At 40.9% G+C, this 72,089-nt stretch overlaps 1 protein-coding gene across 2 annotated transcripts; it reads left to right on the plus strand.

The window, feature by feature from the left end:
- The first annotated feature begins 20,859 nt into the window (after window positions 1-20,859).
- On the plus strand, window positions 20,860-45,990 carry LOC147893648 (Zim17-type zinc finger protein). 2 transcript variants are annotated; one of them, XM_087386086.1, is made up of 5 exons: window positions 20,860-21,042; window positions 30,908-30,970; window positions 44,416-44,582; window positions 44,813-44,941; window positions 45,103-45,990. In XM_087386086.1, exons 1-5 carry the CDS (start codon window positions 20,958-20,960, stop codon window positions 45,193-45,195), a joined length of 537 nt encoding a protein of 178 aa, XP_087242212.1. In that variant the 5' UTR covers window positions 20,860-20,957; the 3' UTR covers window positions 45,196-45,990. The 2 variants fall into 2 exon arrangements, with proteins under 2 accessions (XP_087242212.1, XP_087242211.1); XM_087386085.1 differs by having other exon boundaries at window positions 45,035-45,988.
- Window positions 45,991-72,089: the final 26,099 nt, after the last annotated feature.

A 72,089-nucleotide genomic window follows, 5' to 3' on the forward strand; every position in this document is an offset into this window, starting at 1 on the left:
GATCCAACTGTAGGAAAAACTCTGTCTTCATTTCTTCCAACCAAGTCGTGATAGTAGGTAGGCATTCTTTTTTGAGTCTCACCTAGGCAGTGAGTTTGGAGACTTGTTTCTCTTGCATGGTTCTGTACTGAGCATATTCTCTCTTGACCTCTTTGAGCTCCAACTGTGTGGAATGGAGCTTTTTCTGCATGTCAGCCTGCTTCAGCATGTATTCATGTCCAGCCTTCTTGTCTTCTGTTAATTCATGTACTTGTTGCCTCAGCTGTAGCAACTGAATTGTCCTCTATTCATCAACGTAGTTATGTAAAACTCTCAATGCATGTTCTGGCTCCCCATTGGCCTATACTCCTTTTGTATTTGAGCTCTTCACCTTCTGTTTTGGGGATGCCTATAGGTCGGCCATGCTATGAATAGGGGAGAATTGTTTGAAAGAGCTCATGGAAGGTGTTGTAAGCAGAATGCTAGCAATGTTATCTTTCGATTTGCTCCAACTCTCTAGCTTTTGAAGCACAGACTTCAATCAAAGATTTAACTTAATCTTCTTGGAAGATTTCGGCTCTGTTGGTGAGGCTAGCAACTCTTCTCTTGCAAGAGGCGTATCCTGCAGTCATTCCACTAGGGATTCCACCATAGTGGCTTCCTCTTTTGAGTATTGGGCATCTTCCAAGGCTTGCATCATGTCTCTCTTTGTTTTGACTCCTTGGGTGTTTTCTCCTACTTTGCTTTGGTGCGCTCTCCACTATGGTGTTGGACTATCTATGGGCCCTTTGCATCCATTTGACTGGCAATTTCAAATAAGTCTGCAATGAAGGGCCCAATCTTTGAATGAGCATTGGAGGCGCTCAAGTCTTTTTTGGCAATTTTGCTCATCAGCCGAGAGTGTAGGAGATGAGCCCATGAATCCCCTTCTCAGCCACACTGAGGGTAGCATAGGAATCTGTGTTCATAGTGTTAGTCTTTACAAGCAAATACATCTGCTCAAGATACCACACAAATAGCTATCGTCTCCTCAAATCTTGGATGTTATTGATGAAACAGTAGTTCTTTTGTGTCTTCGAGGGGCTGAACTCCTTTTGCATGTTGGAGTCGACATCTTTTTTTGTAGACAACCTCCTCATTTATGATTGGAAGCTAAAAAACCTGTGCAATAATCTCAGAGGAAAGCATAATATTTCCAACAAGCATACCTCCACTGCATTGGAAATTTTTGTACAGTGTGAGAGCCTGTAGGGAAGCTTTCCATGATGCCCAGGGTAGGGCTTGCATATTGCAATAAGCCAATCTTTTTCAGCCATTCCTGATGCTTTGACAAGTCCAATGACACCTTAAAATTTGTGAGGCTTGCTGTGAGAAACGGCTTTTTCTATGATGGAAGAGGTGGTTTGTCATCTGATCTGTCTCCTCCTCCAGATCGGTGGGCATGTTGACAATCTTATCCTCGTCGGGATTTGGCATGGGCTTTTTCGAGCAAGGGTGATAGATCGTTAAAGATCCATGGTTGCATCAAGGAGCGCTGTTGTGCTCAAGAGTTGGAGGTTGGGCTCTTCAGATGTGCTAGGAAATGTGAGGCGATGACTGCGTTTAGGCACCATATGTAGAGGGGGCTTATGGAAAAAGCTTTTGTTGATCTTGTGTTGCAATGGACGGTCAGTCAGTGGTGCATGCAACAAACTAGCAGTGGTTTTTGGTGTGTGTGAGAGACTACTTATTAGCTTGTGTTTAGCACTGTAGGATGTATTTGTGATGATGGAGTTCGTCAGGGAGAGGTCGGGGAGAACGGCTAATGTGGAGGTGTGAGCCTCATCTGAGTGAATAGGCTTGTTGACAATGGTCGATTCATACCATGTACATCCGTTGGCTATCCTCTTGGTACGAAGAATCAAGTGCACGTGAGACAGATTCCCTTGTTGTTGGGGAGCACTGTCAAAAACTCTTCAATACATTGGAGCTATGTAAGATGGCAAAATAGTAGTCAAGTCAGAGGTGGAGTGTTCCCTTTTGCATGAAGTGGATGTTGGAGGCAGATGTGAGTCCAGATGGGATGAGTGATGTCACACATGTTGGGTGGATCAGAGTCAAAGTCGTTCATCCACCTGCAGACACTTGCCGGAGTTGGAGTCGAAGTCGGATCTTTCCTTGTCGGACAGTTGTCAGATGGTCGTTGGGGCCAAGCTCACCACTGTGGGTGCTTCGTTTAAGTTTGGTGTACTTGCATCATTGATTGGATTGGGTTGATATGGAATAGAGCTTACCTGAATGTTGTTATAGATGAAACAACATGTTTCATTTGTGTCCGTTGGAGGCTATTGAAGATAAATTTTTCAATATGAATAGCTAAAACATATATATCATCTTGATTGAGGTCTTTGTAGAGTTGCAAAGAGATTGTATTTATCTTTTCTTGAGTGGGGTCAGGTCCAATATAAGGTTTGAGCCTGAAACCATCGACTAGTTTGTCAAATGTGTTCCCGTGTAGGTCAGCTAATTTTAAGGTACCTTGGTCAAAAACTTCAAGCACCTTGAAGGGACCATCATATCTAAGCTTGAACTTTCCTCGAATTTTCCCCAACTTTGTGTTAAACATTAACTCTATATCACCTTTTTTGTACAATTTGAACTTTATGTTTCTATTTATCCATGATTCCCTTCTTTTTTGAATTATATCAATAGTATGTGAACTTGTGAACCTATCCTCATCCAATTGCAAAAGTTATTCTAATCTTGCATTGATGGAATCTTTTGGGGATAATCTATTATCTATTGCCACTCTCAGGCTACCTGCCAAAAATTCCATAAGTACTACTGCTTCACACCCATATACCAACCTGAAAGGTGTTAACCCAGTTGCATTTTTGTGTGCTATTCTAAGTGCCCATAGTACTGAATCCAAGTGTTGATCCCAATCCTCAGGGTGCAACTGTTCTTTTGCAGACCTTTTTCATTAGTTTATTGGAGCTCTCAGCCTATCCATTGGCTTTGTGGGTAATAGGCTATAGACTTTTTATGCAACATCGTGTGCATTTTAGTCATCTTCCTGGTTGTTTTATTGAGGAAATGTGTTCCTCTATCTGACACTATTTCAATAGGAACACCAAATCTGGTGACAATATTGTGATAAAGGAAATGTGCCACAATTCTAGCCTTGCATGTTTTGAGTGCTATAGCTTCAACCCATTTTGTACAATAGTCAGTGGCACCCAAAATATATTGGTTACCTAAAAACTTTACAGGAGGTTTGATGGGTCCAATAAAATCTAGTCCCCATTTCTGAAAAGGTCCCAAGGGGAGAACTGGTTGATGGGGCATCCTATCACTATCAAGTGTTCTATCATCTCTTTGACATGGAAAACATGCTTTGGCCCAATTATGAGCATTTTTTAAAATTGTAGGCCACCATAAACTAGCTTGCAAAATCTTATTACTTGTAATGTCTCCAGAAAAGTGTCCACCTGTTGGTCCTACATGGGCTTCAAGCTACAGCTTTCTACTCATGATCTTGGACACATCTTCTGATTACCTGGTCAATTGTTCTTCTATACAAAACATTGGCAATGACTAGGAAAGATGTGCTTTGTAAAACAAGTTTCTTTCTCTGATCCCTAGATAATGTTTCAGCGATGATCAAACCATCAGTAAGAAAGAACAACATTTTATCATAACAATTTGGTGGTTCTTCATCTGGTATCCTTGTTGGAGCTTCTCTCGATAGCAACCTGCTCAAGTAGTCAGCAATGGCATGTTGCTTTCCAGGCCTATGCACAATGCTATAGTCAAATTCTTGTAACAAAAGCATCCATCTGGCCAATCTTCCTGTTAATTGCAGTTTATTCACTAAGTAAATGAGAGCTTGATGATCCACATGAAAATGCACCTTGTTGCCCAATAAATAATGTTTGAATTTGTGCAATGCATAGATCATTCCAAGTGCTTCCCTTTCTATGACTACATAGTTTCTCTCATGCTTAGTTAAGATTCTGCTGGCATAGTAAACTGGTCTGAACCACTTTGGTATTTTTTGCTACATAAGTACTATACCTACTGCTGCATCAGAAGCATAAACAAAACCCTCAAATGGAAGAGTCCAATCATGGGGTTGTAGTATAGGAGCTATCATCAACATTTTCTTTAGGATATTAAAAGCATATTACTGTTCATCACCCTAGATGTATGGATTTGTATCCCATGTGAGTTTTGTGAGAGGATAGCAAATGTCAGCAAGGTATCTAAGAAAAGGCTAAGAAATCTGTAGTGCCATTTAATTTGGCCTATAAATCTTTGAAGTTGCTTGATGTTTTTGGGTGGTTTGGCATGTTGAATGGCTGAAACTTTGTTTGGATCTATTTCCATTCCATCTTGTGAGATAATGTGCCCTAGTAGAATTCCTCTACTTACAGCAAATGCACATTTGGCTGGGTTTAAGCTTAAACTAGCCATTCTACACTTGGCAAAGCATAAACTCAAGTGTTGTAGATGCTCCACTTTTTTCCCAAATACTGAAAAATCATCAAGGAAAACTTTCATGAAAAGATACTCAGCAAATACCTCCTGGATGTATTTTGGAAATGTTGGAGGAGCATTCTTAAGACCAAATGTCATAACATTACAAGCAAATACTCCCCATTCCGTGACAAATGTTGTCTTGCCTTTATCTTCAGGTGCCATTCTTATTTGGTTGTACCCACTGAAACCACCAAGAAAACTATAGATTTCATGACCGGCTACAACATCTAGTAAAGAATCACAAAATGGTAGAGGAAAAGGGTCAGTAACCATGGCAGCATTGAGCTTTCTGTAGTCCACACATATTCTGAGTTTTCCATTCTTTTTGGGCACAATCACAATAGGTGAAAGCCATGTAACATGGGTGAGAGGATAAATAAAACCAACTCTCAATAGCTTATCAATGTCCTCTTTAACTTGTTTTGCATAGTTGGGATTCTTTTTATACCTTCCCTGTATCACTAGGACAGCACGTTGCTTTAAGTTGATTCTGTGTTGATAGAACTTAGGGTCGACTCCCTTCATATCAGTATAATGCCAAGCAAAGACGTCCTTATACTTTGTCAATAAGTCTTTTAAAGCCATTTTGAAAGGTGGAGGGAGACCTGTACTTACCAAAACTGTCTTGGGGTTGTGGGGGTCTCCAAGGTTCATCTCCGCCAAGTCATTCTGTCAGACTCTAGCACTTTTTTGCATATGCTCTTCAAATTGAGCTTTAGCTTCTAGGATGGCCTGTGCAGCTGATTTTTTATTATCTTCATATAGTGTGTCATCTGGGTGAGCATGATTGTGATATTGTGGTTGATAGAATCTACTTCCAACTATTTTTCGATCGTGTTCTGTTCTATCATGGTCGGATATAGATCGGATGGCTTCCTTTATTGATTTGAGCATGTATACTGATCAATAATTTTGATTACATCAATTTCAAATATGGGGAAAACAGTAGGATTTCTCCTAAGGAAAATTTCCTCCTCATCTTCCTCAAATTCAGCTATCATATTAATGCCCTTTGCTTGTAGTGGCTGAGCTTGTTTTGGGAAGCTTCTCTTTGAAGAGAGATTGATTTTAAACTTCTTTTTGCCTTTTTGGATCGTAATTCTTTTTGATCCCCAGTCTTGTAAACTTCTTTTTGCCTTTTTGGATCGTAATTCTTTTTGATCCCCAGTCGTGTTTTACTTTGGCAGCTCTCAACGATGGCCTCCCTATTGGTAAACTGAAAGGAAAGGAAAGAGTGGACACAAACTCAGAATACTTGCATTACTTGCTTGTAGAATGAAGAAGAGTGAGGTCCTTAAGTAGGCACCTCATACATGCTCACTGACATCACTGATGACTTCAGAGCTCCACAATCATCTCCTCAATCTGCTCCTGGATTCTCTCAATCATCGTATGTGGCTCTTCCACCACCTAACTGTGCTTGTGGGCACCTAACTGTGCCTCTAGCACTCACACATAGAAACCAAGGTGTGCCTGAGGCATACACCTTGAGATATCCCATCAAACCCCCCCTCAAGGAAATGCCTCAGGCTATGTCAAGGATACATCTAGTCTCATAGTTTCTCATGCCATCTCATGGTGGTCAAGGATAAATCTATGGCTAGGTTCTCATGCTAGCAAGGGTGCCCTTGGGTGTAAGGTAAACAAAAGGGATACAAAAAGACCTTCCAATGGTTATCTCCCCTGCATGTACATGCACACAATGTCTACAGGAGGTACCATGGAGCAAAACATACACATGGCCTACATCATAAGGTGACCAGAGGTGTTTACAAAACACAATAATTTATTTCATTCATTTTGGAGGACTATCCAGGCTGAGTACCTTGACATAAAAAGAGAGATTTGGAGCATACATAGAGATGATTTAAAATGCATAATCTTCAAAGAATGCCTCATCTTGTGGAGGCTTATCAACTCTAAGTAGATTGTCTTTGAAGTTGCTTCCTTTTTGGCTCTGCAACGAAACATTGGTGTCAACTATGGGCTATGTGAGCATCACCATGTCCATTACGTCTTTGGCAGTTGTATCATAGACACCACTAGAAAAAGTAAGAACACTTTCTTGAAGACCATCCGTTATAGCTTGGCGCTGCTGTGCGACACCCATACCAGCTAGATACTTGGACTCTGCTTCACCTTCTACCCGTTTTACTTGGAGAATCTTCTCAGAGTCTCCTTTATACTTAGATGCCACTCGTAACCTTTGAGCGGCATTGATTTCATTCATAGCCCGCCTGACTGTAGCATCAACTATCAAAGTCTATTCTATGCTATAACCGTATGCACCCATCTCAAGCTCTTCTGAGACAGCTTTAGCAACTTCACGCTTTTGCTCAAAGAGATCATCTAAATTCATTTTCGGTACACAGGCTCTGACAACATCAAACACATATGCTTCACATGCGACTACTTTTGTGAAAATGAACTACAGTAGCTTCTTGTGCTGTGAGGCGGACGTCAGGAAGCATTTGGAGCTTGGGTGATCACAGAAGAGTTGACAGCTTCATACAGATATTGAGGCAATGATAGCTGTCTACGAACGTCCCCCTCTAATGCTCGAGCGATAGCATCGCTGTTGCACCTTCAATTGTTGCGTGCACATGTGTAGCAAAAGAACATATGTTTTGAACAATGTTCAGCATAGATTTATGCAGTCTTAATGGTCACCGAGAATCCAAAAGCAATGAACACTGACAGTCTTCAATGGAACAACTCAAGAATGGTGATGCCACAATAGCTAGGATAGGGTGTGTGGGCCTCAGGAGCGACTGCGTGGGCAGCAAGTGAGCAGGGTCGCCAGGAGAAGCATGGGTAGATGCAACAAATGGCAGCTAAGTGACAAAAAAGATCATGCAACTGAACAAATAAAATCCAGAAATATGCGCAGATCCATGAATGGAACGAGTAGTTGGAGAGCAGCAGGAGCTCACGGACAATTAGCCATTAACGTTAAGTATCTTCTGAGTTGTTCTTCCACGTTGCATCGTAGGAAGCTCTTGAATCAAGCTCTTGAAGGCGACGGTGAGTAGAGGTAGCGTGGATGACAGGCTGAAGAAAGTGAATAACGGGATGCTGTACATAAGCAACTCAAACTATGGGTTCCTTCCAAGGAGAAGGAAGGATAGAGGAGAAGTGCTCAAGGTGCACAGGCTGAGGATGAGGGAGGCTATGGAGGGTAGTACGGCTCTGATACCATGTTGGTAAAATGAAAGGAAAGGAAAGAGTGGACACAAACTCAGAATACTTGCATTACTTGCTTGTAGAATGAAGAAGAGTGAGGTCCTTAAGTAGGCACCTCATACATGCTCACTGACATCACTGATGACTTCAGAGCTCCATAATCATCTCCTCAATCTGCTCCTAGATTCTCTCAATCATCCTATGTGGCTCTTCCACCACCTAACTGTGCTTGTGGGCACCTAACTGTGCCTCTAGCACTCACACATAGAAACCAAGGTGTGCCTGAGGCATACACCTTGAGATATCCCATCACTCCCCAATAACATGGAATAAGCACAATCTCTTTCCTCCATCCTAAGGACCACAAATATAACTGTGAAGGATAGTCCCATAATAGTAATTTCCTATCTTCTTAGTATTCCAAGAGGTTGTATCCTCCTTTGGTTAGCCATTCTAACATGAAATGGTGCTGGTGCAAGTTCATTGCAACAAATATATTTTAATAGATTCACTCTTGATCCTCCATCTACCAGTACTTCGGGGATCCTTTGACTTTTATAATCTACATCTATGAGAGGGACTTGATAATCCACATCTTCAATATTGGATGTGTAAATGTCGGGGGTTTCCTCTTCATCATCACTCTGTGGGTGATTTGTGGGTAGAGGAGCATCAATAAAATGCAAATTCTAACATAATTGATGCTTAAAACCTAGAACAAGATTTAGAAGTTGATCCAACGTCATTTGAACTTTGGAATCTCTTTAAAGAATAGTGTGGGATCTTCATGTTCATGCTTGGCCTTTTCCTATATCTGACTTTTGTTTTTGAGTGTGGTGTCTGGAATGGGAACTGTCTGTTCCTCTTTGATTTCTGTTAGCTTGACTCTGTCACCACAGTTTTCTGCTCTACTGAGGTTCTGGCCAGCAAATCCTTTTATCTTTAGGAGTATATCTCCAGTTGGAAGAAGCTTGTACTATTGTTTGTGTGTCTAGAACCTTGTTAAGTTGTTGTATGTTGCCATGCTAAAGTGGACTAGCTGTAGCTTGATGTCGGATGTTTTCTGTCAGAAGGCTATCGGGTTTGGAGTTGTCCGAGATCGAGCTGAGCCTTACCCTTGTTTTGGAGCTGTAAATCTCTGTGCTTTTGATGCTGCATTATTCTCAAGTATTTGTTGTAGAGCTTGATTTCTAACTTGTTCTTGATTGGGCCAGCTCATCGGTTTTGCTGTCATTCTTGGTGTATCTCCAAGTCCGAGCATGGGCTTTGTACCTTTAAATCTGGTCATTGCCAGTGCTTGTATATTACCCTGACTTCTTTGAGTTTGTTGATTGTAATCCTCATTTATAGGATCCAAGCACACCATATGAATGTCTGGTGGGGGCTGCTATTGTTGCTAATTTTTATTACCTCTTTCATTATAGTTGATGATGGGGATTCCACTTTCTCCTCAGTGCTTGCACCAAAGTTCACACTAAGGACCTTGTCTGTGGCCTTCCATGCCATAGTATGTGCATGCTTGATCCTAGTTTTGTCCTTGTTGATTTCCCCAATTCTTTTGATTGGGTCTTCTTGGTTGTGGATTGTTGAATCTTTGTTGTCCTTGCCTGCCTATTGCAATCTGATTAGCTGCCATGGGTGGGGCTTGTTTGTTTGAGTTTTGTACATGAGGAGGAACTCTCCCCCTATAATTTGGCTTATACGAGCATCTTTCTTTTTCATGATTATCCTTCCCAACACAAAACGCACAAGTAATTTTGGGTGGAGGTGGGGGTGTTTTTAAAGTTTCCAATTGCTCCTTGATCATTTGCTCTAACTTAGAGAGCTTGTCTATTTTCTTATTGCCTTTTGATTTTTCTTTGTTCTTGCTCTGTCTTTTCTTTTTTTTGGAGGTCTCTTCCTCTTTACTCTCTTCATCTGATGTGTCATCTTCTGTTGCATCACTTTCCTCTTCTTCTGCATTAGTATTTGTTTCTATTTCAGAATCTATATCAGAGTCGGAATGTCTTTTCTTCTTTTCTTTTTTGGACCTTGACTTTGTGCCAAGTCTTCGTTCTGCTCTTTGTGCAACATCAACCATGTTGTTGAAATCATTTACTCCTCCAAGCTGATCTCTGCTAGCTACTGCTATCCATAATTCCTTGTTGAGTCCTTTACAAAAATAATCTCCCAACTACTCATCAGTGGGTTGTTGATTGTTTGTCAACCTCCTGTACAGATTTTTGAACATTTGTGCATAGTCTTCAACTAATATATGTTTTTGCTTCATATTTTGAAGCTTCTTGAGTATGTCTTCTAGAGTTTTTTCTTTATGAAAATGGCTTAAAAAGACATTTTTCTATTCATCATAAGATTGAAAATGAGCTACACCGTATTGCATAAGCCAAATCATTGCCTTACCATTAAAAGTTGCTGCAAACTGCTCTTTTTTGGTGAGGTCCGGGAGTTGTCCGAATCTGCTTGTAGCCCATCTTGTTCAAACTATCCGACATGACTGTCTGGATCTTGTCCTTTCTTGCCAGTGAATTTAGTTGACTTCACCAAGGGATTCTACATTCTTGGCTGCTGTTGTTGTCTTTGAGGTGGAGCCTAAGGTGGAGCCTGTTGTCTCCTTTTTGGAGGTGGAGGTAGTGGATTGAAGTCGAGTTTCCTTTGGGCTCATACAAATAAGTGTGTTGTGACATTTGTTGTAATACTCCTCTTGATTTCAGCAAGTGATTGCACCATCAATTGGGTAAGTTCAAGCTGTACTTCACATATTTCTATGCTGTGCACAGAATTGTTGGAAGAGCTTGTTCCACTTGGTGTGTAATCTGGATCGTGGAAAATGTCATCTTGATCATCTGTTTGTGTGCTCGCTTCCAGTCTAGCATGATTTCTTGTGAAATAGGTGTAGCCAATTCAGTGAGGTGACCTTTGCTCCTGAGAGTTATCCGACATGGACCAAGGTACTCACTATGTAAGAGAAAATAGAGCACTGTAGTCACTGGCTACTGTGGAGTTGCCTCTAGTGCAATTTCATAAGGAGTCTGCTTGCACTTTCTCAATCTTGCTGCCTTCAGTAGTTGATTGTGCTTGTTGCGCAGTAGGACGCCTATTCGCTTGTTTCACCCTTGTATTGTCAGACAAGAGTCAGACTAGGATCTGCTTCTTGCTGATTCTAGACTCCGAGCTACAGCTTTGTAGGCACCTCACTCGTTGCTCGCAGTGTATTCACTTGTCCAGAGTGTTGTGGCAGAGCTATCCAGCTGATTTTTGTTGGATGAAGTCGATAACAGAAGTCTTGAAGAAATTACGACCGTGGTCCGACTTTAAGTGATTACTGAATGGTTTTGCTCATTAAACATGGTTGTGTGCCTTTTTTGCTTTGCAAGAAGTTGTCTCTATGACAATGCTTCATTGTATATTTGATTTTCTTGGAAGTTGTTGCATCTGCTAGTCTATTTTTCCAATGTCATTGTAGATCTTACGGTTTTTGCTCTTCTGCAAAATTGCTATGTAGTAGCAAATGGCAGTCAAAGTTTGAACACAGTAGAGGATCATTAATAGTGTTAGTGGTGCCTCCAAAAGACTAAAAAACACCTACACATATCTACACCTAGAAATGGAAGTGCCAGGGTCAGACTTACATCTGACTGACGTCAGAAAGATGTTCAAAAGATAAATCTGAACATACAAAGAACTGAGATAACTGTGTATACAAGAGAAATGTTGCTAATAGTTTGTATTCCAATAGATCACAACAACAACCCTCATACAGGAGATGAAGGTCAGCTTATAACATCATCCAACTTCAGTCGGGTAACAGTCAAAAACAGAAATAGTTCAAAACATGGTGTGGTGGATAAGGCCACGACTACTCGCTGTTAGGGACAGTTATAATTGTCCCTACAGTTACAAAATTATCGACCACTCACTAATGTAACTTCCCTTTACTAGGTGTGTACTAACCCTCCTTGGGTGAAGTCCACGTGGGTGGAGAGGTCACCCTCAACAAGTGCTCTCTCCCAACTGAGCATCTAATGTTTGAACCTTTAACTGTAATTCCTTATTTTTCATTTCTATGCCATCATACGTAGACATCTGAACACTTGTAGCTTGCATAGATGATACCAGATGTTGATTCCACGCCTCCAACATTGCAATCCTTTTGTTTCTTTCATTAAACAAAGATTGATATTGGCTGTGAAGGCTACTTGTGCCATGAGCAATCAACCTTCAACAATATCCTAGCAAACCATTCTCACTCTTATACAAAAACTTTATTAAGCTGGTCAATCCATGGAATTGAGGAACCTGACAAGGTTCTGGATCTACTGGATATATCTTCCCTTCTAACCATAAATCCATATGTGTTTTTCCTTGATTTCGAAGAGCTACTTAATCACTTTCACTTGCTAAGGAGGATTCATTCCTCTTTAGAAATGTTGCATTCTTTGCATCAATTTGAAAATGGATGTCCACCTTTTTTAAATTCCTAGGGGCCTGCATGATTTTATACACTTTCCACCTAATATAATATAACATTGACATCAACAAACAATATACAAACATGACATGTTTCAAAATAGTATCAAACCAAGCAAAAATGAAACCCCATATTGCACGCAAAATCTAACTATTGAAATCTATAAATTCAAAAAAACATTTACTTATCATAAAAAACTGTTAAACTATGTGAATGAACAATACCTGACAGGGATCTTTGAAGGAAAAATGTAATCAAACTTGTTGTCCTCTATGGTCCCTCATGTAATCCAAGATGTTGAAGTTGATGGATTTTGCTACAAAACTAAATATATGCTTCCAAACAAGTCAAAATCTATTTCAAACCATCTTCTGTAAAAAACCTCAATAGTGAGAGTTATCTTTTAAGACAAACAAATCTTTATTCCTCTTCAAACCATGTATTAATAGAAAACAATACAATTAACTATTTCTTCAATGTTGCATCATAAAATCTCATTATTTTCATTATCTTGCATTGTTCTAAAGGTTTTCTCACCTCAAGAGTAAGAGTGTATCTTTGAAAACAAACAAATCTTTCTTCCTCTTCAAACCATGCATTAATAAAAAACAACACAATTAAGTATTTCTTCAATGTTCCATCATAAAATCTCATTATTTTCATTGTCTTGCATTGTTCTAAAGGTTCTCTCACCTCAATCTCTACGCAAGTTGCTCTAATAGACCCTGATTTGAGTTGAAAACTAAAACCTTGTAAAACTACATGAATGAACAGTACCTAATTCTTGAAGCAAGGTTCTTTGAAAGAAAAATGCGATAAAACTTGTCCCTCCCAATGGTCCCTCTTGTGTTCCAAGAATGTTGAAGTTGATGGTTTTTTTCAAAATAAATTATATACTCCCAAACATCTTGAAATCTATTTCAAGTAGTATTCTATAGAAAACTATTGATAGTAAGAGTGGAAAAGACTCATTTCTCATTAAATTTCTTAGAAAACAAACAAATCTTTCAATGTTTTCAAACCATGTAATAAAACAAAACAACACAACTACACAAAATGAATTACAAACTAACTGTTTCTTCAAAGCTGCATCATTAACAAACAAATCTTGTCATAATCACTGTGTTGCATTGTTCCAAAGATTGTCTCACCTAAACCTCCATACAAGCTGTTTGGATAGACTCCAAACCTTCAATTGATTTTCATGCATTAGCACTTGCAATGCTTGAAAGTCAATTTTCCTTGATACTTTCTCAAAGAATCTCGTCCACTAGCTCCTTCTAAGCTGCAAATAGAATGCATCATTCATGGTTTGCTCAAGTCATTGATTGCCTTGACTTCCTAAATGAAATGATTTTAGATCATGGGAGAATCTCAGATGAGAGAGGAAGTGACGAGATGAACCTCCCAAAATAGAGAAAGAAGAATGTAGGGTGAATCTCATTCAAAAATCTTGAAAGTTTTGAAAGAATGAGACTGAAATGGGAGGGAAACGTAGGTAGAGAACAGAAGTAACGAGATTTTGGCATGAGACTCCATCCCATGAGAGGGAGAATATAGAAAGAAGCTTTCCACTCAAAAGCAAGCAAGAAATTTGAAAAGAGGGCTAGCGCAAAGAAAAAATTGAAATGGTGCTCAAAAATGGGGGGGAAGGAAGAGGAATGAGAGAGAATGAAAGGAGTGTGGTAGTTGGATGGGAGGATTTGGTTTCAGGTCAAATGGTACAAGTTTGGTTGAGAAATTAGGTCTCTCAGTTTGGTTACAGTTTGGTTGAGAAACTAGGTCTCTCAGTTTGGTTATAGTTTAAAAACGTGATGAGAGAGTTGAGGTAGCAAGTGGGTGCTCCACATTATTGTTTGGGCCATTGAATAAAGAAATGGAGAAGTCATGGCACTTCCAATATTCTATTGTCCTCCACCAACCAATATTATATTGGGTTTTATTCACCTTATTCTTCCATGTCACCTACCCAAGGGATCCCTTACATGGCCCTTTTTTAGTCCAATTTTTTTGTAATGCTTGTGTTGCATTGGTCTCTTGCATGCATGCTCTCATTGTGTCATGCAACTTTTGTGTGATAGTGCTATCCATTTTTGTAATGTATGACATGCAATATAAGGCGACAGCATAGGGATCCATGATAAATTGTATGTCCATGTTAGATTGCCATAGGAAGCTCACTTGCTCATTAAAAGCATTTGTGAATATGTCCTTAGGGTGACGATTCAAGAATAGTGTTGGCTTCAATCTCAATGAAAGCACATACGACTCCAAGTTCATTTGTAGATGATGTAGCCATTGGATGAATGTAATGTGTGATAGACTTTATAATTTGTGAATTTTGTCTTGAACTCTGCTATACACATGTCGATATGTTTTCCTTTCTTTTCCCTCCAAAGGAGCAAGTATCATGGTTCACACAATCGTGGCTTAAGGTATTGAAATAAAAAAAGTCTATGCTTGTTTTTAGTACATGTTTTTGTATGATTATGTGTTTGTATTTCTCTCATGTTTTCATTCAGGAAATCCTTCACACACGTGATGTGTTCATCTATGAATGTTATAATTCGTCATTATTGTTGACATTATATTTAGGGGCATTTTTAACCCACACGATGCCATGTTCATGCTAGCTGCCTCTACTTTGAAACTCTATTACAAAGAAGCAATCAACAAAATTTCCAATCAATGATTGCTCTTTCAAGATGAGAGAAAATATATTCTGCAACTTGTGAATGTAAGGTCTAGCACATAGTGTTGGGTCCTCTCTCACTAGGTGGTTTATGTGATGATGTGAATTCGAACGTTCCGGCACATCATTATTGGGAGTCTATGTTAAGCTCAAAGTGTTGACCAATGGGTGCCACAATCGCTCTGCACAAGAGAATGTGATAAAGAATGTGGGGGGACCAAGTTTGTGCATCATAGTGAAAGCCTCTTTACATAATTTTTCCTTGTAATCGACTGATGCACAAAGGTTTTCAAAGTCTTTGTACCGATTCCAGATTTGAGTATTTGCTCCATGTTCGTGTTGTTTTTACATCCTTTACACACAATGTCCTGCTCTATAGCATGCCTTAAATCTAAATCGCACCAATATAGATTGCATGACCTGATGAATTATACTTTGATGGATTTAAAGAACAAGTTTGTAATATTGTAGGGATTTGTGCGTTATTCCCCATTTCGCTATATCTAAACATGTCAGCCTAGTATTGCCAATTGTCCTTGGAGAGCCAAAGTACAGTTTTGAGAAATTCAATTCTTCACTATACATGTCCTTGAAGATCCCGAGAGGCTTTTGGTTTCCAAAAGGAGTTATAAAGGTAGCATGGGACTCAAAGTCAATAACCTGCTCCGCACTTATCAAGTTATGTGCCAGCATGTTTGTTTCAATTTCTTCTTTGGCTTCGGAGTTGTTGTGGTTTTCATTTTCTTTCTTGTAGCTTTGATCTTATGACAACTTCTTGCTAGGACATGTTGGTACCAATCATTATCTATATTGATGTTGTTGGCCTTATACAATGATGTATTTACAAGGGCGTTCAAGGCTTTCATATGGGCGTATGGGTGGACCTTCTCAATTTCAAAAGTAGATTTGTATTCCATTTTCTTCATAATTCCTATGATTATCGAGTGATCTTCATTTATGAACCATGGCAACACACACTGTATCTTATTTGTATCCGCCAACACATTGAAAATTCTTCCAATGACACCTAGCTGCCCTTCAAAAGTCATCTCACTAATTTGTGTAAATGCTAGATGTGGAGCCACTAGATGCTCCTCAATCTCATTAAGTGTATTGGTAATAGAGATTGGTGAGTTTAGTGTTATTTGAGTTGGATTGAAGTACTTTGGCAATGTATTTTGTTTGATTTCTTTTTTACAATGATGGAAAAATCTATGAAGTTTTCCTTCAAAGATGTCATTGAAATTTCCTCTTTTGCTAGTTACCCACTTGAATATTGCCTTGATAAGGTAGATGCTTTGTTTCTTGAACACCATTCTCTCACATGAGAAGCAAACATATGAAGGAGTGTCATTTATATATTTTATGTAAGCTTTCACATGTTTTTGAAGAATATCCAAACATTTTCTTATACCTCTTGTAGTTGACTTATTATCAATTAGAGTTATTTTTCAATGATTCACTCAGCACATTGGCCAGTTGATGTGTGTTCAAATGTATATGTGGTGACTATTTGTCGCGTGGTTCTTTTAAACTATGCGATCTTGCACTTGATAGTGGACAGTGTTATATTATATGATGGATAGCTTCATTGCATTGCATCTTTCATTTCGTTGATCTTTGTTTCTCCTTGTTGCATGGGGTTTCTATAAGCATTGTTCCATGTCCCCACAGACCATCTTTTCCTTTTGTTACGAGGCTGCTGGAGCTTGCACAAGTGAACATTTATTTTTCCAGATGTTGAATTGCAATTTATACTAGGAAATTCCTCTTGGTACAAGCCATGTTCTCGTACTTTCTATATCTTGGCCTAGTACTTTTATAGAACAACTCTATTTCAAATTCATACGTGTCAACCAGTGAACATAATGCGTAAGAATCATAAGGGGACAAAATGAAGTTTGCATCTTGTAGACATGCAAGGTATGATTGAAAATTTTCCACATCCGAGCAATTGCTTTTGTATTTTGGATCCGTGAAAGAATTCTTCCAATCAATGAAGTTAACATTTTGGGACATTATTAATTCCCTTACTTTCTTGCATATACATTCCACAAAAGAATAAGTAGATATGTGGAAGTTGAGAGAATACGATATGCAAAATAAAACACACTTATTGTTTGGAAATTTAGCTAAGAAAAGTAAAATTTCACCAAAAGCAAGTTTCCAAGAACTCTTTATTGCAAATCTAGAAGTATTTACAAAAAACTTCTTTAGGAAGCGAACTTTTGGTTACATCCACCCAACAAGTTTGTGCTTCCTCAATAGTGGGAGCTATGAATCTAGTGACCAAACCAAACATATTCAACCTTCTTGTTGAACAAGTACAACTTCAGTATGCGTGTATTCGTTTGGAGCAAATCGACAAATGGTCAAGGCAGCTTGAGAACTCTGTCTGCAATAGCATCCTTCAGTATCACTCCAATTGATGCTCCTTCGAAAGTGTGTAACAAGAAAAAAAAAAACACCTTCTTGGAGTCCCTAGATACCTTGTTGGCTTTGCAAATGGCCCATGCACTTTCTTACAATGCCCCGTTCACTTCCATAAATGTCAAAGTTTCTACTACCTAGCAAGAATTGCAAAATAGCTTAGAGGCGTGCTAAGAAGCGTCACTATGCCAATGCACATGCGTCGTGCAATATACTTGGTTGTTGTAACCGATTTATTGAATGCGAGTATTGAACACTTGTCACAAATAGACAGTAAGTGAAGCATCCTTTGATGGGCACAATTATGGTAATATCTAGCATGTACAATGCAATGGGCTGCATGTTTTTCTTGCAACCAACATTGTGCACTATGCATTGAGCCTCACCAAAGGTCTTGCACTTATCCACAACATAAGATTGGCTTTCAAATAACTTTCTTTTTGGAGAAGACCTATTGTTTGGAAATGTTTTCACACTAAGTGGTGGTGAGTAGTTCAGAAGAAATGCAACTCCACTCATAAGAGAAGGACTTGCGACATGGATTTTAATGAGGGAGGCTTCAGTTACCAAGACTTTTTCCCTCGGGAGCAATAACATTTACTACAACAAAATATTTTGTGTCAGATTCAAGTTTCATTCATTTTATTGATATTTTTTTCTATTAATCTATCATGCAAGAAAATTCAACATTGGAGCCCATTGCATGGATGTTCTATTCAAATATTCATGTATCATGGAAGGAAAGCTGAAACAAAAGCTTTTAATACATTGCATGGATGTTCTATTCAAATATTAATTTATCATGGAAGGAAAGCCAAAACAAACGCTTCTAATACAAGAGCACTCTACTTGTAATTCATTCCCCTAATTCAACATTGGAGCCCATTGCATGGATGTTCTATTCAAATATTAATCTATCATGGAAGGAAAGCTGAAACAAAAGCTTCTAATACAAGAGCACTCTATTTGTAATTCATTTCCCTTATACTGGTCATCTTTACATGCATTATTTTCATTGCAATGAAAACATGTTTTGCTTTGGAAGTGCTAGGAAAGCAAGTAAGAAGAAGAAAATGCATATGTAAGAAATGTGGGGAGCTTCCACCTATATGCAAATGCATTGACAACAAGAAACTCAACAAACTACTAGACGATCTACAACAGCTTCTAGTCATTCAATGAGTCCACAAGAGTTCATAACAGTCTCACTACTAAGCCAACACCCCAAGGGATCATGTACAAACAAATCGCCCAAACGGAGTTGACATTCCACAACATCTCCAGCTAGCAAACTGCAAGACAAACGAATTCTCAGACTCTATCTTTGGGTCTAACAATTTCATAGCTTTTGTATCACTACTACAAAAACAGCCGGGATTGGCACGAAATCGACTCACCACCACTAGATCAATACAAAACACAACTCTCCTGTTTTTCTTGGACGCATACAATAGACACAAAATCCACCTCCCTTGCCAACACCGATTATCAGTATCGCATTTTCAGACTCCACGTTTGGATCTAGCAACAATCACATGACCGTCTTGTCACTACTATAAACATCAGTTCGGAGCATCATGTAATTGACTCCCCAGCACCTCCAACCAAAGCAGAACTGTCTCATCTATCACAGACGAACACATTAGACAGAAAATATGCCCCCTTTGACAACCAGCCCGCTCAATATCGACTAGTGCCACTCCCTGTAAGATGCATGGCAAAGCTCCTTTGCCAACACTGACTATCCACAATCCCCATAAGAGGAATTACAAAAAACCCACTTAGAGAGGCACCAACACAAAACGCAATAGGTATGCAACGAACATGACCGCTCAAGCTTGACTAGTGCCAGTCCCCATAAGATGGATCACAAACCAAGAGTCCACACAAAATCCGCTCACAAAAGCAACAAAATGAAACGTAACAAAGGCCTACCTTTCCACATATAGATTGTACACCCAATACTGATCAACAGACCAACCACATCCCTCACAAAAATAATGTAACCAAATCAAACAACCACCCACATTGAAACACAACCCATCTACCCATTGCATGCGACATGTGGTCCACGCACAAACCGCTACTAATCAACAATCATTATACGACTAGCACTCAGACGAAGCATTCGAACCTCTAACTTCTGACTCCGCCATCACAATATTGATATCAGACACAGGAACCTCACTACATAACATAACCAAATGATCACAAGCGACGTAGGACCAACCAATACCTCTATTTATACACACAGAGCCTCATGCACAATGCATTCTCTACATCATATTAGAGCAGATAAACGTCTTCTTGGTACGACACGCCCCCAAATCGTTTAATTTAGCATCTAATCAATAGAGGAAGCCAAGAACGGTTCCTCTGATGAAAGAGGCATCCTTCTACATCGATAATTCAGGGATTTCCACCCTGCAACACCATCCGTGCCCATGATTCAGAACACCCACATCCAATACACTCCTCTGTTGTGTAGCGATTTTCGCCTTACAATGCCGTTTCGTGTCCATAATCCCCACGATACACTTGTGATCATCGCCATGTAGTAGCCTTGCTCAGCACACACACCTCTACAAAAGATGCCGAACTCATCCACACAAAACAAAAAACACACTTAAGACCCCCATTAGAAGACAAAACACAAAACCCTAATCACCCTATTAAAACTCTAAACAAACATTAAGACACACTAGCCTAATACTTAACCACTAACAAAACAGGTCAAGTTGACCAAAACGACAACCAAGAGAGAGATGGACTTGATTAGCAAAAGCTGCAGGTCCATCCCATAGGACCCTTGTAGGGCCAATAACTAGTAGTGAAAATATACTCGAACAACTGCTTACCTTAGGTAAAGGTCTAAGGTCGGTGGAGATAAAATCTCCACCGTTGGATCCAGCCAACTAACGAACCTACAATTAAACTAATTGGCCCACAATTAAATCCAACTAGGACAAAACACACAATTCCAACTAAACTAACCAGCCCACAATTAGACTAACCACCCCATATTTAAATTCAACTAGAATAACACATACAATTCTAACTAAACTAACCAACCCATAATCAAGCTAACCGGCCACAATTAAATTCAACTAACATAGAACATGTCCACCCAAGGTTAATCATTTAACCACTCCTTTGGCCCTGCACGTGGGGGGATGAAGAGTGGTCAGACTTTCTAATCGGAGAGTTCTCGGAATCCAACTCGCGACCTCCGGTAACGCGCAGACTTTCCTCAAAGGAAAATCCTCCCCCGGCCCATTCCCCTATACGTAAAAGTCCTCGGTTGTTCTAGATCTAATAGATCTTGGCATATTAGGAATGAGAATCTCCTTTCCCAATGATTAGCCACCCACAATTAGCCTCTTAGTTCATGTAGAGAACAATTTTACCTTGGGTTACCCTCCCGAAGGCCTTTCACGTGGGGGGATGAACCATGGTCAGACGTTCTCGGGAGGAAAGTCGTCCTTCGAATCTGGCTCGTGGCCTCTGGCTAGTGGCCATATTCCACCCAAGAAAGATCTCCTATGCTAGACGTGGACACTCCATTAAAAGCCTTAACTGGTAGTGGCAATAGGCCTTCTCCATGAACAAGGATGCTATTTGGTGTATATTATTGCTGATGAAATGGCCCTCGTAGTGAGCACTGTTTAAACACGCTCTATCAAGATGGGGTCGATCGAGGCTGCCTTCGTTTGCATTCCTCGCCCCAGCTCGCCCCGTCTCCCTGTGCAATGGTTCTTCCCCCGAGCTTGTGAGTAGCTCCATTCTCTCTCTTCTCACCACTCTTTAGTTGCTTTCACCGTTATAACTTCTTAGCTATTCTGCGCGCATCTCGGTCGTTCTTTTCAGATTGCTAAACAATCTGTGTGGGTGGACAGTGAGTTCCAGTTTTGTGCTCGTCAAAATTAAATTTGTCGGAATACTAACCAATTTGAGCCAGCTTGGCATTTAGACCAACGATTAGATTTTTTGAAATATCATTTGTAGCCTTGATTTGGCCTTCGCCATTGATGCACACTTCTGGGCTCTCTTTCGCCCTGAGGATGTGTACTTGTGGATGGGGTTAATTTTAATGGATGAGCAAACTCGCGAATTCTGGAATTATAAGAGACGAAGTGAGCATTGGATATGGAGGCATATTTTTCTTCAGATGTGTCAAAACGTTGGGCGTGTATAAAATTTTGTTGTAGAAGACATCAAACTTGACCTGAAGGATCAAATAAATCTTAGGCTGAAAAAATGATATAACTAAACGGAAACCATCCTAAGGCTGAGGGACTATAGTGTCTTTTATAGGTGTGGTTGTGTTTGAGCTAGTAATTCTCATTTAATGCCAAGAGGATGCATAGCTCGTGAAAAGTAATGGCGATCATTAATGGGAAGATGACTACTCTAAGTCACTAGATGAGTTGTTTAAAAATCGGATCTTCTGTAACGAACATCAAGAAATGAATATGAAATACGGTGAGGAAAATATTGCCTACTTGGTAATGATCTAAATGATCAAAGGCGAGATAATCTATTAAATGGTAGTTCAAGTTTGGGATGTAAACACTCTTTAAGAATTGAGAGTCAAGTAGCAACTTCAAGGGCATGGGTTTTTCTCCGCATAGGCCTTGAAAGCGTAGGCTCTTTTGAGTTGGGTTTTGCTTGGGGTCCTACCCTTATTTGTTGAACCTTGAGTTTTCATAATTGTCATCATAGACTAAAGTCGAACCAATCCCAATGTTTCTTAAAAGTACCACCGAGAGATTCTTGAATTGCGGGTAATAAATGAAGGGCAGATTGAAATAACTTGTCTCATCTACTAGGTTTGAACTGTATATTTGAGTTGGCAATTCATAGGCATAAGTCAAACTTTTGCGTAAACATAAGAGAAAAAGCAGCAAATTAGGTAAAGGATCTGCAGAGTGAGGTAGAGTGGCAGCCCACCTAGGCTGGCTTTCCGGACAGCCAGGTGGAAGAGATCCTTTGGACAGAGAGTCTACATACGCTTAGTGGAGCACGCGGGCTTAGAGATCTAGAGGTGCTAGGCATATAGTAGGAGAAACTTTTGGTATTGTATGTTGTCCAATTTGTGGATAGACGGAAATATATAAGTGTTGCTTCTATATTGTCTTTGAGCACAGTCTATTGCTAGCCTACACACACATGAATGGTTGTAAAGTACACACATGTTGATGAAGCTGGATTCCATAGTGAAACACTTCCGCGTGTAATTCCTGCGCCCATCTATCAGTCTTCCGCTGCTGCGGGATACCCTCTAAGATTTCATTTTCTAATGCCCTTATAGAAGTTCTCGGAAAGTGGAGCCTGAAGGTAAGGACCTTGCTAAAGGATGACCTTGATTCATAGCTCGGAGGAATTAGCTTTGATGTCTGAAGGATTGTACCCAAGCGGGAGGGTCAGGTTTAGGCAAGCGCCTGAAGGATTGTACCCAGGTGGGAGGCTGAGGTTCAGACAAGTGTGGGACACTCTAAACTCTTTACCTCTTTCAGTTCATTATCATGGTCAATAGGTACTAGATTCCAAATTTTGTTGAGACAGGCAAGCTCGATGGGACCAACTACTTGTTGTGGACAACGAAGGTCTAGAGCCACTTAGTGTTGAGGGAGTCGTGGGGATTGCGACGGGGACGGAGCTGATACCTTAGGCCACCGTGACTACTCCAGCCACATCATCCTCGGCGGTGGTGACAATGCCAACGGACCTCGTATTAGTGAGAGCATGGCATGTCCTGGATGCAAAAGCCTTGGCTATCATTGTGGGTGTGATGGCAGATATGGTGGTCTCATATTCAGATGGCGAGCAATTCTCTCGAGGCCTGGATGACACTGGGGGATATGTATGAGCTCGATAGTGAGGGTGAGAATCTTGGACCTCGAGACAGAGATGTACGGCATGAGGATGGATGAAGGGCATCGGTACAGGAACACATCATCAAGATGAAGGTGGTGCGGGATCAGCTGGCGGCAGTTGGTCAAAGGATGAGTTCGACCAAGATGGCAAGGCTGTTGCTGGGAATGCTCCTCGGAGCTATAGTGGTTTTGTGACTATGATGACTATAGGGCATAGGGCGGCGCCGGTGACTTTCGAGGAGCTGGTTCCATTACTGTTGCAGCAAGAAGCTCGGGAAAAGGAGTATGACGGTGTTACTGAAGCAGAGTGGGATTCTTCGACAGGACCTGACGACTTAGAGTCAGACGGTGGCTGTGACTTAGGAGGAACAACAATACAGAACCACAGTTGGAGCTTGATGGTCTAGGTAATTTGGATTTGTGCCTAGGATATGATGTCTCGGGTATGTTGTTTGGTTACATAACTAGCCAGACTGAGGAAAAGTTAAAACAGACCCTGAGAGCTTGGTGCCTAGAGGACTTCAGGCTGTTCATCCATCATGAGGGGGATAGTTGGAGGATGCTGGTACCTAGAGAGCTCGAGTTCGAAGGTGGGCTTGTGACTGAAGGTGGAGGTGCCATTAGGTGCTGTCAAAGATGGACCCGTGTACCAGACTGGTGTGCGAACCAGAGCTGGCGGAGTAGGAGCCACTGGTTGAAAATCCCGGAGAAGACTATGACGACGCCAAAATGTTCTCGAGGGCTACGATACGGGAGCTACTGGAGCATCATCTTTGACGGAGTGGATCGAGCCAAAATGGGTCGATGAGAGGGGTTGTTGGAATAGGGTCGGTCACCTCCCCACTTGTGAGTCCCCAAATGAGGAGAGCAAAGGGGGGGTGAACCATAAGCTGACAAGGCTGCTTCATGGGCAGGATCTAGACTGCCATGTGAGCAGCATATACATGCTACAGGATGCACAGAGAGCTGATGCAGTTGTATGGAATTGCATGGGACAGGGTACGGAACTGTACGGAGCTGCAGCAGTGAATCCATGGGCTGAGGATGCACTGTATCAGGGTTCTAATGGAGGTGGTGCCTTGCCTTGGAACTGCCCAAGGGTGGGGCCTTAGGCTACCCTTGGGGCCTGGCAGCAGGCCAAAAGAGCAGCCCCAGGTCAGTGTACAGGTTGGCCCAAAGGGCCCTAAAAGTCAGGGGGGGGGCTGTTTGGCCCGGCCACACCAGTCAGTATTATGGAGGGCCTAGAGCCCTATAAAAGGGAGGCCTCATTCACTTATCACTTGGAGCAGCCAATCCATAGCAGACGAGCAGCAGGAGCTATACTTAGGAGGTGAAGGTGACCCTAAAGGAGCTGCAGACTGAGCTAGAGTGGCAGTCCACCTAGACTGGCTTTCCGGACAGTAAGGTGAAAGAGATCCTTTAGATAGAGAGTCTACATACGCTCAGTGGAGCAGGCGGGCTCAGAGATCTAGAGGTGCCAGGCATATAGTAGGAGAACCTTTTGGTATTGTATCTTGTCCAGTTTGTGGACTGAGGGAAATATATAAGTGTTGCTTCTATATTGTCTTTGAGCATAGTCTATTTGCTAGTCTGCACACACATGAATGGTTGTGAAGTACACACATGTTGATGAAGCTGGATTTCATAGTGAAACACTTCCGCTCGTAATTCCTGGGCCCATCTATTAGTCTTACCCTCTGGTGGGATTTCATTTTCCAACACTAGTTGTCACCCTGAGATCTTAGCCAGAGGCAAGGTTTCATCCCTTGGTCTACTGGCAATAGCATGCATCAGCAACAGAGGTCAGAGCAAGAAGGTTTGGCCTTTCATGGAAGCCCAGAACAGGTTGGCAGGCTTGTGGCAATGAAACGAGCAGGCAGCAGGGTATGCAGCAGATCGGCAGATCTGCGACAGTTGGCAGTAGCATTAGCAGGCATGGATCAGGAAAGGGGCTAAGAAATGGTCTGCCATCCTACAGACCTGGTCGGCCAGGTCAGCAAGTTCCCTGCCTAAAAAAGCAGCCCCTCAAGGTCCTCATTCAGCATCCACTGCTCCAGTTCTCGATCCCATTCTTCTTTTGCTTCACAGCCTCATGATCACATTCTTCTTTGGCTTCTTGGACAGCTCAGATGCGCTTTTCTCTGGTTTTTCTTTAGCCTATAGAGAGCGTTTTTCTTTAGCATATTGTTTGCCAAAAGGCAGAGAACACTACTCTATGAAGGGCTGTCCCTTCCTGTAATGGCTGTGGAGAGAGGCAGGCTTCCTCTCTTCTCTGTGTGCCTATCTGCTCTCATAAGGCTGCTGGTCCTTCTAGATCTGCTGGAGTGCTGTTGGCTGCTGCACTGAAGACTGTTGCTGCTTCTGCTGGTGGAGAAATGTGGGGGAGAATGGTCCTAGATATACGGTTGGATACCCCATCCTGCTGGCCAACAGGTTTGTGGACCCCTTGACTGTTTGTGGACCCCGACCCGTCAGATGCAGCCCTGACCTGCCACATGGCAGTGAGGTGGTGCTGTGCACGGTCTGCAAGCCATGCCTCATGTATGCATCATGTGGCAGCCCCTGGATGAGACAGCGTGGATGCCTGGTGGCCCCTGGCTGCTGCATAGATGATGTGGCAACCCTGCACGGCTGCTTGCTGCTGCGCGGGCCATGTGGAAGCCTGCGTGGTCAGCCGCCTGTGCTGTTTGCATGGCCTCCTGTAGGCTGCGTAGCTGTCATAAGGCAGCCTGAGCATACGACGGGCTGTAGATTCCCACAACTCTTCCTATAGGAGAAGAGGCTGGCCTGTCCTTTCCTCTCCATAACAGGCTAACTCAGCCCCTTTGTAGGCTGATGTGGGTGGTTGACCCTGCTCCTCAGATGGCTGATATTGCTTGGCTCTTATTGTTCAGCTGGCCAAGCCATTAAACTCTGCTGTACCCCCAGGTGGCTTTCCCAGTCGACTCTTCCTGGCCCTTATAGGTCTACAAGACCCCTGTGTGCCCCAAATTATGGCCACCCATGAGCCTTCAATTGCTGGTCTTGTTGGCTATCCATATGGCCGACAAATCCATGGTGAATCTCATGCAGTCCATATGTTTTACAGTCATGCAGTTTTCCTCGGCTATGTGTCAGCCCTTGTATGCTACCCACATGGCAGCTTCCTCTCCTACCCACATAGCTGCTGTGTCAGCCCCATACAGCCCTTTTTCCTCCTCATTTGGGGGATCACAATTGGGGCAATGACCCTCATATTCCAACACCTTAAGCTTTATTTCTTACGTGGCTTAACCAAACACAACGAAATTTGTCTTCATAAGTACTTGTATTACTGCAGTATCGTTTAACAACAGAAATGGGGTGTGTTACTTTTGGCCATAAGAAAAAGTGAGTGTAGACTTACTTTGTGCTAATTCTAGCATATTTTGGTTGCTTTTCATAGTTGTGGCCGATTCTTTTCTCTCTCTCTCTCTGTCTCTCTCCCCCTTAATTTTATTTTATTTTTAATTTTATTTCTTTAAAAAGTGTGCTTTTGCATTTTGTTTTAGTTGCTCTCCTTGGTTTATTTCACTGTATGACCGCTTTATTTTATTTTATTTATTATTTTTTAAATTACTTTCCTTTTCTCTTTCTCTTTCTAGGTTGATTAAGCTCTTACAGTGGCCTTGGGGCCCTGGCTAACCCTAACTGTAATCGCCAGTTTGGGGGTATATTGGCATTAGCGATACAGCTATGATGAATTCGCCTTTTGGAAACCAACAGGGCGATCTCTTGGGATGTCATTTGGCTCCTGTGACATTCCCTTGTAGTAGTAAGGGAGGAGTTACCTTGGGAGGAGTAACGACTGTGCAAGAAAGCCCCCCCCTAAATACTAGTCTCGCTTCTGCTAGAGTTAGGGGATATAGCAAGGGAGAAACTGCCTTGGGATGGGCAGGGAGAGTGCAAGCAAGTTCCCCAATGTTGGATCGTTTGACCTCACCGAACAACATTGGAAATTCTAGTGATGGTCTTGTCTCTTTGGTAGGTGATTTAGTTGGGTCTAGCTCGGTAAATCAAAACAAAAAAGTTAGAAGAAACATATATAGAGAAAGGTATAACTTTTTAGCTAGGTCAAATATGAATAATCTTCATGATTTTGGGGAAGGTAACATTAATTGGTCTAACTTTAAGGCTTTATTAGTTAGCACTCATTATACTAATAATAACATAAGAATTCTTAATAAACTAAGATGTCTTAGAAACAAGCATCTCAAGACTTCTATTTCTATTGGTCCTATTCACGCCACGCAAGTAATTTATGTTGTCTATAACATACATAGTAGTAATATGCTTTATGTAGGACAAACCTATAGGACAGCTTTTATTCGTTTTCAAGAACATGTTAGGGAAGCTAGAAAAGTTCATAGGAAGAATTCCTTAATTGAGAATTCAAAACCCTTATATGCAGCAATGGCAAAGTCTGGTTTCGAATCTTTTCGTTGCTTTCCCATTGAGCATATAGAGGGCCATTTTAATAATCCCAAGGACTTTTACAAGGCTGCTCGTCCTCGTGAATTGTTTTGGATGAGAACTTTACACACTTTCTTCCGAAGAGGTTTTAATTTGGAAGGAAAATCAACTCTTCGTAAAAATAAAAGAACCTCTAAAAAGAACCCTTTGATGTGGAGAACTCATATCAAGCTCTTTAACATTCCTCATTACCAACATAGTCATACACCTGACATCGTATGGAAACCTAAAGTTAGGTTATGAGGTTGTCCTAGCTCTCCTGCAATCTCACATGTAGTTCGTGAGTTGCCTCCCTCACTTCCTCTTCCTCCACTTCCTCCTCCTTTAGTTCCTTTAACTTCCTCAGTTTCAAGAGTTTTTTCTTCTCGAGACTATAAAAGAAGACCACTCTACCTAGATAGATTAATGTCACTGGGTCTTTTTTCAATAAAAGTTTTTGAAAAATATAATGTCAAAGTTCTTTTTAAACTTCAATACACCTTGGAAAACTTCTCTTTTGAGGATTTGAATCTAAATAAGCTCCATTATATACAACTTAAAACTTCGTCGGATCGCTTCTTAAAAGTAAAAGCTTCCTTTCAAAGCAAAGAAGTCTCTCTAAATAAGGAACTCTTGATTTGTATTTTTACTTCTCCCTCACTTGACAAGATAGGCTTAAACTCCATTTTGAAGTCTCTTGAAGTAATGGATTCTCTCCCTCATTTTGTGAGAAGAATTTGGAAGCATCCAGTAGTAGCTTGGAAGTATGTAAAAACTTTAGGACAAAAGGCTTTCAACTATGGAGAGATAGGTAAAAGGCTTTCAGAGCATTCAAAATCTTCTATCCTTAAAGAACCTTGTTGTTGTAAAAGTAAGAGATTCCAAAGCTTTATTGATGCTGATTTAGGACATGTCATAGTCACAACTGATACCTCAATTTTGCTTTCTAGTAACTTAAGAGACGTTTTCATGAAAGGCACGAAATTTCGATTGTACTCTTTTAAAGAGTCTTGCCTTTTAAAAGCTATCGATAAGGGAATCTTAAAGTTTATTTTGCAATTAGAAGAATGTTTAGGAGTTAAAAATATCTTATCAAAATGGAAAGGGAAGATTTTGAAGAAAGTTGCTTTGAAACTAGAAGAAGTCCTTTCGGTTAATTGCTCAAAGAAAAGTAACCATCTTTCTAAAGAAGATGAAACTCTTCTTCGAAAATTCCATAGGAATTTTGTCATTTCTTATGTGGACAAATGTTCCATAACTTTGTTTTTATTTGCAAAAAGTTTTACTTAGAATGTCTTTTGAGAGAAGTGAACTCGTCTGTCAAAACTTATGCCCCTGCCTTAATTTCTCAAAAGGATTTGATCTCAAAACATTAGAGTTTTTGCAAGTCTTCTGGGTTTGTTTGCAATCCAAGCATACCTTTTCTTTGTGCGGCTTGGAAGTTTCACAAAACTCCAAAAAAGCCAAGATTTATTGCAGCTGCTTGTGAGACTACTTTGACGAATGTCTCTAAATGGCTAAGCTACTGCTTCAAAGCCATGTTGCCTAGTGTTCATGAACTTTGGAGGGACTTATTAAAAGAGGCAGATGTCCCCTCGAACTCAAGCTGGATTTTAAATGACTCTGTAGGAGTGATTCCTGTTGTAAAATTTTTTAATTCCTCTCGAAGCATTCAGGAAAAAGAGTCTCCTATTCTCCTTCAAACCTATGATTCTACCACGCTTTACACAAAGATTGAGATGGAAGACCTGAAGTTTAGAATTAAAAAGCTAGTGGCTGAAGTTTTCAAGCTGAGATTTGACAAAGATAGATGCAAAGTGCTAAAAGTTGAGAAAACAGCTTTATGCTTTGACTTTTTGTGGCTAAAAAATAAAGATCATGACATAGGTTCTAAAAAGAAAAGATACACAAAGGTAGTAAGTGTAGAAGATGTTTGCTCTTGGATAGATTTTCTTTTAGATAATATTTACATCACAATAGGTGATTCTTTGTTTCAACAAGTTATAGGAATCCCCATGGGCACTAATTGTGCCGTCTTTTTAGCAAACTTTTATCTTTTTACTTATGAATTTGAGTTTATGCAACGTCTTATTTCTATAAATAACTGCCCTATCATTTTACATAAGCTTAGTCAAGCTAGGCGTTTTATAGATGATTTATTTGTACCAGAGGTTCCTAACTTTCAAGACTTTATGTACAAAGATGCTAGAGCTTTTGGAGAAGGAATCTATCCTCGTGACTCTTGTGAACTGAACTGCACTTCAAGAGGGGATTCTTGTGTTTTCTTAGATCTTAGACTTTCTCAATCTACCATAGGATTAGAGGTTGATATATACGATAAACGTGAACAACCTGAATATAGTGGTTTACACATTATAAAAATGCCTCACATTGACTCAAACATTTCTGATTTGGCAAAATATGGAGTCATTTCTTCCCAATTCCATAGATTTTCCCGCCTTTGTACAACTAAGGAGTCTTTTATCACTCAATGTAGTAATTTGATCACTTTACTATTACACAAGAGGTATAATCCAAGGAAAATAATGAAAAAAGTTCGCACATTCTTAGATATGAAGTCTTTTATCTATGGTGTTTTGGCCTTAGGTTTGTTTAGAATGATTGAACATAAGCTGAAAACAAAAAGCGGGGAGCTGAATAGCCCGTTTTTCTTTTAGTTTCAAAAGAGAGTTTGTTTGAGTATACTTGTGCTTTCTAAGTTAGAAATGTATTTTTGCCTCTTTGTAGAAACGATACATAAGTGTAAAGGGCCATTTAGCTTTTTATGTTTTAAATGTGAGAGAGAGAGAGAGAGAGAGAGAGAGAGAGTTTCTAGTTTTTTGGAAGTTTTTGTTTCTTGACTTGCTTGTTTATTTTTGCTTAGTCACCTGCTTCGTGTCTTCTTTATTTCTTGTTTTCATTCTCTTTTGTTTATTTGACGTATTTTAGTAAGCATTGGGTTTGCCCAAGAGACTCCGCGGGTCTTTAGAAACCCAGTATAGCTGCTTATGCTTGGGCACTGATGATGACATAAGTGTTGCTTTGCTTGCTAAGTATGTCTTCCTTTTGTTTTTCATAAAAGTTTTTGTTTACCTCTTTTTTCTTCTCTTTCATTTTCTCTTTTATTTTCTTTGTAGATTTTTGATCTTTAGAACAACAAAAATTCTAAATTTGTATGATTGGACTTATTCTAGTCTTACAAAGGTATATTAATTAAGAGCTGCTGATTGTAATGTAAAGACAAGTATTCAATTTTTTTTTACTAAGAGGAGCTGAATTATTTTGCAGACTTTGTTGGTGGTTGCAACATGCCAAAGTCCAGACTCTGCAAACAATCCTGTAGTTTTAAAGGTAAGACATCCATTGCAGCTAACTCTCTTGCCAATGGGGGGAGAGTGCCCTCGTGAGAGTACTTGTTTCTGTGCTCGACCTATATGCAAGATGGAAGAGAGATGGTGGATAAATGCAATGTGGTAGAGAATGCTACGTGAGATTCATAAGGAAGGGGGATACCCCTTCATTAATGGCCCTTGAGATCACTCAAGCTCCATCTTCCCATTTGAACCTACCGCTAGCCTATGACCTATGCATCTACCATTCAATGCTCCTTAATGTACCCTTCCTTTCCTATTGCTCCCTAAGACCTAGACACGGTGCACATCTTTATTAATGAAATTAGTGTTACATGTCCAAATTTGGTGCCGTATGAAGCATGGGCTCCATCTTGACAGGCCCTATCTACTTAGATGATCCACCGCCGTTACAATATTGGTCGGTGTCCATCATAAATTGGTGTATAATGTAATAATGTTCTAATATCTATAATTAAAAAAATTTCCATTTCTCTTGTCATGACACTCCCTCCTGCTTGAATGAGTAGAAGTACTCTTCTGGATTATCTCTCGTCTCTTTGCTAAGAAAATGTGATCATGATGACCACAAACTGTTGCTCAAAACTTGACTGTCCTCCCAAAGGAATGGGGAATAACAATCTGGCACTAGTACTGAGTTGACACTGCTCCAAAGAGTTGAGGAACGAATGCTCTGCTATGATAACATGGAGGCTCTACAAGAACTCTCAATAGATCTGGTACTGTTGTGAATATTGGAAGCCAAACTGCTGTGTCCAACCATCCCACCATGCGAATTCCTTATCAATGGGTCGTATGCACTATCATAGCCTCTTGGGAATATAAATGGCATGTTGTCCCCCCCCTTAACTGCAACCGTGGGAGAACTAGCTATACTGCTGGAACAAACTGCGTCCAACACCCACCTGCTTGCTACGTGGATCTTGGTCCCTAGAAGGCGTGGGAGATGATTGGAAGTGAGCTGAGGTTGGCATATCTGAATGGGAAATAAGGAGCAACAAAGGCCCCTTTTATAGGCTTGGAAATGGCCAATTGGTTGATTGACTTGCAGGTTGGGTCAACCGACTTGGCTGGTGGGGTCTGTTGGAAAGGTCACCTCCCCATCTGTAAGCCCCCATATGAGCAGAGCATACCTAGGGAAAGATGGGGCTGCCACATGGGCAGAACATGGCCTGCCATGTGGGCAGCACACAGGAAAGAGTACCTGGCTGCATGGAGCTTCACCAAACTGTAGCGCAATGCCACATGGAAGTCTCCGGGGCGGAAAGGAGTCCAGGCAAAGGGCAGGACAGGCACATGCTGTATGGGATACTTGCAGAGAGTGTACAGAACTGTTGGAGAGGTTCTAGGGCCTGGCAATGGCCTAACATCAGGCGGAAATATGGCAGCAGGGCTTTGCACTATTTGGGGCAGGGTGGGGCCAGCAAAGGGCTGCAAAAGGTGCAGTCCCTTGCCCTTATATAGGGCCTTGCCTGGCTGGTTGGTTGGCCAACCGGGTTGGCCAGTACACAGCCCCATAAAGCGCTGGTGAGTCCGTCTACAGGTCAGCTCACTAAGGCTGGCCAGTCGGCCACTTTTTGAGGGCCTTGCGGCCTATAAAAGGGCCCCCTTGGGAGGTCATTGATCATCCACTGGTTCATTCACCAGGGCAGCCTTTAGGGAGCAGGTTTGGAGCAGAGGAGCAGCAGATTAGGGCCTACGTTCTGGAGGTCCAAGCAGGCTGTGTACTGCAGACAAAGAGCTTGAAGAAGGGCTGCACACCTAGGCTGACACTCAGGGCAGCAAGGTGCAAGGGATCAGGCACAGAGACTAAAGTCTACATACGCTCATCAGGGAGCACGCGGACTCGGGGATCTAGGAGTGCCTCGGAGGTAGTAAGACAACATCTTTTGGTGAGGACATCTACCGTAGCCTCACACTGGGCGGGCACACCCACAAGCAAGGCCCTCTCTCTCTAGATGACTTTAGGAGATGTTGACCTCCAACACCCCCTCTCAGCTCCTGGATGGAACAAAGACACTAGGGAGCTGGGTGTGACGCTAGAACAATTGGAGGAATCCACCGTGTGATGCTCCACCGCTGAAGGCCGTCACAATTACTATCGAAGAAGCCCCCTCTTGGTGCAAACCGCCTCAGCACGATCACTGGAAACTTGGAATTGCTCTTGCCAGGTCACAGGTGCTAGGTACACGCCTCTGGTCGGGTACTGGTACACTGGGTCATCTGGTACAACAATCCAATTGCTGGTGCTGGTACATCACTTCAACAGAAGGTACTGGAACAAGAATGCAGCTGATACTGCCATCGGTGCAAGGTCTGCTTCCTTGCATGGGCACTTGTATCTTAGAGCGAGATAGCCCCCTCTGAAGCCCCCTCATGTTCCAAACTAGTACACTGTCACTAGATCGATGAACTTTAGGGCTCCAATGACAATGGGCTTATAACAGTTCACAAGGATGAATCAACTGTGTCCGGATTCCCGCAGTGGCAACTTGCTGACCCATCCGGATCTCCAGTAGCATTGGACAATAGCTGCAACAGAACACTAGGAAACCCGTTCTGGATCTGCCATGTCCTAACGTCTGAATAGAATACATACAGCTTACATACTGCCACTTGAGTTAGCGGGAACAACTTCTCGTGGCTAGAGGTCCTTGTGAGAGCTTGCCTTGATCAATAACTCCCTTGCCACAAACAAGCAAGAAATCCTTCGTCTGGATCTGGAAAGCTTGTTGGTAGTGCCTACCTCGCGCTACTAGAAGGATTGAGTATACGTCGTCGTGGCGATAACACTGTTGGCCAACTGGTTATTGGACCCCTCAACGTTCGTTTTGGGACACTGCCGCCAATAATAACCTTTCTGGTCATATCGGTGACACGTACGGGATGCCTTGAGTACTTCTCGTTCCTCAGCTGTCAAGTGCTTTCTGCCTTTCTGCTCAGTTGCCAAAGCCTCATCTTGACTCTTGTACAAAGATCTGTTGGGATATCTCAAGGTGTATGCCTCAGGCACACCTTATGTTTCTATGTGTGAGTGCTAGAGGCACAGTTAGGTGCCCACAAGCACAGTTAGGTGGTGGAAAAGCCACATAGGATGATTGAGAGAATCTAGGAGCAGATTGAGGAGATGATTGTGGAGCTCTGAGGTCATCAGTGATGTCAGTGAGCTTGTATGAGGTGCCTACTTAAGGACCTCACTTTTCTTCATTCCATAGGCAAGTATTCTGAGTTTGTGTCCACTCTACTCTTTCTTTTCAGTATTCCAACATGGTATCAGAGCCCTTTGATCCCCCTTGAGCCCATTTCTGCCACATCATCATCTTCTTCTTCTCCATTTTCCTCTTTCTTCCCAAAATCTTTGAGAGCTTGGTTCTCCATCTACAAACGGCCATTGCCCAAACCCTCTGAGCTGGAAACTCCTCTAGTATGGGCGAACTTCCACCTGCAAGCAATTGAAGAAAAAATGTCTGTGGTGGCTGCCATTCTCCAAACAGCGAATTTCTTCTGTTGCTCAATACTCCCTGCCTGCTCCGCCATTGCCTGAGTCCTCTTAGGAGTAGATGGGCGACCTCAAGACGAAGATTTTGAGCCATTTTTCAGGTCATTTGGTTCAGTAACGAGGGAGAAATCGTCAAAACTCAGTTTCAGCCTGTAGCAACTCTCCCGGGCAAAAGTGCGCACCATTTCGTCCAACCTTTGTGCTGGACCTTCTCTGGTATATGAGCTTTCTTTTGCTTTAGAAAGCCCTCTTTTCCTTGCTTTGAAGAGTGAGCTACAAGCCCTCCAAGTTCAGCTTTTCAGTTTTGACAGTTTTGGACAAGTTTTTGAAGATGATGCTACATAAAATGCTACTCTAGCATTTCTGGTTTTTTGAAGCTTTCAATAACTTCAGTACAAGTGTGGATTCAGTTTTGTTTTGACTTGCTAGACCTGGTTTTGATTGGAAAGTGTTTATTTCACCCACTTCTATGAAGCATGTAAGAAGAAGCATCATTGTTTGAAATCTAGTCACTACTATTTGCTACATCAAGTGCTCATATTTTGGAAGTCTTTCAGTTATTTTTGCCTTGTAAGAGAGATAGACACTGCCCAATATCTGGGTTAGACCCTCTCATGGCTATTATATTTAATCTTGAGAAGTTCAATGGAAAGGGCTTCCATACATGGCAAATGAAGGTGAAATTCGCATTGATGCGGGAGAACTTATGGGGACTTGTCAAACCCACTCCTACCGCTTCTTCTACAGCCTCCAATGCTGGAGAATCCTCAACACCGACACGACCGGCAAGGGATCCAGCTAGAGAAGAAAAAGCATATGGTATAATTGCTCTTGCTCTAGGTAATGATTATATACACCATATCTCTGACTTGGAGTCTCCTTCGGAAGCTTGGCAAAAGCTAGACATGATTTTTGGTGCAAGCTCTCACATCTCTAAACTATCACTTAAAATCTCTTTCTTTGAATTAAAGATGGCAAGTGATACTACTTTAGCAGCTCATGTCAATTATATGCGGAGTCTTATGACTCAATTAGCTTCTATCAACTCTCCCATCACTCCTGATGATGCTATGGTAGTGTTACTTAAGAGTATGCCTGAAAGTTTTGATCACATTGTTAGCACTTTGAAGAATCTTCCCAATCCTAACCTTGAAGGCATTATCTCTGCTCTCCAAGAAGAAGAAAGGCACATGGAGCTAAGGAAAGGCAATGACACTGCTTATGCTGTAAAAGTCAAGAAGGGCAAGTATACTCCTTGCAATCACTGTGGAAAGACAAATCACCTTTCAAAGGACTGCTTCAAAGTTAATCCATGCAAGCACTGTGGCAAGAACAACCATCATGAGAAGTTTTGCAGAGCCAAAGCAAAGACAGAAAATGCAAATCTACTTACAGTTAATGAGCCTCCACAAGATGAGGCATCCTTTGAAGATTATGCATTTTAAACACATCTCTATGTATGCTCCAGATCTCTCCTTTTATGTCAAGGTACTCAGCCTGGATAGTCCTCCAAAATGAATGAAAATAAACTATTGTGTTTTGTGTGTTTTGTAAACACCTCTGGTCACCTTATGATGTAGGCCATGTGTATGTTTTGTTCCATGGTACCTCCTGCAGATATTGTGTGCATGTACATGTAGGGGAGATAACCATTGGAAGGTTTTTTTGTATCCCTTTTTGTTTACCTTACACCCAAGGGAACCCTTGCTAGCATGAGAACCTAGCCATAGATTAATCCTTGACCACCATGAGATGGCATGAGAAACTATGAGACTAGATGTATCCTTGACATAGCCTGAGGCATTTCCTTGAGGGGGGGTTTGTTGGGATATCTCAAGGTGTATGCCTCAGGCACACCTTATGTTTCTATGTGTGAGTGCTAGAGGCACAGTTAGGTGCCCACAAGCACAGTTAGGTGGTGGAAAAGCCACATAGGATGATTGAGAGAATCTAGGAGCAGATTGAGGAGATGATTGTGGAGCTCTGAGGTCATCAGTGATGTCAGTGAGCTTGTATGAGGTGCCTACTTAAGGACCTCACTTTTCTTCATTCCATAAGCAAGTATTCTGAGTTTGTGTCCACTCTACTCTTTCTTTTCAGTATTCCAACAAGATCACATATCATTATCTGTTTCTTCACTGGGTTGAAGAGGCGGTATGCCTTGGATTCTTCACTGTACCCGACAAAGACACACTTCCTGCTCTTGGAATCTAACTTTGACATGTCATTTTTATGCACATGTACGAATGCATTAGAAAAATAAATCCTCAAGTGAGAAATAGTGGGCTTCTTACCATAGTTATTAGTAAGATTCATAGGGTGTCATGTCTTCAACGGCCTTGGTCTTGGTCGATGTGAACTGCAGTGTTGATTGCTTCACCCCAATATGCTTTTGAGAGATCCTTCCCTCAGATCATGGTCAAACCCATCTCTGTAACTGCTCGGTGCTTTCGCTCAGCAACTTCTTACTAATAACTTCTTACCATCATTATTAGTAAGCTTCATAGGGTGTCATGTCTTCAACGGCCTTGGTCTTGGTCGATGTGAACTGCAGTGTTGACTGCTTCACCCCAATATGCTTTTGAGAGATCCTTCCCTCAGATCATGGTCAAACCCATCTTTGTAACTGTTCGGTGCTTTCGCTCAACAACCCATTTTGCTGAGATGTGCGGGCACAAGCAAGTTGGCGATTGAGTCCGTGCTTCTTGCAAAAGGTATGGAACTCTGTGGAGGTGAACTACCCCCCTCGATTGGTGCGAAAAGCTTTGACATCCTTCCCTGTTTCCTTCTCTACCTTGGCATTCCATTCTTTAAATTTCTAAAATGCTTGAGATTTCTTGGCCATGCAGTATACCCAAGTCATACGATTGAAATTATCAACAAGGAGAAGAGGATACCTTGAACTTGCGAACAAGTTTGTTGACATTTGTCTGCAAAGGTCAGAATGGACGAACTTCAATGGTCCCTTGTCCGTCGATGTAGCCTCCTATGGGAATCTCTCCCGGTGTTGCTTGCCCTCCAAGCAAGCTTGACAGACCCTATCTGTGCAGGCAATCGGTGGAAGTCCCTCCACCATCTTCGACTACTGCATTTCTGTTAGAGTGTCGTAATTGACATGACCAAACCTCTCATACCATCACTTTGAGTGCCCGTGGTCCCCATGTACTACTAAGACATGTAATTGGTATAAACCATTCCTCGACACCTTGGGCCTCTACCTGTCCATTCTCCTTGGATGTGACGGTGACCTCTCCATTTTTGAAGAGTACTAACACCTTATGCTTATCTATCTGACTCATTGAGAGAACATTCTTACAAAAATTCGGAACATATATTACACTAGAAATTACCTTTTCTTCTTCCGCTATGGTAATGAATGGTATACTGCCTATACCCTTCATAGGGCATGCCCGGCTGTCCCCTGCTATCTCCTTCCGAATCAGGATGGGTTACACTCCATAGTCTTGAACCACTCTTTTCCGTTGGAGATGTGGTTTGAAGGGCCGTTGCCACATACCAGCCCTCCTTGTTGGTATTAAGTCCTGGTCCAGGTTAGCAAGGGTGGGAATCCCGACTAGCGACAAGAATTCGAACAAGAACTTCAAAATGAAACCTTGAGATGAGTTCTCACTTGCTACATGAGCAGAACAGTGCTCTATGCATAAGAAGAGCTCTCCTGTAGTGACATTGGCTGAGTCTGTCTTTGGCTCCTCCTTGTTCTTAGACTCCCTCTTCCGCTTTAAATCTGCCTTCTTCTTCTGGCAGTCCTTTGCGTAATGATCAAGCTTCGCACAATAGAAACATTTTACCTTCTTCTTCTCCTCGTCTTCGGCCTTGTTGCCTTTGGAGTCCTTGGATTTGCTTGTCCTTCACCATAAGTGCTTTGTCGTCGTCCTTGTTGTACAACTTCTCTCGTGCCTCCTCATGCGGTAACAAGGACCCAAGCTCTTTGAATGTCAGTGGCTTGGTCCTTTCTCTTGCTGTCACAGTTGTGATGAAACTCTTGAAGCTGCAAGGTAGCATGCCAAATGTCAGCAGTACCAGCTGACTGGAATTCACCTTCTGACCAACTAATGCTAGTTGATCTCTCACCATTTTGACCTTCGTCAGGTGGTCATGAACAGACTCTCCCTCGTCCATGTCCATATTGCAGAGCTGGTGATAGAGAGTAAAGATATGAGATGTATTGTTAGTCTCATACAAGTCCTTCAGAGATGTATTGTCATTCTCGTACAAGTCTTTCAAAGTGGCCAACGCCTCCACTCACGTATCTACATTATGGATGTGAGGAATCACTGAGTCCGCTGTTGTCCCTATGATCAATGCCAAGACTTGGGCATCTCTATCCTCCCATTCTTGGAGTTCATCTGGATCTACCGGCTCAAGAATCCTCCTGTTGTTGTCTACTTCAAGCTGGAAATCGTGCTCTAATAACAAGAATCTCTCTAACCTCACAACCTATGCGGAATAGGAACAGCTCTGTCTCACCTCAATGATGCAAACCACACTTGAATATCTCGCTCAAACAATAGAGTATGAGCAGTAGACACAAGAGAGAGAACTCAGATCTTATTCCTCCACCAAGTAGTGGCTCGGAGATGAGCACATAAGGACCAGCAAGGGGCTGGACGAAAAACTGAGAACTCTTGTGGGTAGACTCCTGCTCCATGCTGTCTTTCTTGGCTTCAGTGGCTGTGGAGAATTTAGGGGGCCTTTTATAGGGGGCCCCTAGAGGTGGCCAACCTAGGGATGGTTCTTTAAGGGATGGACTGACCAGCCTGGTATGTTGCTTTATGTATGTCTTGGTGATGTATTCATATTTGATGACACCCACTTTTGAGATCTATCGTGCCGAAGACTGAAGCTCCTTCTAACTTCTCTAGCGCATCATCTATGCATGGGATGGGGTCATTTTATAAAGAGCTTTGTACTCCACACACATGTGAAATGGCCCATCCTTTTTCTGTACTAGTGGCACAGATGAACAAAAAGTGAATAACTGGGTCTAATGAGCGCTTCTGAAAGTAGATCTTGTACGTGAATCATAATTTCTTCTATCTGAGCTGCACTCACCCTTGTTAGATGCGCAGTTTGGAGGCTCATTCTCTGGTACGAGCTCGATGGTGTGATCCTTTGAGTGCTCGGGAAGTAATTCTCTTGTAAAAGTTTCTAAGAATCAATCTTTATAGGACTCCAAAAGCTGAAAATTTTCTTTTTCCAATGGACTCAAATCGATTTTTGGGTCACTTTCGTTATCTTTGATGAAAATCATATATGCAGAAATAGAAGACTTTATTGATTTTGCAACTGAAGCATTTGATACAACATGAATAGTCTCAGGCATCAAGAGTTGTACTTGCTTCCTATGAAACGAAGGAATACTTAGAACTACATCATAATGCTTTAATGGAGATTGTAGAACTCTTCTTGATCTACATAATCTTGGATGTGAGTCTTGAGCTTCCTAATGAGGGATGTAACTGGAATAGAATCTCCTTAGAATATTTGCTCGATGTGAAGTGCTCTTCCTGACCCTTCTGTTTTAATCCCTAGTCGCAGGCTAGGCCCTCGGAAATGAAGTTATGTGTAGCTCGTGGATCAACAGTATCAAAATGTTCTGATCTCTTACTTTGCCCCAAGATAGATAATGTTCTCTGGCCTCTGGATCAGCCACTCTTCCTAGTACATGAGGCACTCCTCCCACCAAAGTCTTTGGCGGCTCCAGTGGCTTTTTTTGCTTTCTAATGCCCGTGAGCTTTTTGGGGCACTGGGCAGCCATATGCCCCTCTTTCGACATCGGAAACACTTAACCTTTCTTTTAGAAGGTCTCAATCTACTCTAGCATGAAATTAGCCTTGCCTTTGTAGGGCTTTTGGATTCTCCTTGGCTTCTTGGGCTAGGACTCCTTTCTTTTAATGCAAGGTGGTGCAAAATTTCTCTTTTCTGATCCTACTCCTTTTACTTTCTGGAAGGATAGTGCGTCTTGCATATGCATGAGGATTGCTATCGATGCGGAGTGCCGAGTGCATGATATCCTGAATCTTTGGGTACAATATTCACAAAAGCTTGTACCTTAGGTGGTAATGCTGCTTGATACTTTTGGAGCTTTTCCTTGTCGGAAATGTTTTGAAACGGGGTGATTTGTAAGTATGCATCCCAGAATATCTGATTTTAGGTCTTGGTCATCCCTCTTGGCTCCGTGGTTAAGCTCTCCCAGGCAATATGAACTTGGTCAAGAAACTGCTCAGAAATAGCTCCTTAAAATGCTTCCATTTCCTAGGAGTGGAATCATCTACCAGATTTTCACCCCACCAAAGCACTAGCCATGCCCGTGAGATTCAAACTCACCATCCTTAACGTGGATGGTTTGTGAAATTTCTCTGTGCCAAAGGCAAAATCAAATTGCCATATGAATTGCAGTGCTTTATCTGTATGGCCATAAGCTCCATCGTAAGTAATAAACAGAATGCATTTACATCCTTAAGTAAACTCCTTGACTTTGGTCTTGGAACTCTTTTTGCTCCTTTCTTTCTGGGTGAAGACCCAGATGAATTGGTTTGAATATGAAATGAGCTGGTATTTGATGAAGATGATCTCCATGTGATGATTACTTCTTTCATGGGGCTGCATCAAGGCCTGTTGCACGTAGATTCTTATGCGTAGATCTTCTCAGGTCATGTGCAGGAACGCTGGACCCCCCTGATGGATTTTATTACATGAAAACAACAGTTTGATACAACGATAGTTCAGGAAGGAGCACGAAGGCTGAAAGTCTTGAATGAGCTTGAGAGCTCCTGGACTTATATGCTTGGAAAACAGCCACTGCTTTTACAAAAGCCAATCTTTTTTAGTAAAGCTTGTGTATGCTTTTAGCCAAAATGTTGGCTTTATCCCAAAATGTGGGTGCTCCATTAGAAGTAGGTAGGATCCTCTCTAAAGCTGATCACCCAACTTTTAGTCGCTTTTCCCCTTTAAATGGTGTGGGTGAACTTACCACTTTCTAGTCTCTAAAGTTGATCGCCCAATTTTTAGTCGCTTTTCCCCTTCAAATCGTGTGGGTGAACTTGCCACTCTCTAGTCCCTTGCCAAAATAAAACAATTCCAACACACTTACCCATTAGTTTTTAGCCAATGCATGCATTCTTGTGCTCTTGACTAATTCTCATGCTCTTAAAAAATCCTAGTCCTCTGTGGGCATCCCCACCATGTATGTAATTAAAAACAAATAATAAAATAGAGACTCTCTCTAGTTGACTGAAGTCCACTCTCTTTGACCGAAGCCAAAATAAAATCTCTCTTTATTTTATGGGATAAAAACCAATTATGTGACAGGAAGGAGGGTGGCTACAAGAGGTACCTGCCATCATAAAACAGCAATGAGTGACCTAGATTTTCCAAGTATTAATGTTGGACATTGTCTCCCAAACATTGTTCCGGGGTTAGGGTACAGCATGCTGGCAAGAAGTAGGAATTGCACCTTACACCTCGGAAGACTCTATGTCCAGCAATCTTGAAGGTTGGTGAAACCATGTCTATCGAAAAGACATGACCCCCTCTGTCAACCAAGCTCCATGCCTCAGATGAAGTCTCACTGCATCCTCTGCATTTGAGCACAATCCAAAGTGCCTCTTGCTGGATCCTCTGTGGGGCAGCTCCACAGGCAGTGCAAAAATTGTCTTGAGGTCCCTGTCTACATAGTGGTGGCAACTCCCATCCACTTGCATCTACTCCAACCACGAGCCAATGGGCCATCCCTGTGAGCTAGCATTCAAAAGAAATACGTAATCTTTTGTGGATGAAGGCTCATTCACATGCAAGACCAGGAGGGAAGGCTTGGCTGTTAAGGCATCCTGAAGGGAAAAGATAAGCGGAAGGGACGAAAAGAGGGAAGGAAAAGAGGAGCGAAGAAGGGATGGAAAGAGGTTTTTTTTTTTGGGGGGGGGGGGGTTTGGGAGACACCCCAAGAAGCCTTTGCAGGCTGTCGAAAGCGCCAGACACCCCAAGAAGACCTTTGCAGGCTTCAAAAGCGTCAAAAAGGGAGAAAGAAGGGGTCGGAGACGGCATTGTCCTGGGCAAGGCAAGGCAACCCTCGCTTCACCCTGGCAAGCCAGCAAATGCTGCCGCAAAGCTGGCTCAAACCAGCTCGGGGGCCTGAAACCAGCAGTGGCTGTGACCACAAGCAGGGTGGGAAAAGGCCTGCGTGCTGTCTGCAAACAGCAACGAGCTGGTGAGGTGGCGTGAAGAGAAGAAGAGAGATGTGCGACTGCAAAAGAGGCGGGGGAGCAGAAAACGGCGAGGGAATGGCACGTAGGGAGGCAGGGGATGGAAGGGGAGGGGAGGGGGCTACCGGGAGGGGAGCTTGAGCATGGAGAGCCCAAGACTCTTGTTGACCAGAGATGTAACCAAACCTTAAGATACTTGAAAATACTTTAGCAATAAAATCACTGCTATTATGACACTTTTGAGCAGTTTGCAACACACAAAACAGCTTCTGGAACAAATCACGATATGGCTCTACTCGGAATAGCTTGTAGAGGATCTTGGGCACCCTTAGACCAAATTGCAGCAGTGCTAGGCTCCTTGGAATCAATTCGCAGCAGGTCTGGGTGCTTCGCAGCATCTCTGGGCACCAGGTAGGGCTGGAAACCCCATCAGAGAGTTGAAGATATGATGCTGGAATGAATCACAACTCAGCTTGGGAGGAGTAGAAGTGAATCATAGCAATAGAAAGAGGGGTGTGGGAGAGAAAGAATACAAGACACCACACTAAGGCCTAGAAATAAGGGGTGGACCCCCCGAAGGTCTTTATTGCAGTAGATTAATCTTTGTACAACTACCTCATGAAAGAGCATAAGTCTGAGTACAATCTTGAATGATTCTGGGAGTGGGGCCTTTCTTTTATAGACTGGGCCTAACAAAAAGCTAGGGCCGGCTTTCTAAAAGCTATGTTTACAAAAAACCAAGCTTTTAGTCTTTTTCCTTCTGAATCTGGTGCTTTGGAGCTTTTAGGCGCCTTTTAATCTTGTGGGCCCTCCTTTTAATGAGGTGCCCAAGAACTAGGAATGCATGCATTCCTAGTTCTTGGACTAATCCTAGTCCCTTGTGGGCGTCCCCACAGTTCTTTTTTACCAATGCAAAGCAAAAGTAAAAGTAGTAAAACTTAATCTAGTGAACCAAAGTCAGTTTTCTTTGACCATAGTCGTTCTGATAAAGAATCTTTCATTTTTCTTGGGAGAAATACCAATTGGTGACATAGAGAAGAACATGCTCCGAATGGATTCAGCTTTTGTTGCTGGCCTTGTGCATCAAAAACAGAAAAGGATCCTTGCTCTCAAAAGCATTTAAATTTTAATCTTCGATCTTGAAAGAATATAACACTTCTCAGTTCTTGTATAAATAATCCTGCAGAAGTTCTAATGTGGATACACCAGCATTGTTAATCTACTTGCAAAAGCTGTGGACAATATTCATTAGGATGCAGCATATCCTAAATTGAGCAATTGTACCAAGTTGCACAAAAAGAACCAAATGTTTGATTTAAACTGAAACCAAAAAAAGGCAGGCAGCAGTAAAATAAATGGCAATTTTATTTGGGACTTTTTCTCAATCGCTACATAAGTCTCAAGGTCACACCTCTCATTTGTTGGCTGCCTTGTGTGCCATTTTTTGCATTTTGCAGAAAACATTTAAGGTCTCTGGGTTTCAAATGTCAGAATAGATGATGAGAGATGCATCTTTGCATGCAATTGTACCATATACTGAGTATGGGACTGTTGAACTAATTTGACTGCTAAGGGAAATTCATTATAAGCGGGTAGGCTGTTGCACATCTCAAGAAAAAAAATTGAAGCTATTGATTTACAATTGGCTAATTAATTTGTTATCAGAACCTTTTTTGTTTAATTCCTGTAATATTGATTTTGCAGCTGCTGAAGGGATTCATGGTCATGCATTTGCGCAAAGGCGATTAGTAGCAATTGCAGCTACTGTATTTTCAACAGCATCTGAAGAGTCAGATTTTCCCCCTGCAGAGGCTTCTGTAGGTTTTACACTAGAGTCCAGTTCATGCTCAGATGAGGATGTAAAAACACAGGTAGGATAAATTTTAGTGTTTCTTTAAAATTTGTATTCATGGTTGCTTGAAAATGTTGTAGCATACATGTTCTCTTTGAAGGATCCCTTGGATTGACTCATTCAGTCTTTGTGATAAGGAATGCAAATATTTGTAATGCCTTCGACACAAAAATTAGCAAAAGTAGTTTGGCGTTCAGGTGTTAGATTGACATGCGTATTAATGATTCTCACAGTGGTGCCTGTATGCAGGAAGTGAAGGTAGATTTGAAGCTTCCAAGGAGAAGACTTCAAGTATCTTTCACATGTGATGCATGCGGTGTTAGAAGTCAACGGTTGATAAATCCAAATGCATATGCACGTGGGACAATTTTTGTACAGGTAGTGCCTTTGCTTTAATGATATCGACAAATGCTTTTGTCCCTGTTTTGGAAGCTATTCCCTTAGTTAACTGAAAGAAACTTGCTGCAACAGTGTGCAGGGTGTGAGGTCTATCATAAGCTCATAGACAATTTGGGCCTGATTGAAGAATATGATTTCAGGGAGTGCACAGATGGCAGCAAGGAAGGCAAGACAGACAGACTGGCAGCAGCAGATGGTTACGACGGTTTGCCAGCAGAGGATGGCTTGACTGATGAGGCATGAGCTCCAGTGATTCTGGCAAAATTACCATCCTTTCAAGGTGGAAAACTGAAGCCAAAGGATCTGCAGCTGTGTGTTGTAGTAGGAAGTATAGTGTCTACCAGCATTCCCATCAACAAAGCTTTTAGCACATCATGCTCCCTTTTTTTGAGTCTAGGGATGTTGTTGGATCATAAATCCAAAAATATGTTATGCCTATTCGAGCCAAAATGTTTGGATCAAACTAGCATGTTGCAGATGATCAAAGTCAGATGCATCTCATAACCTTAGGGGAAATGATAGAGCAGCCAAAATAACATAAATGTTACTCATCCTGATCCAAAAGTGTCTTGCATAGAACTCCATATATCTTAAAGTGAAGCATGGGAGAACCTGATAATTTGGCTAACACATGAACAACATGCAGTTGATTAGGAAACAATTGTAGAAACTTGGAGAAAAGGTCGATGATGATGAGGCAAAGGCAATCCTTTATCTAGTTCTCCATCAAAGTATGCTGAATTGGTAACTATATTGGGATTCGGTTCATATAATCATGGAGAGGCTTGTACGTTTATGGAGACATGGCGGTGATTGGGGTCCTTTTCTTAGTGCGCAGTAGCTTGTTTGTCATTTTGCTTGTTTCTCATGAGATTCGACTCATTGTATCATGGTTGGCAATAGTGTATATTGACTCATTGTGTCATGGTTGGCAATGGCGTATAGCTGAGTGTCATCAGCTAGCTGGTCTATAGGGTCCTATATTTATTACAAATAGCTACAAGCATGGTCGTGCTACGATGTAAGTCCTTTAGTATAAAAGGTTTTTTCTGTCTACTATTTTGTCAAATCTTCTTGCAAGTGCTTCTATTTCCTGGTGATTTGAGAGTGTGTAATAAGTGAAACGTAGAATCAATCTCCAAATTACCCAACACTAAAGTTTGCTATATAGCACACCCAATTTTCTAAATTGCATACACTTTGATTTAAATTTTATATTACATATATTGTGCTATATAGCACGGAGTTTTCTAAGTAGGCTAGTGTGCTATATGACATGTACAATGTGCTATATAGCCCCTATAGTGTCCTATATAGCACTATGCTAGCACATACAATGTGCTAGATAGTAGACAAATTCCTAAATAGCCTACATTTTGCTAGGTAGCAGATATAGTGTGCTACATTACACAAATAGTGTTCTAAATACCTTTCACTTTGATTTATAGCACCTATAGTGTGCTATATAGCACATACAATGTACTATATAGCACATGCAATTTGCTAAATAGCATACACTTTGATTTATATGACCTAAATTGTGTTATATAGCACATTCGAATCTATAAATAGCATAAACTTTGATTCTTAGCACATGGAGTGTGATATAGCACATGTAGTTGACTAAATAGTCTACAGTGCGCTACATGCCACGTATAGTGTTCTAAATAGAATACTCTTTGATTTATAGCACATACTCTTTGATTTATAGAATACCACGTATAGCGTTCTAAATAGAATACTCTTTGATTTACAGCACTTACAATGTGCCATATAGCACATATAGTGTTCTAAATAGCATACAATTGATTGAAAGCACTTGTAGTGATCAACAATCTTGAAGGTGCCCTAATCAAACACCTCCATAATTCTAAAAGGGCCACCATTCCCAAGTTTGAATTTACTCGGCCTTTTTCCTAATTTTGTGTTGAACATAAATACTAAATCAACATTTTTGAATAGTTTGGACTTCTTGTTTCTATTGATCCAAGCAGCTCTTCTTTTTTGAATGATGTCAGCAATGTAGGAACTCTGTAGCCTTTATTCATCTAGTTGTAATAGTTATTGGAGTCTAAAATTGATTGATTCTTCTAGGGAAATTCTGTTTTCCATAGCCACTCTTAGGCTTCCTGCAACAAATTCCATTGGAACTACAGCTTCACAGCCATAAACTAGTCGGAAAGGTGTAAGCATAATTGGGGTTCATCCTGTACCTATGTTGGATTACTAGAGTTGCATCCTTCCTCCTTAGGTTGATCCTATGTTGGTAGAATGTAGGATCTACCCCTTTCATATCTATATAATGCCATGCAAACACATCTTTGAATTCGATCAACAATTGTCAGAGGTGTTTATTGAATGGATCTTGAAGTCCACTACTTACAAGCACTATCTTTGGGTCACTAGGGTCTCCAAGATCCATCTCTAGAGCATCCTCTTTTACTCGTGTACTTCTTTTCATATGTTCTTCCAAATGTTGCTCTGCCTTAATGATGGCCTGCACACGTGTTTTGTGATTGTCATCCAATGCAGTATCCTCATTATCTGACTCAATTTCATCATTATGATGTGTAGTGATAGAATCTGTATCCGACTTCTGTCCGATTTTGTGTGCCTATGAAATTTTCACAGTCGGATCAAAATTTTGTGGTTGGCCTTCTGTACTGGTGTATTGCTTCACAATGCTTTTGACATCCACCTCAAATAGAGATATAACTGATGGGTTCCTTCTCAGGAACATTTCCTCTTCATCTTCTTCTAGTTCAGCCACCATGTTGACTCCTTCTGCCACTAATGGCTACATATGTCTAGGGGAACTCTTTGTTGTTGTTAGGGAGTTCTTGAACTTTTTCTTTCCTTTTATGATTGTAATCCTCTCAGTTCCCCAATCTTGCTTCACTTTTGCAGCCCTGAGCCAAGGCTTGCCTAGGAGCATGGAGTAGGAACTGTCTTTTTCCTCCATCCGGAGTATAGCAAATGTCACAATGAAAGTGAATCCCTATATGCTGATTTCCTTGCCTCTGAGAATTCCAAGTGGTTGTATCCTTCTTTGGTCAGCCATTCTTACTTGGAAGGGTGTTGGAGCTAATTCATTAGAACAGATTTCTTGAACAATTCTTTAGGTAATATGTTTACTCTATATCCTCCATCAATAAGATTCTTTGTCTTTTTTATTCCACATCAATTGTGGGTACTCGAAAATCCACTTCTTCCATAGTTGAGGTGTTTATGTTTGTAGCTTCTTCTTCATCCTCCTCGAGCATGTCTTTAGGTGCCTTTGGTAGGTTTTCTTGTAAGCCTTGAAATAATTGTTCTTTGAATGCAGGTACGAGATTCAGGACCTAGTCCAAGGTAATTTGTACCTTTGAGGGTAGTAGAAACTTGAAGAAATCATCAGGCCAACCATGACCTTTTGCCTTGTAAGCATTGTCTTCTTTAAAGTCCATAGTGTTGTTATGTAAGTTAGGCATGTCCTCTCACAATTTATTGGTTGGCTGTCTATTGTTGCTGCTCTCTAGTTTGGTTTTGATAGGAATTTAGATCTCTACTTTAGGGACATTTGTTTTAGTTGGCTGACTGTGCCTTTCTTGTTCTGGCTCAGTTGGATGCTCTGTTGTCCTCTTGTGGCTTGACATATTTGTATCTCTATCATCTTTTGCATGAATGGGATTCTCATTGATCTTGGTAACACTTTCGGCAGCTTGAAGTCACACAACTGTATTTTTGGCCTCGAATCTGCTATTGCCTTCCCCTTCTTGTGTACCTCAACTTCCCTTGCTTCTTTTGTTTCATTGATTTGCAGAATTTTCTCTAAGATGTTGCTTCTAATCCCTTCTTATTCAGCCCAATCAATTGGCTTAATTGTATTCTTGGGAGATTCTCCCAAACCTGGGAGTGGTTGTTTTCCCTTTGATATTGTTACTGCCATTGCATCTACATATTTTTGAGCTTTAGTAGTCTCCTCATTTTTCTTGAATGTTGTGCCATCACATTCCACTTCAGGGAATGATTTGCCTTGTTTGGTTGTCTGGACTATTGTGGCAAATTGACTAGTGTCATGATGCATAGTCTCCTTAGACTCTTCAATGCTCGTTAGGAACACCATATTAACTCTTGTTGGTGGTTGTGCTCGGGGATTTTGGTTTCCTCTTGCATTGTACTGCACAATTGGAATGCCTCTTTCCAAGCTCTTTCCTCCCTATGCTTACACCAAAGTTCACATTGTGGACCTTGCCTATGACCATCCACACCACAATAATTACAACGATTCATGTTGGGTCTTTGTTGAGCTACCTAGTTCTGGTTGTTCTACCTTCTTGGTGCAATATTATTGAACCTTTGTTGCATTTGTCCTCCCACTCCAATTTGATTGACTGCTGTAGCAGGTGACCGGACCACATTGGTTGCTACTTGAAATTTGATGGGGTACCCTCCCTCAGAAGTTTGGATTGTACCAACACTTGTCTTTGTGATTATTGTCTTTGCCACAATACTCACAAGGAATCTTGTCTCTGTTCGGTGACAACCTCATATTTTGCAATTGCTCTTTTATCATTTGTTCCAATCTAGAGTCTCCTTTTGAGCTCTTATCCTCTTTCTTTTTGTTCTTTGCCTTCTCCTTGGCCTTTGACTTCTTGTCTTTCTTTTTCTTTTTTATTTTTCTAGATTTATCTTCATTTGAATCTTTTGTTAATTCCTAGTCCATATTTTGTGGCTTAGTACATGTTGCACATTAAACTATGCCATATAGCACCTATATTATGCTATATAGTAGAGACCCAATTGATTCCTAGTACAATTTTAGTACTATATAGCACCTACGTTGTGCTATATAGTAGAGATCTAATTAATTCCTAAGACAATTTTAGTGCTACGAGGCACACAGAAGGGACTATATAACAGAAATTTAAGTGCTACATCTTAATGATTTCAAGTACATAAAGCATGATACATGGTGTTTATTAGAGATAAATAGAATGTTAGTGCTATATAGCACAAGCTAAAAATAGTCCACATGCTAGATTTTTGTACATTGCACAATAACATGTGCTATGTAGCATGGCCAAACAGCTTGAAAAGATAATGACTAAACATACATTTTGCTATTGTGCAATAGAGTAGGGATCTTAATGATTGCAAGTATGCTACATGGTGTTATCAGATATTAATACAATTTCAATGCTATATGACAAGGAAAGATAAATTGAACATACATTATGCTATATCATACTCAAACAAGTTAACTCACATTGTGCTATATCATACATCAATATGCAGTAGAGATATAAAATTATGAAGTTGATATTACTAACATTGAAGCCTATGCAAAGTATCATATCTCATCATTCATATATGACCAAAAACATTCTGTAGTAGGTACGTAGCAGTTGCATCAATGTTATACTAGCATAGTAGCTCTTGTCGTACAAAGAACTTACATTTGGCATACAAAAAGTGTGGTGATTGCATAATACATTTACTGGAAGACTATAGACCACTAAATGTATCATGTTTACTATGTGATTGCATCCTTAATGTGTGGTGGTGTTTGTATGTGGGAAAATATATTTTCATTCTACCATATTCTCCGCCAATCAGGTGGGATGCTCTATTGAATGAACCACTATATCAACACCTACTTGTACAACATGTTATCAATGAGAAGAATGTTGTGATGATTGTACTCTATGTAGTACCTCCAAATGTTAGATGATTTCTTGAACAAATGGGTTTGTTCCAATAATCTTCAAGCACCCAAGAACATATTGAAGCTAAAATGGCACCTCCTTGCATTCATCCTAACACAACTTAATTGGATGCTCAATGTTGGGGTGACCTCTACCCTTGTAATTCCTGTGTTTTGTCAAAGAAACACCATTCATGTTAAGAACCAGTAAATTGTGTTTACACCCTATGGTGCAAGTACATGAAGTGCACACCATGGTCTGGTGAATTCGAACCAAGTCTCCACATCAATTTCTATTCCTCTTGAGCATTAGCCTCTGCATCAGCATCCTCTATATCATCATCATCCTTCCCATCTATTCCTTTCAATCTTGGTGTCTTTTCCTATCACCACTTTATCTTCGTCTTCTTCATTGCTACCCACTTCTCAAAAGATCATTTTCTTATCTTTTTGGGCTCCATGTTTCCCTTATCTAGCACAATCACTCACTTTAGCAATCCTTCGTACATCCTTGTTAGGTAAGTTATCTCTATGTTGCATAACTCAGCTTCATGGGTGAGGCTACTCATCAACTAGAACTACAATGATATTTCATCTTGTGCATTGTTGATCTGATTTGTCAAACCCCTTATTTGTGTTGCAAAGTCATCCACCAATTTGCATTTCCATTGGTTGAGTTGGTTGAGCTTTAAGAATATGTCTTCCTTGCTAAATTTATGTTGGAACCTTTTTAAGAACATAGCTATTGAATCATCCAGTTCTAGTCATACCATTCAATGGATTTGTCCATGAAAGTGGTAGGAAAGTAGATCAAGTATGCGCCCTTTGTGTTGACTTATAAAATACCATCATTTGCAAAAAATTCTCTAGATGAATTTGGGGATTCTCTTGCTTTGTTTGGCATTTGTGGTGGTGAACTGCTGATTGGCTTGCTCACTTCCCTCAATCAAGGCTTCTTCATCTTTGGTGAGGTCCAAAGTCCTCTCACTTGAGTTTCAATTGTAGTGATCCACTCTTCTCTTTCTCGATGATAGATTAGTTGACACCATGTTCTTGTGACATTTTTGACACCAATTGGGTTGTTTGCACTCCACTAGTCTCTCTAGTGCAAATCACTTCACATTTTCATACAAGATTGCCAAATGTTAACTAAATCATGATACTAAATGCTGTGATTTAGTTCTTCCCATGTCCCGTTGTTTCATTCTGGGTGTGTGAGGCAGTTTCCATTTCTAGTTGACCCATGGGATATTTGCTCCTTGTCAAGTGATACAAATTGTTGTGTGTGAATGCACACAAACCAAAAATAGGGATGTATGCACAAACCAAAAATATGAAAGAGGGATGTATGCACACGAACCTTCTTATATTACTTAACCAAAATTAGCAAATTCTATACAACAAACTCAAAGGCCACACTCTAGGTATTTGTGTTGCCTGGGTAGCAAGAACAACCCTAAATCCTAAAGCTCTAGGACTTTATATTTTGACATTCTTTTGAAGTTCATTGGTGGGTACTATCCACTGCATTTATGAACATTCACACCTACACCATTAAAGGAAAACATCATATTGGATCTTATCGTTAAAGGCGTACATCATATTGGATCCTCTTGACATAGATGACCTTCATAGGTCCTACATTCACTACCATTTGACATTTGCTAGCCTATTCCAAGTATGACAATTTATTAGGCACTCATTCAAAATAAGAAATGGATTGGGCATCTCCACATTTTTAGATGCATAGCATATACTCACATGCATAATCATCAGCCTAGAAAGTTGGATCTAAAGTCATGCAAATGCATCATGGTTGGCTATAGTGAAGATAGCAGAGCGAATAAATTATATGATCCCCTTAACTAAATGGTTATTATCTCCAAAGATATAGTGTTTGATAAAATGCAAGTCATCAAGTACAAAAGATATAATGACATTGACAACTCATTTACATCTAGAAGTTGATGAAGAACTGCCGACATTGCTAGTAGATCCCCTATAAGAGCAACATTTGCTAGCCTATTCCAAGTATGACAATTTATTAGGCACTCATTCAAAATAAGAAATGGATTGGGCATCTCCACATTTTTAGATGCATAGCATATACTCACATGCATAATCATCAGCCTAGAAAGTTGGATCTAAAGTCATGCAAATGCATCATGGTTGGCTATAGTGAAGATAGCAGAGCGAATAAATTGTATGATCCCCTTAACTAAATGGTTATTATCTCCAAAGATATAGTGTTTGATAAAATGCAAGTCATCAAGTACAAAAGATATAATGACATTGACAACTCATTTACATCTAGAGGTTGATGAAGAACTGCCAACATTGCTAGTAGATCCCCTAGAAGAGCAACAGCTTAGATAGTCTACAAGAGAACAAAGACCACCATCTAGGTTAACATATCCTAAAAAAAAAAGTAAGTTGCAAGGGAAAATGTGTGCGCACATGTGTGCATGCATGTGTGTGTGTGTGTGTGTGTGTGTGTGTGTGTGTGTGTGTGTGTGTGTGTGTGTGTGTGTGTGTGTGTGTGTGTGTGTGTGTGTGTGTGTGCACATGTGTGGGCATGTGCGTGTGTAATCATTCACTCTCCTACACTTCAAAGTTAAATTCCTCCTCCTCTTCTCAAATAGAATAGGGTTCAAAAGCTATTTGTATATTTAATCATTCACTCTCCTACAATTCAAATTTAAATATTCCAAAACAAATTGATTCCTCATGATCTAAAAAAATCCATTCCAATTTCTATTTTCTCTAAATAATGGGGAAGTCTAAAATTGAGGACTTGGTGTACAAATATAGAGACACACATCGGGTTGCAAGGTGCTTTATAATGCTTGCTCATTCCCCTAGTAAATGGCAGAGTTTGGTTGAATGTTTTCCCTTCCCTTGTTAATGCATGCAATATCCCATGAATTGGAGGCCCAATGCATTCTTGTGGGAGGAACTAGGGATATCAATCACACCTTTGGAAGAAAAGAATAAAATAGAATATTGGTGAACCTAGAAAACTCCATGTGTCTTGGAGTACTTCTTGTTATATCCTAATATGTATTGTGAATGAAATTCAGTTATGAGTAGTCTAAGCTTTCTGTGGGCCTAGATTGTAGAGTCTTGGTGTCTCTAGAGAAGTTTTTATATCAATTGTTGTCGCCCTCAAATTGTCTCTATAGACATACTGTTTTGGGGGTGGCGCAAGAGTGTCTGCTGCTACCTAGATGTTGATGGAGTCATAAATCTTATTTTTAATCCACTTATCATTTTGCTCTCATTCCATATATGTGGCCATTATGACATCTTGTTGAATTATTACAAAAGAGGATTTTACAAAAAAGATTTACATTCCAAAAGTGTATTAGAAAATATGAAATTTATATGACTTCAGCAAGAAACAAAATTTATACTAGGTTTGTGCATGCTAACTCATCTACTTGTAGCAGCAAGACCTGCACATATATAGACAATATTAGTCTTGAAAAGTTAATGTGACTATAGTATACCATAGAGATTATGCTATATGGCTACAAAATGGCATAGAATAGAATCCAATATAGCACATAATAGCAAATAATATAGCTGTAGTTATTGTGCTAGATGGCTACTATAAGCTTAATGTGACTACATAATAAAATAGATAATGTGCTAAATAGCACAAAATAGCATTGCATAATAAACAAGGTCATGGAGAATGTGACTATACTATTAACAACATATTATTAACATACTCATTCATGAGCATATTATTAATATACTGCTAATAAACATCTTGTTAACTAGCTAACTGGTCACTACCATATTTTTAACATACTGTTAACTAGCTAACTAACAAACAAGGCATCAAAAGAAGTAGCTTAATACTAAAAAGTTACATTAAAATCCAAAGGGCATGCTATTATAGATTGCTTCATAACCTTTTGGGGTGATTACATACATTTTCCTTCTTTTTGGCATGTGCTCCATGGTTATCTTCATACAACCTGTAAGATTTACAAGTATCATGCTAGTTAGAAACATCTAGTTATCTGACCATGCTAGTTAGAATAATCTAGGTGAAACCATGCTTGTTACCTACATCTACATATTAGTATCACATGATAATTATCAAACCATGCAAGTTACCATTATCTAGTTGTTGAACCATGTTGGATCTCAAACTAATGCTAGACAACACATAAGTAGACATAAAACATAAATAAATAGTGATATTAGCAGAGAGACTGGGAATGAGCAAAAGGTGAAAGGATAAGTCTTATGTGCATAATAGAACATGTGATAACTCATGATGGATATTACCTAACCACCATCACATGCAATGTGGGGGTTAAAGGCCACTGTACCTTAACCTCGGTTATGTACAATTCTCAAACACATATATATATGGATTACATAGAAGATTAGGGTGTTCTACACCTACCAAAACGTGTGTGGTTCTCTTTTGGCTCTCCCTCTCTCTCACCCTCTTCCATTCCACTTCCATTGAGAGCACTCTCAACTGGTATTAGAGCCTAGGTGGTCTATCTGACATGTGCGGGTGGTCTAGCCCGGTAGGTCATTCTGCATCCATACAGTTGAGTGGGTGGCATTTGTATCTTTGCGGAAGCCAGTGGGTGCTTGTTTGAGCTACCTAGGTTGTATGTGAGCCTTGTGGGAACCTTTTCTGTTGATGGTTTTGGAAGTCTCTAGAATGGCTTTTTCAAACTTTGAGTGGTTTTTGAAGGGAAAAAATGAAAATTTGGGTGGTTTTGGAGCCTGTGACATTTTTCTGAGCCTGAGTGAACCAATTTCTCCTAGAATCATCTCGTGGGTTCTGAGATTCCCTAGCTTTGGGCTGTGTTGCTCATTTCGAGCTTTGTGAAAGACTTGAGCAAAGAAAGAGACCATTTTTATAAATCTGGCTGCAATACTGACATTGTTTTTTGTGAACCGTGAGCTCGAGTTCAAGTTCCACTACCAACACACTTCCAGGCCTCCATTCAGCTTCCAACTAGCCCAGGAGAAGGAGCAGGAGTAGTAATAAGTTGTTGAATCAAGCATTTCATCTTTTTTGATCCTCTTCTATGTTTCAACACTCATGTACTGGACCGACTCATAGAGACCATCATTTCTGATTCCATTAGTTACAGTGACTCGGAGATGGCCAAACTGCTACCTACAAAGTCTTGCATGATTCAGTGGTGTATTCGTGGAGATATAGAATTCTGTGTTGCCATTTCGTCTCTATGTTCTAGATTTTCTCCAGTCTAAGTTACCTAAGGTCTTAATTATTGGTAAACTGCAATGGTTGACTCTCGGTTTCGCATCCATTGCCTCAATATGTCAAAGTTGTCCCTTAGCATAAAATAGCATCTGTGTGCTAAATGTCCATCAATAAAGCAACCCACAAGGCAATCTGGGCCTATCAACGTATCCAACAAGGATCGTAATGCATCTAAATGGCATGTAAAGCATTCACTGCAACCCAATGCAAACCACAAATGAGCGCACACGGCTCAAACTATAACTAGAGTGATTTGCATAAGGTATATCCAAAAGAATCATGGCCCCATGGCAATGACTGCTAGTGAAAATAAAACTTGGGATGCCTTAAAACATGGGCGTCACTGCATAATTGAGCTCATCAAGAAAATATGCAAATATCTCTCTTCTGCCACAACTCCAAAATCCCAACTGTGGATGCACAGGTTGTGCTATGATCTCTTGGATGAGATTTTGTTGATGCATATGCTCATGGTCAACATTTATGCTTGAGGCCTTTTGGCACTTATTGGCATTGGGATTCCCATTGTTTTTCCATTGCAGTTGGCATTTTATTTTGGGCTAGATTTGCTCATATGGATGCATAGTATATGCACATGAGTCAAATGCATTTTGATGCTTTGAGCCTTGAGTTTTGGTGACAGTGTTCTTCATTAAGGTAGACATATTTGGATGCACCTGGTATTGGGTGTGATTTCTTTCTTGCAGGTTCTAGCATTTGGGATTTTGTTCATTTGCATCATGGCATCCTCTTCCATGTCTAAAAAGGAGGTTTTTAGCATTTAAAAGTTTGATGGGACAAACTTTTCTTTGTGGAAAGAATAGGTAAGGGATGTGTTTATTCAAAAGAAGTAGATTAAACCCTTGTTAGGGATTGGAGCTAAGCCTAAAGATATGCATGAGAATGATTGGAAGGAGTTGGATGCATTAGCAAAGTCTACCATTAGCCTTCATCTTGTAGAGTCAATTTATTTCATAGTAGTAAATGAGCAGACTATGAAAGATTTGTGGAAGAAATTATGTGCCACATATGAGAAGGAAACTACCCCTAATAAATTTTACCTCATGAAGAGGTTGTTTGAGCTACATATGAAGGAAGGGTTCTCCATTGCTTCTCACTTGAATGAATTCAATATTATTTTCAGCCAGTTTCAAGTTCAGAAGATGAATTTTCATGCGGAGACTAAGGCAATATTCCTATTGTGTTCATTGCCATCCTCATGGGATACCTTTTGTACAACTGTCAGTAACTCTGCACCTGGTGGAGTACTAAAGTTTGATGATGTTGTGGGTAGCTTGATGGTCGATGAGATTAGACATAAGTTTATGGATGGCATCAAGCAGGATGCATCCTTAAATGTGCAAAGGGGTAGATCACAATTCAGCAGGAAGTCCCAAGAAAGAGGGAAGTCTCATAGCAAATCCAGGGTACAGGACATTGAGTGTTACCACTGTGGCAAGAAGGGCCACATGAAAAAGGATTGCCACAAGCTAAAAAGAGAACAAAATGATAAGAAAAAAAAAAAGCAAATTGGGGTGCAAATAAGAAGGAAGAGAGTCCCAGGGAGGACAAAGGAAAAATGAAGATCGGGGAGATTAATGCTGTCATTGATAATAGTGACAATAATCTTCTCTTCATGTCTAGTCTACCTGCAGACTTGCTTACCACTTTAGATGATGCATATTTTTCAGGATTGGATTTTGGATTCTGATGCTTCATTCCATGTTACTCCTTGTATGGAATGGTTCTTCACTTATGAAATGGAAAGACAGGTTGTGTGCATCTTGGAAATAACTATGCATATGACATAGAGGGAGCAGGTGACATAAAGTTTTCTTTTGCAAATGGGTCTACATTTGTTTTGAAAAATGTGAGACATGTGCCTAAGCTGACCAAGGGTCTTGTTTCAGTGGGTCAACTAGATGACGTTGGTTTTCAGACCACTTTTGGCTTTCAGAGTTGGAAACTTCATAAAGTCCCTATGGTTTTGGAAAGGGGTGCCAAGTGTGAGACATTGTATCCCTTACATGTATCAGGGGTGTCTGATCATGTTGTTACAATAACCGAGTAGCCAAGTACTTCTTTGTGGCATTGCAGGTTGGGGCACATGAGCCAAAATGGAATGAAGCTCTTATGCCATTTGGGTTATGTACCGCATTTGAGTTTTTTTTATTTTGAATTTTGTGAGCACTGTGTCTATGGGAAGAATACTAAATCAGCCCATAAAAGAAGGGGAAAGAAAGAGCTTGAAAAGATTGATCTGGTGCATTTAGATGTATGTGGTGCCTCTTAGATATCAATGCTCCACTCTCGTGTAACTACGCAGAAACCAGCTAACTCTACTTGTAAGCCCCCCATATGAGGAGAAGGCATTTGAGTAGCTCAGTTATCCGGTAGGTCCTGATTTGGACACCAGATGGGGGCCATGTGTGGCCTGATGGTTGGACAGCTTTAGATAGAGTTGGCACACTACCAACTAGGCTACATGCAAGTGCAGGAAGGCATCCCATGACTGACCACACTGAGGGTAGATGGAGCATTTCTCGGGGCAGCCCACGCTCAGGCTCCCACGCTCAGGCTGCGGGGCCTGTTTGGAGCCCCAGATGATCTCGGATGGCTCTGGGCCGAATGGAGACCATAGGTTAGTTGCTCTATTCTGTGCCACGGTTCTAATGTGTGGTCGGTGGCCTATTTCGGGACCGACCTCTAGTCGGCCATTTTGGGCCGACTGGGTTAGTCTCCCAATTGGGTCTAACCGACTATGATTGGTGGCTATATAAGAGCAAGCCCGTGAAGCCCATCATAATCACTGGCTACAGCAACCCTGATTCCTTAGCATCCAGCCTCCATCCTCTACTGTTTCTAGCACGCCATCGAAGCTTCTCACACAGGAGCGCATGGCTGGGAGGATGCCATCTATTGTATCAATTTTACAGTAATCAAATTTTTGATTCTCCATACTATCTGCTTTTCTCTCTTGCATACGAGATCCTGTTATCTATTGAGTACAAACATTGTATTGTTTTCTTAAAGTGCCATGCACGGTCGTTAGGTGGGGCTGAATACTATGTGACATTCATTGATGATGCAACTAAGAAAGTGTGGGTTTATGCTATAGATTTGAAGAACGATGTGTTCCAGGTATTTCAAAAATGGCTATCTTAAGCTGAAAATAAATCAGGTAGAATGCTTAAATGCCTACGGACTGACAATGGTGGAGAGTACCTCTCTCATGACTTTTAGCATTTTTGTGATACACGTGGGATCAAGAGGGAGCTCACATCCCCTCGTACTCTAGAGAAAAATCCGGCTACTAAACATATGAACCGCACCATTCAGGAAAGGTTGCAATGTATGCTTTCCAATGCAAGTATTTGTGGTGGTTTTTGGGTTGAGGCAATGAAGATTGCAGTGCATGTGATCAACAGATCACCTAGTAAGAGTTTGGATGGTGGTTTTCTTGAAGAGGCATGGAGTGCAAGAAGGCTTGTTACTCTCATTTGCACATATTTGGGTGTGAGGCATATGCACATGTGCCAAAAGAGCTTTGGAAGAAGATAGATCCTATTTGGGTTATGGTGAAAGTGGAGAGATGGGCTATTGTCTCTGGGATCCAGAAGTAAAGATCATATGAAGCCATGATGTGGTCTTCAATGAGAAGAAGATGCATAAGACACCCATGAGGGATGTGGAAATGAGGTAATCACTTTCCAGGATGTGAATCCACTTGAATATGTTGATAGACATCAAGCTGTCCATGCATCGAATGTGCAAGAAATGGTGCCACTAGGTACTCCCATAGGTACACAATCAAGGGCAGATGATGGATCATCTATTTGTGAAAATGATGAGCCAAATGTGCCTGATATGCAGGTGGGACAGCAAGCTGAAATTCCCTTGAGAAGATCATCTAAAGTATCTAGACTACCTGAGAGATTTGTTCTAGGGGCAGACTATGTGATGCTTATTGATTGTGGGGAGCCTTCTTGCTACAGAGAGGCTATGATGCACGAGGATCAGTGCAAGTGGGAGTGTGCTATGCAATCAAAGATGAATTCACCCATGAAAAATAAGGCTTGGGACTTGGTTTCTTTGCCACATGGAAAGAAAGCATTGCCATGTAAATGGGTCTACAAGATGAAGGTCACAGGTGATGATGTGCCTAAGTACAAGGCCCGTTTGGTTACTAAAGGGTTCAAGCAAGAGAAGGCTATGGACTTTGATGAGATCTTCTCTTTAGTTGTGAAGATGACCACACTTAGATGTGTACTTGGACTTGTGGCAGCACAGGATATGGAGCTTATGCAGATGGATGTCAAGACAACTTTCTTGCATGGGGATTCACATGATGAAATTTACATGGTACAGCCAGAAGTCTTTGAAAAAAAGGGAAAAGAGCATTTGGTTTGCAAGCTGAAAAAGAGTCTCTATGGCCTTAAGCAAGTGACTAGAGAATGGTATCAGAAGTTTGATGCTTTGATTCGGTCCCAGGATTTTAAAAGAAGTGGGATTGATCACTACCTCTACACTAGAAGGGCTACAGATAATAGCTTGATACTCCTAGCACTTTATGTGGATGATATGCTATTGGCTAGCAAGAACACTTATGAGAACACCTATTTCATTAATTTTGGACTGGTGCACTATTCAAATTCATTTTGTGAGATGATTTTGGATAAAGCATTTTAAAAAAAGAGGCTCTTATAAAACAAAACTTTGAGTCAAAAAGTAAGATTTTAAAAAATCAAATTAGAAAAAATGACGTGACATATTATTAAAACTAGAGTACATTAAAAAAAGAGGACATCACATTGTTAAAAGAGACAAAAAGTAAGATTTTAAAAAATCAAATTAGAAAAAATGGACTGACATGTTATTAAAACTAGAGTACATTTAAAAAAAAGCATGACACATTTGTACAAGAAGTAGATCATATAACTCAAAGCCATATGGTGTTAAAAAACACCTTCCATTAGCTCAGCCTAGAAGATCTCATCTTTGTCTCTCTTGTCTATTACAACTTTACATTAGAGAACTAAAAAGTCTTTGTGGAATTGTAGTTTCATTTCTTGTCTATTACAGTTACTTTAGAAAACACATAAGTCTCTATGGAATTAAATTTTCATCACTTGACTATTAAGTCATTAGAGAGAGCATATGTCCTCGAAAGTGCCTAATATAGCATTGGCTTCATGAAAACAAGCAGACTTTAAACCTGCAGGCCATGCGTAACTAGGGCTGGCATCGCAAATCCCCTCACAGACTCTCCTCACAACCTGTTTTGAATCTTCTGCCGACTTGTAAGCATTTAACGACTCTTCTTTTATCTCTTGGCTTTCCTCATCTTCACCATTTTTTTCAATACAGCTTCTAGCCACCGCCATATCCTGTACGAAAATTTAACTCGTTAGCATAAGAAGTACCTGATTAAAAGAAGCGAAAAAGAAAGCTAGGGATATTCACCTTTTCTACTGAGTTCAAATCAAGCAGCCATGTGCGTAACATATCCTCCTCGAATTATTTTCCCTTCATTGGTCCATATAAATGAGATCTAAGACAGAATTTGAGTTTAATAAATGAAGTCGGGTAGTAACTAGTCATTGTCTTAGAGGGAAAGTGGGAGAAGGAGAGTGAGGGAGTGATAGCGAGGGATGCACAATGAGCCGCCCCTCCTTCAAGAGTGATAGAAAGCGAGAGAAGACGTAAAGTGAAAGATGAATACAAGTTAATCAGAAGGACTAGGATGTAAGAAATAAGAGAGTGTTTGTGGAAGGACTAGGATGGAAGAATACAAGTGCACTAAGGCACGATGTGTTCGCTATGATAAGGATAAGGGTTGGAATAAAGTGAGAGAAGCATTGGGAATGCTCTACTTTAAGTGAGTGGAGATTGTCCAACTGAATAAAATTTTGTAGAGCATTGGGAATGCTGTACTTTAAGTAAGTGGAGCATTGTGAATTGATACTTTGGAGTGAAATATATTACAAATATTACATCATCACATATTCATATCAAAATTCTCATCACACAAGGTTATATTTCCAAATAATCACATCATCACACATTCATATCATAAAATTGTGTGCATGAAATAAATATATAAATATCATGACTAAATGCCACTTAAGTAATAAGTCACAAATTGGTGTATAATCAACAAAAACTACATCATGATTCATACATTGCAACAAATAAATGTCAACCATAATATTCATGGAATAAACAACATCATGATAATATGCTCCTCATGCATATATACAAACACAACATCATACATGCATCACAACTCTTCTGATGCTTATAGTGGACACTGTGGCAACTCTTCTAATGCTTCCAATGGAGGCTGTGGTGCTCTAGATGTACACTCAGTCTCTACTTCTTTTGTAGTATGTAGTGCTTTCGGAATAGACTCAGTATCCTCTTCCTTAAATGCAAGCAGAGGCTGTGGCAACTCTTCTTATGCTTCCAGTGGAGGCTATGGTGTTGTAGGTGTAGGTGTACACCGAATATCTACTTCTTCTGTAGTGTGCAGTGCTTTCACAGTAGACTATGTCTCCTCTTCCTTAAATGCAAGCTCTGATATTGCTTCAGTTGCACATTGTACTCTAATGGCAGCAATTAGGTCTCGAATGATTTCAGCCCTAAACAATTGTATATCCTCCTCTGAATATTTGAGCTTCAAAGAGTCTTCCGATGAGACCTATGGCTTAAGTGAGAAAATTTCTTTGAAAATCAACATGCAGTTATAGGCAACTCTCTACCCACAACTATGCCCATCTTCCTGCTCTACTACTAAACGCTTTTGGAAGTCTAGCGAGTCTTTGTACTGTCCTGTTTCTCTGATAGCAGATACCAACTTCTCAACTGACCTGCTCATCATGACATATTAAAAAAACTTAGTGTGTCTATTACATAAGGTACATAATATAGAAGTAACAACAGATTAATGATGTATCAAACTTGAGAATGGCCATCATAACATTGTTATTGACCTCATTTGAAGCTCTAGAGAGGATTGAAATCTCCTCTCCACCAAATTCAAGATATTGAGTGGCAGTGGTGCCAATCTCATACCATGACCTGAAAACATGCATAAGGAATCCTAAACTCAAATGTGCATTCTTCTATGTAGTGATCACTGTCTCCACTACTGTGTAGAGATCATATGGAATTGTGTCAATCTCTGTGTAGAATGCCACCAGTGGAGAATAATAGTGGTGCCAATCTCATACCATGACTTGAAAACATGCACAAGGAATCCTAAACTCACATGTGCATTCTTCTATGTAGTGATCACTGTCTCCGTTGTGTAGAGATCATATGGAATTGTGTCAATCTCTAAGATCATCAAACTCACATGTGGAATGGAATAGGACACCTCTCTCCCATGATCACTAGAACCCCTCCTAGAATAGTAGGGTAAACATTTGTACAAGTGGAGAATGGCAGTGGTGCCAATCTTTTATTAGGCCCTACGAAATGGCATTGAGAAGCCTGAACTCACACGTGCAGAGATCATATGGATTTGTGTCAATCTCTGTGGAGGAGAATGGCAGTGGTGCCAATCTCATACCATGACCTGAAAACATGCACAAGGAATCCTAAACTCAAATGTGCATTCTTCTATGTAGTGATCACTGTCTCCACTGTGTAGAGATCATTTGGAATTGTGTCAATCTCTGTGGAGAATGCCACCAGTGGAGAATGGCAGTGGTGCCGATCTCATACCATGACCTAAAAACATGCACAAGGAATCCTAAACTCACATGTGCATTGGCACTTTTGCCATTATCCTACTGCAGCCAATAAAATTAGTGGAATGTCAATCTATAGTTTTAGTTTGTCTAGATTACCACTAGCGAAGAATGGCAGTGATGCCAATCTCATGCTGGCCCTAATAAATGGCATTGAGAAGCCTAAACTCACATGTGCATTCTTCTATGTAGTGATCATTGTCTCCACTGTGTAGAGATCATATGGAATTGTGTCAATCTCTGTGGAGAATGGCAGTGGTGCCAATCTCATACCATGAACTGAAAACATGCACAAGGAATTCTAAACTCACATGTGCATTGGGACTTTTGCTATTATCCTACTGCAGCCAATAAAATTATTGGAATGTCTAGACTACCACTAGTGGAGAATGGCAGTGATGCCAATATCATGTTGGAACCTACATAATCACACTGAGATCATCAAACTCACAGGTGGATTGGAATTGGACACCACTCTCCTAGAATACCCCTCCTAGAATAGTAGGGTAAACATTTGTACAAGTGGAGAATGGTAGTGGTGCTAGTCTCTTATTAGGCCCTAGAAAATGGCATTGAGAAGCCTAAACTCACATGTGCATTCTTATTAGCATCAGTGCCCTTCTCTAGAAGGTCAGGTGAGAAAACTCTCATGTGATAACCTTCACATAAGGATGTTGAGATATCGAGCTCCACTCGCGATATGCCAGGGTGACTGTTGTGCATTTATGTCACCGACTTGTTAGCTGGAGATGCGGTTGGTACACCGCCCACGAATAATAGCTGGATGACAGTTATCCTTATCTACACTAGTTCGTGGCTCAGTTAGTATGCCACCTTAGTTAGTTGAGTTTGGTTTGAGACCCACATATAGGGTTCTTCTATTTCTTCGTACTAGAGTTCTTTTGGCTTTCACAACTAAGAAGAGGAAAACTGTTTTCACCCTCCACCTTTGTGTGTATTCCCCCATTGTGCATGTAAGAAAGCCGCAAGTGAGACTCCTTCCCTCTCTCCCACAATCTTCACATGGTATCAGAGCCTTGTTCGTGGTAAGGAGCTCAAGAAAGCAAGCCAAGTAAAGGTGCCCGTTTCGGGGCCCGTTTTGAAGGCGGAAGTTCTTCGCAGGCACTCAGAAAAAGGCCCTATTTTTGCTGTGCGACCACTGTTCTGCAGTCGGTGGAAAGGTGCCGCAAAAATTGCATTGTATGCCTGTGTGCAGAGATATTGGGAGTTGCAGATTCATGCCTATTGCCTGTTGATGCAAAATCGTCACTAGGAAGTGACTGTGTGGTGAAATACCACTTTCGTCAGTTTTGCAGATCTGCCCGTGTGAGGCAAAAGCTGTGTTTTTTTGCAGTGACAGAATATTTTGCAGTGTTCTGTAATGGCATCTGATTCTCTTTCACAGATTGTCACTGAAAAGCTTGACAAGAACAACTTCCAGGCATGGAAGTTTAGAATGACGAATTTCTTGATGGGAAAAGGCTATTGGGAATTCATTACAGGAAATGAAGAAGAACCTATTCTTCCTAATGTTCCCAGTCAACAGGAAATGCAGGCATTCAAAGGATGGCATGAGAGAGCCAAGAAAGTTATGTACTGGCTGTCTATCAGTATTTCGGACTCCATGATTGTGCATATTCAGGATGCAAGTACGCCAAAGGAGGCATGGGATACTTTGGCAAAAATATACAGCACAAATACGCAAGCCAGGAAAATGCAACTCAAAGAGGAGTTGCACAATGTGCAGAGAGAAAATTTGAGTATAAATGACTACCACATGAAAGTGAAGAAAATTGCAGATGCACTTGCTTCCATTGGGTCGCCAGTGGATGATGACGATTTGGTCTCTGTGACCTTGAATGGTCTAGGAAAGGATTATGCACAGTTCCGAACATCCATTGCTGTCCGTGAAAAATTTTCTGATTTTGAGGAGTTGATTGCTCTTCTAATTTTCGAAGAGTAGAGAAATGGTGGTGCATCTTCTTCAGTAGGAACTTCAAAAGAAACTGTCTTCTACTCAAATGCTGGCAGAGGTAGAGGCAGAGGTAGAGGAGGCCGATCTACAGGTCGTGGTAGAAATCAGAATATGCAGCAAACGCAAGAAAACCAGTCCTATGCAGGGGGACGTGGTAACTCTAGAGGCAGGGGGAGCCAAAGAGGCCATGGTGGATGGCAGAGAGGCCAAAATGCAAACAGCAATGTTGAATGCTACTACTGTGGCAAAATGGGGCATATGGCTAAAGACTGCTACAAAAAGCAGAATGACATTATGACTGGAAAATTGCAGCAAGGCAATTATGCATCTTCTAGCAGGCAGGGTGATGACAGAAATGAGCATCTATTTATGGTGCAGCATATGACCAATTCTGTGACAAGTGCAGAAGAACAAAATGATGTGTGGTATGTTGACTCAGGTGCATCAAACCACATGACAAGTCATGCAGAATGGATGCAAGATGCAAGGAAAATGGAAAAGCCAGGATTTGTGGAGACTGGTGATGATACTACACATCCTATTGTGCAGATTGGCAAAATTCCTTTGTCTATGCCGGATGGGAAAAGGAAATACTTGTCTGATGTATTTCATGTCCCGAACATCACCAAGAACCTGGTTTCTGTTGGTCAGATGGTTGAGCAGTGCTTGCAGGTCAGATTTAATCCTCATGGATGCTTTGTTGAGGATATGAAAAATAATGGTCGCTTGATAGCAAAAGGAAAGAAGAAGGGCAGGATGTTTACGTTGGATGCGGACATGCCTGAATTGAGTGGAGCAATGTTTGCACATGGGACCGGTGTAGTTGTAGATATTGATATCTAGCACAAACGCATTGGTCATGTTAATATACAGCGACTTAAATCAATGCAAGCCCAAAATATTGTTGCAGGATTGCCTAAATTCAAGGTTGCAGAAATGCACAAGGTTTGTGAATCCTGTCAATTTGGGAAACAGGCAAGGAAACCTTTTCCTAGGCATGTTCAAGAGAGTATAAAGCCATTGGAATTAATCCGCTCTGATGTGTGGACTACAAAAGCTGCATCTATTGGAGGCTGTCACTATTTTGTCACATTTATTGATGACTTCAGCAGAAAACTGTGGGTGTATTTTATGAAAAAGAAAAGTGAAGTGTTTGGGCACTTCAAAGCTTTCAAAGCTATGGTTGAAAAAGAAACAGGCCTGCAAATAAAATGCCTAAGGTCAGATGGAGGGGGAGAGTACCTCTCAAATGAGTTTGCAAGGTTCTTGCAGGAGCATGGTATAAAGCAGCAATATTCATGCAGTCATACCGCACAGCAAAATGGAATTGCAGAAAGAAAAAACAGGCATATTGGAGAGGTATCTCGGGCTATGCTAAATGAAAAAGATCTACCAGATTATTATTGGGCTGAAGCAGTTGCTACATCAGTTTATATAATGAATAGGACTCCCACTGCAGCAATACATGGCATAACGCCAAAGGAGATGTATTCTGGTAGGAAACCAGATATTTCTCATTTGAAAATTTTTTGTTGCATTGCCTATGTCCATGTGCCAGATGAGTTGAGGTCCAAGTTGGATCCAAAAGCTGAGAAGTGTGTCTTTATTGGTTATTCTCTACAGCAGAAAGGGTATAGATGCTATAACCCTTCTACACATAAGTTCACAGTGAGCAGAGATGTTGTTTTTGATGAGATGAGCAGCTGGTATAAAACAGTAAATGTGATGATTGATGTAGATGCACAAAATGGTAATGCTGCACAGAATGCACAGCAGCAATCACAAAATATCAGTGGACCTGGAGTGTCCTCTACCAGTGGTTCACATACTTCGCCATGGACAGGCAGATTGAGATCAGGAGAATCCCCTCAAAGCAATGCAGAGAGTGGTACGCAGGTATCACGAAAAGGAAAAGAGAAGGTAGATCAGCCCATGTTTGATGTGAATGCAGGTCACTCTTGTGTGGATGGTGAATCCAGTGGCTCAGAACAGAGCATTGATGATGAGTTGGGTATTCCTTCTGTTGTTACACCTGGAGTAAGGAAGACCAGGGATGTTTTGAGAGCACCTAGAAGTGAGCCTATTTTGCGTAGGTCTACCAGGGTTAGGTATCCTGTGGATAGGCTGAAATATGATGGATTTACAACCATTCACTATGCCTATATGGTCAAAGTGATACAGGAACTAGAACCCACTTCTTTTGAGCAAGCCATGGGAAATGAAAAATGGGAGAAAGCCATGGATGAAGAAATGGATGTCTTGGATGCTAATGCTACATGGGAATTGGTGCCTTTGCCTAAAGGCAAGAATGTAATTGGTTGTAAGTGGGTTTATAAGATCAAGCACAATGCAGATGGTTCTGTGAATAGATACAAGGCAAGATTAGTTGTCAAGGGGTATGCATAGACATATGGCATTGATTATGAAGAAAATTTCAGCCCAGTTGCAAGGATGGCAACCGTAAGAGTAGCCATTGCTATGGCTGCATCAAAGGGATGGTCTTTACATCAGATGGATGTAAAGAATGCCTTCTTGCATGGTGATTTGCAAGAAGAGGTCTTTATGGAGCAGCCAGCAGGTTATGTTCATGCTATTCATCCTGAGTTTGTTTGCAGGTTGAAGAAAGCCTTGTATGGCTTGAAGCAAGCACCTAGAGCATGGTCTGACAAGATAGGATAGTATCTTGTCACTATTGTCTTTCAGATTTCCAAGGCAGATTTCTCACTCTATGTGAGAAAAACAGAGAAAGGGATTATGCTGCTGGTCATTTATGTTGATGATTTGATCATCACAGGCGATAGTGATGAAGATATCCTTCATGTGAAAATGCTATTGAGGCAGAAGTTTGAGATGAAGGATTTGGGAGAGCTGCGGTATTTCTTGGGCATTGAGGTGATTAGATCACCAAGTGGGATACAGCTCTTGCAGAGGCAGTATGGATTGGACATGCTGTCCAAATATGGGATGACAGGCTGTAAGCCTATTTCAGTTCCTTTGGAGCAGAATGTGAAGCTGAGCGCAGATGCAGGTGAGCTTCTGGAAGACCCTACTATGTACAGACGCATAGTAGGAAGTTTGATTTACATGACTATTACCAGGCCAGATTTGAGCTATGCTGTTGGGTCGGTAAGTCAGTTTATGCAGGCTCCAAGGAAACCGCATTTGGATGTGGCTAGACGCATACTCAGGTATGTGAAGTCCACATTGCAGTATGGACTATTTTATGAGGCTGGGGTCAGATACAGTTGCATGGATACACTGATGCTGATTGGGCTGGTAGTATTTCTAATAGACGATCTACCAGTGGATATGTGTTCTCTTTTGGGAGTGCTGCAGTCACTTGGAGCAGCAAGAAACAGCCTACAGTTGCCTTGTCGAGCACAGAGGCTGAGTACAGGGGTGCAGCAATGGCTGCATGTGAGATAGCTTGGTTGCATAAGCTACTCTATGATATGCATCAGTCTACAGATGGGCTAGTTGTCATTTATTGTGACAACATGAGCAGTATTATACACTTGGCAAAGAACCCAGTCTTTCATGCTAGAACAAAGCACATTGAGGTGCATTATCACTATGTGGGGGAGAAAGTGTTACTAGGTCTTATCGATCTAGTTTATGTCAGCACAGAGGATCAGGTAGCTGACATCTTCACAAAAGCATTGGTTGCAGAGATGCTGTGCAAGTTCAGAGACCTGCTTGGTGTGCAGGAATTGGGATTGAGCTCGAGGGGGAGTGTTGAGATATCGAGCTCCACTCGCGATATGCTAGGGTGACTGTTGTGCATTTATGTCATCGACTTGTTAGCTGGAGATGCGGTTGATACACTGCCCACGAATAATAGCTGGATGACAGCTATCCTTATCTACACTAGTTCGTGGCTCAGTTAGTATGCCACCTTAGTTAGTTGAGTTTGGTTTGAGACCCACATATAGGGTTCTTCTATTTCTTTGTACTAGAGTTCTTTTGGCTTTCACAACTAAGAAGAGGGAAACTATTTTTAGCCTCCACCTTTGTGTGTATTCCCCCATTGTGCATGTAAGAAAGCCGCAAGTGAGACTCCTTCCCTCTCTCCCACAATCTTCACAAAGGAGAATGGCACTGGTGCCATTCTCTAATTCTCTACAATCCATGTGATGAATCGAACTTCTACCATTCTCCTTAACATCATGGAGGATGGCACCAGTGGCATTATCCTCAAACTCTCACAGAGGATGGCACTTGTGCCATTCTGAACAAACTCACAACCCATGTGTTCAATGGCATTTGTGACACTCTTCTAACATCATATTATGTTGGAGAATGGCATGAATACCATTCTTTATTATAACCATCTTAACTTTGATATTGTGTATATTTGCTTACTGTGTTGGTGTAGTTTTTCATAATGCATATATAAGTTGCTTCGCCTTGGTTATTTTGTTAATAGAAGTTGCATTGTGGTTGTAATATTTCCTACTACAGTTATGATTTTCTATTATACATTTCATTGTGTCCTTGGTTCTTTTGTTAACAGAACATTGCAAGAATGGCTAGCAAGGGAAAGACAAAGGTTTGAGAGGTGTCAGTTTATGATGGAGTTAGTTCTGGAAGAGGATGGTTTTTGGATATATACAATAACGAACTCCAAAAACCCCCTAAAGTGCATTGTTTTGTGAACATCCAAGGAACAACTTTTGAAGATGTTGGACAAGTTAAAGAGATGGAGGATACCGAGAAAGACAACGTTCCTTGTCTCAAAATTCATACATTGGGAGGCAATGTGTATCAATTGGATCCTGCTTGTTTTGATCATGCGAGGATGAATGCTACTGGGGAGGACACGATGATATCTAGGGGTTGGATTAATGAGCCAGAAAATTATACCAATCAACAGATATTAGAAAGCTTTGATTTGGTAACAAAAGGGATAAAGCAAGATATAAAAAAGAGTAGAAAAGTTTCAAAAAGAACCAAGAAAAGTGATGTTGAGGGATCAAGCTCTCAAGTGTCTCAGAACACATTGAAAGAGAAGGCTAGAGAGACCGGTGAGGAGGAAACAACAGGTGAGAAGGAAATAAGGTCAGATCGAAAAACAATCATTGGGGATAAACTGGAGGCTAAAGACAAAGAGACAACTTTAGGAGAAAAACAGGGAGGTACGAGAATATTCACTGATGGAACTAGAAGTGGAGGTGATGCAACAGGGAGTGGTGAGACACATATAATAGGACATGTTGAGAAATCATCTGAAGCAACTATCATCCTGTATAAGAAAATCCAGCCAGATGTTGACTTTAAGGCACTACAAAAGAAATTGGAAAGGAAGGACACAAGTATGACAGGCTTGATGGAGTACGTAGAGTACTTCCCATTTGGTTTGGAGTTTGAGGTGTTGATCCCAGTGATGAATTGCTTTAGAGCACCAAGCCAATATGTGTATAGGACATTGACCCTCAGCTATGTCAGTGACTTGGTCAAGAGTTTTGCAATGAATGCACGACCTCCTACAACATGTGCATATCTTATGCCTTACCACACAGGCACAAATACTCCGATGTGCAAGGAAGAGATAAAGGTGGAAAAGTTAAAGGAGTATAATTATTAGATTCTCGCAGGGCAACATTCGATTTATGTTGCAAGGATGTTTATAACTAAAGCACATGGAGAAGCCTTTAATCAACGAAAATGTTTCTATACACAGAGGAAGGCGAGAATTGTTGTCAATGCACCAGTTGAAGCAAGTTGTAAGATATCATCAATGGCCAACATGGAGGCACAGACCATTTTGAAAAATCAACCATATATCGATATCTTACAACACCTAAGGGCACAGTGGATTGCATTTGGACGACCAAAGAAACCAGCCCAAGGTCTTGTCAAAGGGCATAAAGATCGACAAAGTTGGGATGTGAGTAATAAACTTTGTTTTGTATGCATTTTTTATTTCAAGAATGTTTATGGCTTTGTAAAAGAAATGATAGTAGTGTCAATTCCCTGATGTGAGAATGGCACTAGTGCCATTCTTCTAGTTACCAAGTCATGCTTTTGACATGGTAATGGGAGAATCGCACTAGTGTCATTATTATCTCTATTACATGATTTGGATTAGAAGAATGTCTAAGATGATTTTGATTTTTTTACATAGAATTTTGTAGGAGTTGCAAGCGTATCGATGGGCACAAACTTTGCTACCAAGGACACACACATGGTCACATACGATGACTACATCTATGAACAATGGATTAGGATTTTGACATTGGTGAAGCAGGGTGATCTTGAGGGTCGAAATCCCACAATAACATATATGAGGTGTCTGCTAGGATTGGAAGACGAAGATGTACGTGCACTTCAAGCAGAGATTGAGTCTAAAGAAATAGTCTTGGTCAAGTCAAGCAAAGACAAGGACTCCATTGAAATGTCTCAATGGGCAATGGAGATTAAGCATGATAGAGCCGTGAAAGAAGCGC

Source organism: Dipteris shenzhenensis, chromosome 15 (assembly GCF_047967505.1).
Source record: "Dipteris shenzhenensis isolate YYH24624 ecotype China chromosome 15, Dip_SZ_1.0, whole genome shotgun sequence".
Lineage (NCBI taxonomy): Eukaryota > Viridiplantae > Streptophyta > Polypodiopsida > Gleicheniales > Dipteridaceae > Dipteris > Dipteris shenzhenensis.

Coding starts and splice junctions, on each gene's coding strand:
- LOC147893648 (XM_087386085.1), top strand. CDS start 20,958: ATGGGGTCGATCGAGGCTGCCTTCGTTTGCATTCCTCGCCCCAGCTCG. Junction 21,043..30,907: donor ATGGTTCTTCCCCCGAGCTT/GTGAGTAGCTCC, acceptor ATTATTTTGCAG/ACTTTGTTGGTGGTTGCAAC. Junction 44,583..44,812: donor ATGAGGATGTAAAAACACAG/GTAGGATAAATT, acceptor GCCTGTATGCAG/GAAGTGAAGGTAGATTTGAA.